Source organism: Borostomias antarcticus (genome assembly GCF_949987555.1).
Source record: "Borostomias antarcticus genome assembly, chromosome: 12".
NCBI classification, from domain to species: Eukaryota; Metazoa; Chordata; class Actinopteri; order Stomiiformes; family Stomiidae; genus Borostomias; species Borostomias antarcticus.
The window spans coordinates 17,908,663-17,980,751 of record NC_140245.1 but is presented as its reverse complement, the minus strand read 5'-3'; the positions used below and the strand labels follow the sequence as shown (position 1 = coordinate 17,980,751).

At 44.5% G+C, this 72,089-nt stretch overlaps 1 protein-coding gene and 1 long non-coding RNA gene across 2 annotated transcripts; one reads left to right on the top strand and one right to left on the bottom strand.

Moving 5' to 3' along the window:
• Positions 1 to 18,816: 18,816 nt before the first annotated feature.
• Positions 18,817 to 29,303, bottom strand: LOC311316448. Its single transcript, XR_014630708.1, has 3 exons — positions 29,203 to 29,303; positions 22,867 to 22,975; positions 18,817 to 19,590 (listed from the first exon to the last, which is right to left on the bottom strand). It is a non-coding gene; the product is annotated as an uncharacterized lncRNA (long non-coding RNA).
• Positions 29,304 to 30,594: 1,291 nt separating this feature from the next.
• LOC311315762 (homeobox even-skipped homolog protein 2-like) lies at positions 30,595 to 32,831 on the top strand (the record flags this gene model as incomplete). The annotated part of the gene is made up of 4 exons (XM_084446461.1): positions 30,595 to 30,682; positions 30,948 to 31,223; positions 31,791 to 32,002; positions 32,334 to 32,831. 4 exons carry the CDS (start codon positions 30,595 to 30,597, stop codon positions 32,829 to 32,831), a joined length of 1,074 nt encoding a protein of 357 aa, XP_084302587.1.
• Between the last annotated feature and the right edge of the window lie 39,258 nt (positions 32,832 to 72,089).

Sequence of the window (72,089 nt, the reverse complement as noted above, 5' to 3'; positions counted from 1 at the left end):
TTTGGACCTTTTTTAACATTGAAGCGGATGTGTGGAATGTTCAGTTTCTAGAGTGTGGTAGCCTGTTTTTTGAAAATATCTACACGTTTTGTAAACTGCTGTCGCTCCTACAGTTTTAACAGCTCTTACACATATTATACATTAAAATGTTCACACAACTGTGCTGATTCGTACAATGTAAGTCTCTAAGCCGTGTGACTTATAGTTTTGGCTCTATGACGATTTGTTCGGCAACTGCGCTCTCCATTGAAACGTATGGGCCCACCCTCTAACTTTTGAGCTGCTAATTTTGCATTTTTACACTTTTTCTAACTCGTCGCCATGCCTACAGTTTTTAAGCTACACGGACAATTATATATAGAAATGTTCAGCCAGTTCTCAGGATTCCTCCGATGTCAATAGCTAAGCTGTAGCCTTTATACTTTTTGAGAGAGAGCTGTCTAAAGCCGGCATGCCTTTCCATTGAAGTGAATGAGAGGATGCTCAGTGTCAGTTGAGATTTGAATTTGGGGACACGCGCAGGCTCTCTGTACAGGCACCCTTTTATGACTACTGTGGTAGCATTCATATTCCTTCCTTCCATCCTTCCTTCCTTCCTTCCTTCCTTCCTTCCTTCCTTCCTTCCTCATATTCAAAGAAATATTTAGAATTACACTCTTTTTCAGGCTGCAAACTCATATTAATATCTTTTCTCCTCTTTCAGCTATTGAACTCAATAAAACTATGAGTTATGATGAGTGGTCTAATCTATTTTTGAGTGTAGTACTAGCAGTACTTATAACAAACACCTACTGCTTTTCACTGCTACTTCTTCTAACCTCAACTTCCATACAACACCTCTACAGCTACTGCTCCGCCCCGGAGTGGGCTATAGACACATGGTCTCCAATGAGGGGTGCCTGGGGATAGCCTGGCAATCACTGACCTCCCCCAACAACCTCTGATCTGAGGGGTGGAGTCTCGCCACCACGCCACTATCCACGCCACCGTCCCCACATCTCAGAGCCTGAGTTGGCTAAAGACGCAGTTTTCACGGTTGGGTGCATGTGTGTGGCCCGGGGAGCAGTAGACTGCCCCCGACCGGCTCTGACCCAAGGGGGCGGAGTCTCGCCACCACGCCAATATCCACGCCACTGACCTCACATCTCAGCCCCTGAGTGAGCTACAGACACACGGTCTTCACTGTTGGGTGCATGAAGATTGCCCGGATGTCAATGCACTGCCCTCGACCTGCTCTGACTGGAGGGGGCGGAGTCTCGCCATCACGCCACAATCCACGCCACTGACCTTACAACACAGCCTCTGAGGTGGCTAGAGACACACGGTCTTCACTGGTGAAGGCAGGTAAGTAGCCCAGCACGGTCTACACTGTCCAAGACCGGCTATGACCCAAGGGGGCGGAGTCTCGCCACCACGCCACTATCCACGCCACAAACACCACAACTAAGACCCTGAGTGAGCTACAGACACACGGTCTTCACTGGTGGGTACAGGGAGATTGCCCGGACATCACTGCACTGCCAGCTACCTGCTCTGACCCGAGGGGGCGGAGTCTCACCACCACGCCACTATCCACGCCACAGACACCACAACTAAGACCCTGAGTGAGCTACAGACACACAGTCTTCACAGTTGGGTGCATGAAGATTGCCCGGATGTCACTGCACTGCCGCCGACCTGCTCTGACCCGAGGGGGCGGAGTCTCGCCACCACGCCACTACCACGCCTCGGACCTCACAACACAGCCTCTGAGGTGGCTAGAGACACACGGTCGTCACTGGTGAAGGCAGGTGGGTAGTCCGGTGCGGCCTACACTGTCCACAACCGACTCTGACCCGAGGGGGCGGAGTCTCGCAATCACGCCACTATCCACGCCACGGACCTCACAACACAGCCTCTGAGGTGGCTAGAGACACACGGCCTTCACTGGTGAAGGCAGGTGGGTAGCCCAGTGCGGCCTATACTGTCCAAAACCGGCTCTGACCCGAGGGGGCGGAGTCTCGCCACCACGCCACTACCACGCCTCGGACCTCACAACACAGCCTCTGAGGTGGCTAGAGACACACGGTCGTCACTGGTGAAGGCAGGTGGGTAGTCCGGTGCGGCCTACACTGTCCACAACCGGCTCTGACCCGAGGGGGCGGAGTCTCGCAATCACGCCACTATCCACGCCACGGACTTCACAACACAGCCTCTGAGGTGGCTAGAGACACACGGTCGTCACTGGTGAAGGCAGGTGGATAGCCCAGTGCGGCCTATACTGTCCATGACCAGCTCTGACCCAAGGGGGCGGAGTCTCACCACCATGCCACTACCACGCCACGGACCTCACAACACAGCCTCTGAGGTGGCAAGAGACACACGGTCTTCACTGGTGAAGACAGGTCGGCACGGTCTACACTGGCCATTACCGGCTCTGACCCGAGGGGGCGGAGTCTCTTCACCACACCACTGAACATGCCACGGACAACACAACTCAGACCGGGTTAGAGACACATGGTCTTCACGGGTGGGTGCATGGAGATTGCCAAGAGGTCACTGTACTGTCCCCGACATGTTGTGACCCAAGGAGGGGGAGTCTCGCCACCACGCCACTATCTACACCACAGACCCCACAACTCGGCCCCTGAGTGAGCTAGAGACACACGGCCTTCACTAAGGAGATTGCCCGGAGGTCAATGCACTGCCCCTGACCAACGGTGACCAAGGCGGCGGAGTTTTTCCACCACGCCACTATCCACGCCATAGACCACAGAACTCAGCCCATGTGGGCTAGAGACACACGGCCTTCACCATCTGGTGCATAGAGATTGCCCAGAGATCACTGTACTGTCACCGACAGGCTTCCAAGCTCTTAAGCTATACATTCCATCATTTATTCCATCTTTCAGATTTGACATTATTACTCTATTGCTCATCTTTCAAGCTAAAGGCTCAGTTCAAGGCTTAAACTACTCAGGTTGAAAAGTTGAAAAGTATTTAAGTTCTTAGCTTCTTTAGGTTATGCAGTTCCAATTCTGCCAGTTTCACATTTCAGCTAAGCTTCCAGGTTTTCCAGCCTACAAGCTTTTTAGCAATATATTCCATCATTTATTCCATGTTCCAGCTTTGACAGTATTACCGTTTATCTTCCAGCTTTTATAGCAATGTATTTAAGTTTTTAGCTTCTTTAGGCAATGCAATTCAGCTTCCAATTCTGCCAGTTTCACATTTTAGCTTCCAGGTTTTTCAGCTTCCAATCTTTTTAGCAATACTTTCCATCATTACAGTGTAACAGTTTATCTTCCAGCTTTTGTAGCAATGTATTTAAGTTCTTAGCTCCTTTATGTAATGCACTTCAGCTTCCAATTCTGCCAGTTTCACAGTTCAGCTAAGCTTCAAGGTTTTTCAGCTTCCAGGCTTTTCAGCTTCCAGGATTTTCAACCATTCAGGTGTGATGCATTTGACATTTCAGATTTCTCACATTCATGCATTTTCAGCAATGCTTTTGCTATTCCGTTCAGCTGCTCAGCATTCACACGCATTTTCTGCAGGAAATGCAATTTTCTAGTTATTATTATTATTCTTACTTCTTCTTCCGTACGTTTTTTGGCTCTCTGTAGCTCCTTCATCCTTTGAGCTATTTAAACCATTCAAGTATCAAAATGTTCAGCTTGTTAAGGACATTATCGGAATCTTTTCAGATTTTTTATACCTTTTATACTTTTTAAAATATTCAACTTTTTCAACAGTTTTTTTGAATGGAAGTCAATGGGGGAGTTTTGAAACCTTCTTCAGCCTTCAACTCCTTCATACTTTGAGCTACAGAAACCATTCAACTATCAAAATGTTCAGTTCTTTAAGGTCTTTGTGGGATATCTTTCAGATTTTTAATATCTTTTATACTTTTTAAAATATTCAGCTTTTTCAATATTTTTTTTACAATGGAAGTCTATGGCTGGACCTTGAAATTCTCTTCAGCTTTGAAACCTATCTCCTCCTTCATTTTTTGTGCTAGAAACCTCCTTCAAAGTTTAAAATGTTCAGGACCTTTAGCACATTTAACGCATTCAACAGATTTTCAAAATTCCTTATAGTTTTTATGTAATTTAAGTTTGTTTGGGACCCTTTTTAACATTGAAGTGGATGTGTGGAATGTTCAGTTTTTACAGTGTAGCAGCTCGTATTTTGAAAACATCTGCACGTTTTGTAAACTGCTGTCGCTTCTACAGTTTTAACAGCTCATACACATTTTCTACATTAAAACGTTCACACAACTGTGCTGATTCGTACAATGTAAGTCTCTAAGCCATGTGACTTATAGTTTTGGCTGTATGACGATTTGTTCGGCAACTGCGCTCTCCATTGAAACGTATGGGCCCACCCTCTAACTTTTGAGCTGCTAATTTTGCATTTTTACACTTTTTCTAACTCGTCGCCATGCCTACAGTTTTTAAGCTACACGGACATATCATAGCCTAAAATGTTCAGCGTTCTCTCAGGATTCCTAGGGTGTCAATATCTAGGCTGTGACCTTCATACTTTTTGAGGGAGAGCTGTCTGAAGCCGGCATGCCTTTCCATTGAAGTGAATGAGAGGATGCTCACAGTGTCAGTTGAGATTTGAATTTGGGGACACGCGCAGGCTCTCTGTACAGGCACCCTTTTATGACTATTGTGGCAGCATTCATATTCCTTTCTTCCATCCTTCCATCCTTCCTTCCTTCCATCCTTCCTTCCTTCCTTTCATCCATCCTTCTTTCCTTCCTTCCTTCCTTACTTATATTCAAAGAAATATTCAGAATGACACTTTTTCAGGCTGTAAACTCATATTAATATATTTTCTCCTCTTTCAGCTATTGAACTCAATAAAACTATGAGTTATGATGAATGGTCTAATCCAATTTTGAGTGTAGTACTAGCAGTACTTATAACAAACACCTACTGTATTTCACTACTACTGCTTCCGGAGTGGGCTATAGACACATGGTCTCAAATGAGGGGTGCATGGGGATGGCCTGGCAATCACTGACCTGCCCCCCACAACCTCTGACCTGAGGGGGCGGAGTCTTGCCACCACGCCACTATCCACGCCACCGTCCCAACATCTCAGACCCTGAGTTGGCTAAAGATGCAGTTTTCACGGTTGGGTGCATGTGGGTGGCCCGGGGAGCAGTACACTCTCCTCGACCAGCTCTGACCTGAGGGGGCGGAGTCTCGTCACCACGCCACTATCCACGCCACTGTCCCCACATCTCAGCCCCTGAGTGAGCTACAGACACGGCTTCACTGTTGGGTGCATGGCAATTCCCCGGATGTCAGTGCATTGCCACCGACCTGCTCTGACCAGAGGGGGCGGAGTCTCGCCATCACGCCACTATCCACGCCACGGACCTCACAACACAGCCTCTGAGGTGGATAGAGACACAAGGTCCTCACTGGTGAAGGCAGGTGGGTAGCCCGGCACGGCCTACACTGTCCACGACCAGCTCTGACCCAAGGGGGCGGAGTCTCGCCACCACGCCACTATCCACGCCACGCACCCCACAACTCAGACCCTGAGTGGGCTAAGGACACAGGGTCATTGCCGGTGGGGGCAGGTGGGAGGCCCAGAGCAGCGTACACTGTCCAAGACCGGCTCGGACCCAAGGGGGCGGAGTCTCGCCATCATGCCACTAATACGCCACGCACCTCACAACACAGCCTCTGAGGCAGCTAGAGACACACGGTCGTCACTGGTGAAGGCAGGTGGGTAACCCGGTGCGGTCTACACTGTCCACGACTGGCTCTGACCCGAGGGGGCGGAGTCTCGCCACCACGCCACTACCACGCCTCGGACCTCACAACACAGCCTCTGAGGTGGCTAGAGACACACGGTCGTCACTGGTGAAGGCAGGTGGGTAGTCCGGTGCGGCCTACACTGTCCACAACCGGCTCTGACCCGAGGGGGCGGAGTCTCGCAATCACGCCACAGACCTCACAACACAGCCTCTGAGGTGGCTAGAGACACACGGTCTTCACTGGTGAAGGCAGGTGGGTAGCCCAGTGCGGCCTATACTGTCCATGACCAGCTCTGACCCAAGGGGGCGGAGTCTCACCACCATGCCACTACCACGCCACGGACCTCACAACACAGCCTCTGAGGTGGCTAGAGACACACGGTCTTCACTGGTGAAGGCAGGTGGGTAGCCCGGCACGTCCTACACTGTTCACGATTGGCTCTGACCCAAGGGGGCGGAGTTTGCCACCACACCACTATCACGCCACGGACCTCACAACACAGCCTCTGAGGCGGCTAGAGACACATTGTCTTCGCTGGAGGGGGCATGGAATTTGCCAAGAGGTCACTGTACTGTCCCCGACGGGTTGTGACCCAAGGAGTCTTGCCACCTCGCCACTATCCACGCCACAGACCCCACAACTCAGTCCCTGAGTGAGCTAGAGACACGTTCTTCAATATCTGGTGCATAGAGATTGACCAGAGATCACTGTACTGTCCCCGACAGGCTTCCAATCGTTTAAGCTATACATTCCATAATTTATTCCATCTTTCAGCTTTGACAGTATTACTCTATAGCTCATCTTTCAAGTTAAAGGCTCAGTTCAAGGCTTAAACTACTCAGGTTGAAAAGTTGAAAAGTATTTAAGTTCTTAGCTTCTACAGGTAATGCAGTTCCAATTCTGCCAGTTTCACATTTCAGCTAAGCTTCCAGGTTTTCCAGCCTACAAGCTTTTTAGCAATATATTCCATCATTTATTCCATGTTCCAGCTTTGACAGTATTACAGTTTATCTTCCAGCTTTTGTAGCAATGTATTTAAGTTTTTAGCTTTTTTAGGCAATGCAATTCAGCTTCCAATTCTGCCAGTTTCACATTTCAGCTTCCAGGTTTTTCAGCTTCCAATCTTTTTAGCAATACATTCCATCATTACAGTGTAACAGTTTATCTTCCAGCTTTTCTAGCAATGTGTATAAGTTCTTAGCTTCTTTGTGTAATGCACTTCAGCTTCCAATTCTGCCAGTTTCACAGTTCAGCTAAGCTTCAAGGTTTTTCAGCTTCCAGGCTTTTCAGCTTCCAGGATTTTCAACCATTCAGGTGTGATGCATTTGACATTTCAGATATTTCACATTCATGCATTTTCAGCAATGCTTGTGCTATTCCATTCAGCTGCTCAGCATTCACACGCATTTTCTGCAGGAAATGCAATTTTCTAGTTAGTGTGAATGCTTTAGAGCATTCACACTATTGTTATCCAGTTCTTTATAGTTTTTTATTATTCTTAGTTCTTCTTCCGTACGTTTTTTGGCTCTCTGTAGCTCCTTCATACTTTGAGCTATTTAAACCATTCAAGTATCAAAATGTTCAGCTTGTTAAGGACATTATCGGAATCTTTTCAGATTTGTTATACCTTTTATAGTTTTTAAAATATTCAACTTTTTCAACAGTTTTTTTGAATGGAAGTCAATGGGGGAGTTTTGAAACCTGCTTCAGCCTTCAACTCCTTCATACTTTGAGCTACAGAAACCATTCAACTATCAAAATGTTCAGCTCTTTAAGGTCTTTGTGGGATATCTTTCAGATTTTTTATATCTTTTCTACTTTTTGAAATATTCAGCTTTTTCAATATTTTTTTTACAATGGAAGTCTATGGCTGGACCTTGAAATTCTCTGCAGCTTTGAAACCTATCTTCTCCTTCATTTTTTGTGCTAGAAACCTCCTTCAAAGTTTAAAATGTTCAGGACCTTTAGCACATTTAACGCATCCAACAGATTTTTAAAATTCCTTATAGTTTTTATGAAATTAAAGTTTGTTTTGGACCTTTTTTAACATTGAAGCGGATGTGTGGAATGTTCAGTTTCTAGAGTGTGGTAGCCTGTTTTTTGAAAATATCTACACGTTTTGTAAACTGCTGTCGCTCCTACAGTTTTAACAGCTCTTACACATATTATACATTAAAATGTTCACACAACTGTGCTGATTTGTACAATGTAAGTCTCTAAGCCGTGTGACTTATAGTTTTGGCTCTATGACGATTTGTTCGGCAACTGCGCTCTTCATTGAAACGTATTGGCCCACACTCTGACTTTTGAGCTGCTAATTTTGCATTTTTACCCTTTTTCTAACTCGTCGCAATGCCTACAGTTTTTAAGATACACGGACAATTATATATACAAATGTTCACCAAGTTCTCAGGATTCCTAGGGTGTCAATATCTAGGCTGTGACCTTCATACTTTTTGAGGGAGAGCTGTCTGAAGCCGACATGCCTTTCCATTGAAGTGAATGAGAGGATGCTCACAGTGTCAGTTGAGATTTGAATTTGGGGACACGCGCAGGCTCTCTGTACAGGCACCCTTTTATGACTACTGTGGTAGCATTCATATTCCTTCCTTCCTTCCTTCCTTCCTTCCTTCCTTCCTTCCTTCCTTCCTTCCTTCCTTCCTTCCTTCCTTCCTTCCATCCTTCCTTTCTTCCATCCATCCTTCCTTCTTTCCTTCCTTCCTTCCTTCCTTCCTTCCTTCCTTCCTTCCTTCCTTCCTTCCTTCCTTCCTTCCTTCCTTCCTTCCTTCCTTCCTTCCTTTCTTCCATCCATCCTTCCTTATTTCCTTCCTTCCTTCTTTCCTTCCTTCCTGCCTTCCTTCCTTCCTTCCTTCCTTCCTTATATTCAAAGAAATATTTAGAATGACACTCTTTTTCAGGCTGCAAAATCATATTAATATCTTTTCTCCTCTTTCAGCTATTGAACACAATAAAACTATGAGTTATGATGAGTGGTCTAATCTATTTTTGAGTGTAGTACTAGCAGTACTTATGACAAACACCTACTGCTTTTCACTGCTACTTCTTCTAACCTCGACTTCCATACAACACCTCTACAGCTACTGCTCCGCCCCGGAGTGGGCTATAGACACATGGTCTCCAATGAGGGGTGCATGGGGATGGCCTGGCAATCACTGACCTGCCCCCCACAACCTCTGACCTGAGGGGGTGGAGTCTCGCCACCACGCCACTATCCACGCCACCGTCCCCACATCTCAGACCCTGAGTTGGCTTAAGATGCAGTTTTCACAGTTGGGTGCATGTGTGTGGCCCGGGGAGCAGTAGACTGTCCTCGACCGGCTCTGACCCGATGGGGCGGAGTCTCGTCACCACGCCACTATTCACGCCACTGTCCCCACATCTCAACCCCTGAGTGAGCTACAGACACACGGTCTTCACTGTGGGGTGCATGGAGATTGCCCGGATGTCAGTGCACTGCCCCCGACCTGCTCTGTCCGGAGGGGGCGGAGTCTCGCCATCACGCCACGGACCTCACAACACAGCCTCTGAGGTGGCTAGAGACACACGGTCTTCACTGCTGAAGGCAGGTGGGTAGCCCGGCACGGCCTATACTGTCCAAGACCGGCTATGACCCAAGGGGGCGGAGTCTCGCCACCACGCCACTATCCACGCCACAGACACCACAACTAAGACCCTGAGTGAGCTACAGACACGGCTTCACTGTTGGGTGCATGGCAATTCCCCGGATGTCAGTGCATTGCCCCCGACCTGCTCTGACCAGAGGGGGCGGAGTCTCGCCACCACGCCACTACCACGCCTCGGACCTCACAACACAGCCTCTGAGGTGGCTAGAGACACACGGTCTTCACTGGTGAAGGCAGGTGGGTAGTCCGGTGCGGCCTACACTGTCCCCAACCGGCTCTGACCCGAGGGGGCGGAGTCTCGCCACCACGCCACTACCACGCCTCGGACCTCACAACACAGCCTCTGAGGTGGCTAGAGACACACGGTCGTCACTGGTGAAGGCAGGTGGGTAACCCGGTGCGGTCTACACTGTCCACGACTGGCTCTGACCCGAGGGGGCGGAGTCTCGCCACCACGCCACTACCACGCCTCGGACCTCACAACACAGCCTCTGAGGTGGCTAGAGACACACGGTCTTCACTGGTGAAGGCAGGTGGGTAGTCCGGTGCGGCCTACACTGTCCACAACCGGCTCTGACCCGAGGGGGCGGAGTCTCGCAATCACGCCACTATCCACGCCACAGACCTCACAACACAGCCTCTGAGGTGGCTCGAGACACACGGTCTTCACTGGTGAAGGCAGGTGGGTAGCCCAGTACGGCCTATACTGTCCATGACCAGCTCTGACCCAAGGGGGCGGAGTCTCACCACCATGCCACTACCACGCCACGAACCTCACAACACAGCCTCTGAGGTGGCTAGAGACACACGGTCTTCACTGGTGAAGGCAGGTGGGTAGCCCGGCACGTCCTACACTGTTCATGATTGGCTCTGACCCAAGGGGGCGGAGTTTGCCACCCCACCACTATCACGCCACGGACCTCACAACACAGCCTCTGAGGCGGCTAGAGACACATTGGCCGTGTCCGAAATGCATACTACCTGCTACTTGCTATATAGTAGGCACTATATAGTAGGCATACTGCATACTATATAGTACCTACTGTTCCACAAAACGCGTGTAGTATGCGAGAAAATACAGCATGCTACTCGAGTCATCCAGCGGAAGTGACGGGATACGATACTGTTTACTCCCGCGAAGCTGTGGTACAATTATCCGTGTTTTCTGTGATCATTTTGTGTATTATCCACAAAAATGTAGCCTTTTCCTGGCATGGGATGTGCGGCTGCTGCTGCCGCCAGGAGAAGTCGTGTTAACGCTGCAAGGAGAAGAGCCGTCATGAGATCTTCTCGACATGCTTGTAGTTGAGGTAAATATTGAACGTTAGCTTGCTAGCTACGCTAGTTAGCTAGGTTAGTTGATAGCCCCGCATGTGCTGGCTTGGGGCTAGCTATACTGTTACATTTGTACCAGGGATGTTATAGTAAATAGATTCTGAGAGGAAGGTAAGCAAAACAATAAAACTCAACTCATTTTAAAGAGGTGGGTAAACTGAGTTTACCTGGGTTTACTCATCACTACACGCCTGCTTTGTAATGTTACATTTTAGCTCTACAGATAATGACATCTTTTATCATATTGTAAAGACAAGTATATGCCATACGCACAAATGAGTTAAAGTTTGCCCTGATTATATTCCCCCTGTAGGCTCACATGGAAGACAGAGGTCCTCACCAAGTCAACCTCCACGTCCCTGCTGAGGACCTATTTTGACGGCGCGGACACAAGGAGGGACTTCAGATTGTCAAAATCGACACAGAGGAACCTTGGTGATGGTCAGGAGGATGGGGCAAGACCATGGAGGTGCTAATAATAGCAATAACAATAATAATAATAATTCATTGCATTTAGAGCTTTTCTCAGTACTCACCCTTTACAATGGTCTTGTCATTCACACACAGGTGCTAGTCTTTGGAGGTAACATTACATCAGTCATTTAGCAGACACTTTTGTCCAGCATTACCTTAGTCATTTATTTAGCAGACACTTTTGTGTGTCTGCTAAGCGACTTACAGTAGGCCTAATTGCATTTAACCATTTAAAGGTTGAAGACCTTGATGGTGGCCATGGTCCTGCTGCTGCAGATCATCCCAACCCTGGAGATGGCCTCAGAAAGTGTCTCGCAGCGGCAGCATCAGCACCAGCACAAGCTGCCTGGATCGCAGCTCTTGGTGAGCACGACTACCCCCATCCTGCCATAAGTAGTCAGTCTATCAGTTCATGAGTGTGCTTTGCCTTGTTCCTTATAGACAGCCTTGAGGCTTTAAACACCGATCAGTTGGTTATAGGCAGCCTTGAGGCATTTGTTTAAATGTATTTGTATTTAAATGTATGTGTAACACTGTACATAGTAATCAGTTTAAGTATTTTAGGGGGAGACAACAGATCAGCGTTCTCCTGTCAGTACCTTTTGCAAGGAAAGCTAATAATCTGACCAAATATAAACAAGTCAAAAGTATATTTGAAGACCATTGTGTAATAAAAATATCCAAGAAATGTTTATGGTTGTGTTTCTTCCATTATACATGTAAAGGTTACTTCTTGATGTATTAACATTTCAACAAAGTGTAATATCTACACATCAGACACATTGTCTTGATATGTCTACAGGTCATGTACAGTAACTTGGAAGGTCTTAACACAACACGCAGAGCGCTTTGGACATGTAACTCCCTTATCAAGTAGTCGTTAGTCAGACACATTAAACAGTGAAGCTTTCATAACCGTCTCTGAAGAATTCCAATGAAGCATTGTGAACCAACATGTGTGTTCCGTCTTTTATGCCTAATTGCAAACTACAATGTCCATTAGGAATGTTCTTTTACTCTAATGACTGGTTTTAGGTATAGTGACATTTGTTCTTTGACTGGGAATACATTACAAGGAATGACACACAAACACCAATTTAATTCAAGAAAATACATTTAGTAAAAAATAACAAAAACAATAATGGAACAAGATAAAACAGTTTTTTTTGACTGAGGCTTCTAGAAGCAACATCAGCCGGTCCTCCCTCTCCTTAAACAACCCCCTTTCCTCCCTCCACTCAGCCTTCATCTCTGCCTTCTCTCTCCCCCATTCAACATCAGCCGGTCCTCCCTCTGGAGGACGGCCAACTCTTCCCTGTTTACGGGGAAGAGAAACACCACGCTGAAAGGCTTGGAGTAAGTTAACTAACGTATGCATTGTTGTTCAGAAGCAATCCAGCGGTCTGTTTACTTTGAATATTGATTTATGTAGGACCTACATCTTAGAAGCTGGGCTGCAGGGGACGACGGAGACAGCCTGGATAAAGCACACAGAGAACCTTGTAGCCATGTACAAGGTGATTTTGATCTACAGGCTACATGATAGCAAATATATTGATAGGGACTCACAGTTTGTATGACACTAGAAAACTGTTATCTAACCTCATAGGACCTAAAGAGCCCCAGAACTGGGGTCAGCACAGAGGGAGGGGAGGCCACAGCCGCTTCGTGGAAGTGGTACGGGGTCTTGGAAGAGGCGATGGGGGCCACCCATGCGGCCGTCCTCCAGAGGATCATCGTCCCTGGTGTGGTCGTTGGTCCCTGTAATACATCCAGAAGTATTATGGGACAATGAATACTAATATATTAATATATGATATATGAACAGTTGAACTCGTTTAAATCATGGAATGAACAGACAATTGTTTAAACAACGTCAAGTAACGTTAGGCTCGGTGGCTTAGGTTTGCCATTTAACAACTCATCACAATTTCGACATTTCTTATACATTTCTTAAGCAATCATAGTCATATTACATGGAAATGTTACTCTGTTTGTCTTGATTCTAGCTATAATAACATTTAAGCTATGACATTAATACGTTTTGAGCAAGAGCCGTCTGAACACCTGTAACGTTAGTAGCCTATTAACGTCAGCTGGGCTAGCTAGCTAACGTAACGTCCACCACAGAGATCAATGCAAGCAGCTAGCTATCATGACGTTCTTTTTCGAAATGTCATTTCTACCCCACCTATATACACAAAACTGCATTTGTAGCTCTGTGTCGTTATAACTAAGATATCTGTCCGAAAAAATAATTTTTTCATCGACAAATTAAGTCAAAACTTACATTTGAAAACTCCCGCTGCGGTCCCGGAGACCTCTTCGTTCGCCATCTTTTTTTATTTTTCTCACTGCCCAGTGACGTATCACGTCCCGACTTCCGGAACAGTATGCTCCGGACTATGCTACATTTTCGGCCATTTTTTCGCCGATTTCGCCTGCTATATAGTACCTACTATATAGTAGGCGAAATACAGTATGCACAGTTTTGATGCAGCATGCTGCATCTCGCCTACTATATAGCAAGTAGTATGCAATTCGGACACGGCCATTGTCTTCGCTGGAGGGTGCATGGAATTTGCCAAGAGGTCACTGTACTGTCCCCGACGGGTTGTGACCCAAGGAGTCTCGCCACCACGCCACTATCCACGCCACCGTCCCCACATCTCAGACCCTGAGTTGGCTTAAGATGCAGTTTTCACGGTTGGGTGCATGTGTGTGGCCCGGGGAGCAGTAGACTGTCCTCGACCGGCTCTGACCCGATGGGGCGGAGTCTCGTCACCACGCCACTATTCACGCCACTGTCCCCACATTTCAACCCCTGAGTGAGCTACAGACACACGGTCTTCACTGTGGGGTGCATGGAGATTGCCCGGATGTCAGTGCACTGCCCCCGACCTGCTCTGTCCGGAGGGGGCGGAGTCTCGCCATCACGCCACGGACCTCACAACACAGCCTCTGAGGTGGCTAGAGACACACGGTCTTCACTGCTGAAGGCAGGTGGGTAGCCCGGCACGGCCTATACTGTCCAAGACCGGCTATGACCCAAGGGGGCGGAGTCTCGCCACCACGCCACTATCCACGCCACAGACACCACAACTAAGACCCTGAGTGAGCTACAGACACGGCTTCACTGTTGGGTGCATGGCAATTCCCCGGATGTCAGTGCATTGCCCCCGACCTGCTCTGACCAGAGGGGGCGGAGTCTCGCCACCACGCCACTACCACGCCTCGGACCTCACAACACAGCCTCTGAGGTGGCTAGAGACACACGGTCTTCACTGGTGAAGGCAGGTGGGTAGTCCGGTGCGGCCTACACTGTCCCCAACCGGCTCTGACCCGAGGAGGCGGAGTCTCGCCACCACGCCACTACCACGCCTCGGACCTCACAACACAGCCTCTGAGGTGGCTAGAGACACACGGTCGTCACTGGTGAAGGCAGGTGGGTAACCCGGTGCGGTCTACACTGTCCACGACTGGCTCTGACCCGAGGGGGCGGAGTCTCACCACCACGCCACTACCACGCCTCGGACCTCACAACACAGCCTCTGAGGTGGCTAGAGACACACGGTCTTCACTGGTGAAGGCAGGTGGGTAGTCCGGTGCGGCCTACACTGTCCACAACCGGCTCTGACCCGAGGGGGCGGAGTCTCGCAATCACGCCACTATCCACGCCACAGACCTCACAACACAGCCTCTGAGGTGGCTAGAGACACACGGTCTTCACTGGTGAAGGCAGGTGGGTAGCCCAGTGCGGCCTATACTGTCCATGACCAGCTCTGACCCAAGGGGGCGGAGTCTCACCACCATGCCACTACCCCGCCACGAACCTCACAACACAGCCTCTGAGGTGGCTAGAGACACACGGTCTTCACTGGTGAAGGCAGGTGGGTAGCCCGGCACGTCCTACACTGTTCATGATTGGCTCTGACCCAAGGGGGCGGAGTTTGCCACCCCACCACTATCACGCCACGGACCTCACAACACAGCCTCTGAGGCGGCTAGAGACACATTGTCTTCGCTGGAGGGTGCATGGAATTTGCCAAGAGGTCACTGTACTGTCCCCGACGGGTTGTGACCCAAGGAGTCTTGCCACCTCGCCACTATCCACGCCACAGACCCCACAACTCAGTCCCTGAGTGAGCTAGAGACACGTTCTTCAATATCTGGTGCATAGAGATTGCCCAGAGATCACTGTACTGTCCCCGACAGGCTTCCAACCGTTCACATTTCAGCTTCCAGCTTTTTCAGCATCAAATCTTTTTAGCAATACATTCCATCATTACAGTGTAACAGTTTATCTTCCAGCTTTTGTAGCAATGTATTTAAGTTTTTAGCTTCTTTAGGCAATGCAATTCAGCTTCCAATTCTGCCAGTTTCACAGTTCAGCTAAGCTTCAAGGTTTTTCAGCTTCCAGGCTTTTCAGCTTCCAGGATTTTCAACCGTTCAGGTGTGATGCATTTGACATTTCAGATTTCTCACATTCATGCATTTTCAGCAATGCTTTTGCTATTCTGTTCAGCTGCTCAGCATTCACACGCATTTTCTGCAGGAAATGCAATTTTCTAGTTATTATTCTCCTACTTCTCCTTCTTCTCCCCAAACAAATGCCTTTTTGGCGGCCTAAACATCGATGAAAACGGATGAAACTTTGCAGATACATCAGTCCCAGTGAAAATCGGATATGTCATTGGTGACGGAAATGGGCGTGGCAAAACGGCTCAAGAGCGCCCCCTGGAAAGTTTAAAATGGCGAGCCCCACCTTTCAGTTTGAGGTAGGCGAACGAAATTTGGAGGGCATATGTATTTCATCGAGACACACTAAAATGTCTCTTGGAGCTATACCCAACATGCAACAGGAAGTCCGCCATTTTACTCTTAATGTGCCATTTTCCCCTTGCTTTTACCATTTCCATGCCTCGTACTTTAACAAACTCCTCCTACAGATTTCATCCGAACAACTTCATATTCGGTCAGCTTCATCTTAAGACCTTTGTGATCAAAAGTTATCAAAAGAATTGAGTTTTCACCAAACACCATTGCCGTGGCGCCCCGCCAAAGTTTGACATTTCGCCATAAAACACGAAGTCCTCATAACTCCTCCATACATTATCCAATTTGTCCGATATATCTCACGCTTCATGACGGTTCTGTCCTGAACACATCTATGTGTCAGTATTGCGTCATACTTATAGCGCCACCTATTGGTGAAACAGAAAGTCCTCATAACTCCTGCATACATCATCCGATTTGCACCAAATTGCTGACGCTTCATGAAGGTCACCTTCTGAACACATCTATGCGTCGGTATTGAGTCACACTTACAGGGCCACCAACTGGTGAAACAGGAAGTACTCATAACTCCTACAAACGTTATCCGATTTACTCCAAATTGCTCATGCTTGATGAAGGTCGCATCCTGAACACATCTGTATGTCAGCATTGAGTCATAATTATAGCGCCACCTACTGCTTACAGGAAGTCCTCATAACTTCTTCATACTTTGTCCGATTTACACAACATTTCTCACGCTTCATCAAGGTACCGTTGTAATGGAAATTACTGATCTAGTAAAAAGGATTTACCAAGATTCGCTCAAAAGGTTAAGTCTGGTTTATTGTGAAAACATACGAGCGCAAGGACTTCCTGAACAACGCAACAGAGTGGTTTATTCAGCGAAGTCCCGCTCTGGGATTTGCTGTGCCTTATATGCAGTCAAAACACAGGTACGGTCCTTCCAGGATGTGATTGGCTACTCTATTGTACGTCATATGAAATGGCAGGCGTGGCCAAGAGTACAGACATGTGACATGAGAAAAAGGCGGCAATTGGGGACAAAGGATGGTTATTCTGTTGTAGACAGATGCGGCCATTTTGTATGTTAGCACAGCTATGTGAATATTTGGGGGAGGTGATGAATTACAAAAGGAGAGAGAGAATAAAGGTTTAAGGTGTTTGGATGTAAATTCCTCAACACCGTCCTGTACACATCTATGCGTCGGTATTGAGTCACGCTTAGAGCGCCACCTACTGGTGACAGGAAGTTTCTCTCAGTACTGGACACCAAAATAGCACACCCTTTAACGCCGCCGCACCCCGACACACGTGGGTTGCGAGGGCCCGCTCACTGCTGCTCGCAGCCCTAGTAATTATAATGGACTTTCTTATGAAATTCTCACTCACTCACTCAATTACATTCAATTCAATGCGGCTTTATTGGCACGACCATACACAATTAAGTATTGCATAGCAAAACACAAAGCACACAGCACAAGGTAGTGCAATTGTATAATACAACCAAGTAACACTCTATAAAATACATATAACAATTAATAATAAAAACAAAACTTGGTAACAAAACAGGAATCTAATATTGCTGGGGAAGTGTGTGTGTGGGGGGGGGGCATCACATTCTCACATATTAACAATAGATAGCATAACTGAAGAATATAGGTAAAAGTCCACAGAGTCTTAAAGTCAATGTAATGCTTGTTTGTGTGTTTTTGTGCTCATGTAAACAGTCTGGAATGTGCAGTGGAAGGGATTGAAGGAGACAGCTGATGCTGCTGTGGCCGTTCAGGGTAGTGGGTGTCAAGAGGTCACACTTAGGCCACAGGGGGGGCCTCTCCTCTGGGGTATTAATGACACATCTCTATGGGACACTATAAACAGACACAACCTAGACTGACAACCAATGGTGATTAAGATATCATGTTAGGGTGACAGGCGACATCTGTATGGTCACTCCTCCACCAATCTAGCTTCACCTAAACGGGCAGGCTTAGGCGTGGGGGCTGGGCCGAGAGAGCACTATTTAACGTCTCAAGCAAACCTTGAGACTTTAATTTGGAAACGGTAGGCAACTCGGACGGACAGATTCGCTGCTCCCAGCAGGCAGGCCCGCTGATAACACCATGCGGGAAGGGAAGTCTAAGACCTTGACTTCGCGCCACAGCCGCAGCCAGCAGAGAAGCAGGGAGAGACGAGGGAAACATCCCAGTGTTCCATGTGATTGTATCTTTGTACAATAAATCTATCATCTGTCGCCGCTTCCAATCCTGTGTTGGGTGATTTCATCAATGACTATCACAACAAGAAGGCTATTAACATCGTGGGTCCTAATTAGATGGTGCTGCAACTCTTATCAAGGCTTACAAAAAGAATACACAACGCAGAGCAACAGAAGAAGAAAAACGCCAAAAGCCAACAATAACCAAACCAAAACAACAATAATAACCCTAAATATAGCAACAGTGTGTGTGTCACTCTCACACACACACTCTCTCTCTCACACACACAAACCCTACCTCCCCCCCACATACGCTCTCTCTCTCACACACACCCTCCCTCATTCACACACTCCTGTCCCAGTACCTGCAGAACATTTTCTAAGAGTACTAGAGGAACTAAGACGAACACATTTTAATCAAATAGCGGAATGGAATGTTACTGACATCGTCCACAGTTGGAATGTATGTGATATACATTCCAACTGTGGACGATGTCAGTAACATTCCAGTGTCACAGTTGGAATATATACTGTTGTCACAGTTTGAATGTATATCTCTTATCATCACAGAGTAACACAAAGAAGCCCCTTTCCCTACTGATCTGATCTAGGAACAGTGTGAATGGTTGATATATGATTGAGGGAGAATAAAACTGGGTCCAGATCTGTGAAATAGTAGCTCCCCTCCCCCTTGGTCAATTCGAACAGAATTACCTTTACAACTCACTTGAAACTTGAAGTGGATCAAAACGAACTCAACAAATTCAAAATTGCACATTACCCATGAGGATTTTTTGACTCAAGAATTACATTTCAACTGACTTCAAAGCATTTCACTCCAAGTACTGAGTAAATCATAATGTAAATAGAAATGGACTTGACTCAGACCGCTGCTTCTGAAGAGCATCCGTCTTGTACCTCCTGGTCTACAGGTCAGAGGTCATAGTAGTCTAAGTGAACGGTCTACAGGTCATAGTAGTCCAGGTGAACGGTCTACAGGTCATAGTAGTCCAGGTGAGCGGTCTACAGGTCATTGTAGTCCAGGTGAGCGGTCTACAGGTCAGAGGTCATAGTAGTGGAGGTGAGCGGTCTACAGGTCATAGTAGTCAGGTAAGCAGTCTACAGGTCATAGTAGTGGAGGTGAGCGGTCTACAGGTCAGAGGTCATATAGTAGTGGTGGAGGTGAGCGGTCTACAGGTCAGAGGTCATAGTAGTCCAGGTGCGCTCCGGAGGTAAAGCTGTCCTCCAGAAGCACCCTGAGCAGCTAGGCGCGGGAGGCGTGGCAGGTGAGCAGCTGGCCCTGGGCGTGCAGCGCCGTGAAGGACTGCCTGAGGCCGGGGTCGGCGGTGCTGGTCCGGGCCGCCACCTGGAGAGAGACGGTACAGGGGAGAGAGGGGAGATGGGGGTTGGGTACTGATTCGTATTCATATTAAGCCATTTAGCCCAAACTTTACTGATCCAGGTTCCAATCTCAACAATCCATTTTTGAAATACAGGATGGAATCACTTCATGTCAGTTTGTCCAAGAAAGCATTATTAACCGTTGAATGACCCCTCTCCACCTTGCCTCGTGAGACTAGCGCTAGACTAGAGCACGCTGTTACTCGCAAATCAGCCTGGATACTCTCCATAGAAAACATTTTGAGCCTGATTGGAAAACAATCTCGCCAATCAGTGTTGGTTCTGAGGAATGTGAAATACAAACAGCTACGCTGGGCGGGTTTATGACAGTGAGGAGCGGTTGAAGTTAGAGTGTGAGGTAACACTTTATTTGAAGGGGTGTGCATAAGACTGACATGACGCTGTCATGACACTGTCATAACAACGACATGACACATGAAGAATATTTATGAATGTTGTCATTGAGTGTCATTCGGTCATTTATGTCATTTTTAATGCAAAGTTGACATTGCTTGAGATGTCTTTGTTATAACAACTTGACATAAACCAAAACAATATAACCTGTCATAAACATGACAGGTTATATTGTCTATATACATATACATATACATCTCCCCTCTCTCCCCTGTACCGTCTCTCTAGTCCTGCAGGCCTAATTATCCAAAAAAGGGGTGTGCATAAGACATTATGTAACACTGTCATGACACTGTCATTGCAATGACATGATACATGAAGGAATCTTTAGGAATGTTTATGACTGTTGTCTTTAAGTGTCATTCAGAATTGACATAGCAGGCCTTATTATCAAACTTGAAGAAACTAACTAGGGATTATCATACACATTAAACTGTCATATGTGGTTGGGTGTGACATTGGCTGTCATGAGTCCATTATAATCATGTCATTAATATTTCCCTTGACCCCAACTGCGAGAGAGAGACGTGTCCCAATGTTGTAAAATTGCCCCTTACGTTACTTTAAGAACGGTCGTTGGACGAACTATGAGCTAGCTAACATAGTTACACTAACATAGTTACAACCAACTGCCATTCCTACTACAGTCTTGTAAACCTCTTTGTTATAAGCTAGCTAATAAATACAACCATGTCCACAATGTTAGTCATTTAGACAAAAGATTGGGTTGTCATAACATCGATATTGGTATAAAATAATTGAAAATCTCGATTGTGGTTTAGCTGTTCTCAGCCGTGATAGCTGGCACTAGCCTAGCCAAGTTGCATGATTAGCAAGTCGTGGAATGAAAGGCTGCAATTTCAACATTGTTAAATAAAGATTAAATAAAGAAGAAAAAAACGTTTGTAAAAAACCAAACCGTTTGGAAATCGGTCAGAATGTCAGCGAGTTATGAGTATTTTTGTTTGTGCAGATCACTTACCTTACATTATTATATCCAGAGTGATCCAGAGCGACCCCGTCCCAAGATGGCCGCCTGTGAGTTACGTCTGTGCAAAGCCCCATCCACCCCCTTGGTTGCAGCTGCCCCATTTGATTCCTGAGGCGTTTGATTTCATCTACCAATGCATGGACTTCCTGTTGCAGCTGCGGTGTTTGCGCTGGTGACAGGGCTGCAGCTTTCTCCTTTTCAGGGTTCTCATCAGCCCAAGAAATGCGCCTGACTTTTCTTCTCCCCTCCGCATCCCGACCCAGGGTTGCCTTATAGTTATGTTTGTGGGCCTCCACAAGCTTTTGGGCTTCTGCTAGTGTGTATGGATCCGCGTTCAGAACTTCATAGGCAACCTGCTGGTTGCGGAATCCTTTGAGGAACGCATCCGCTACTAGCTGTTCCTGCAGCCCTAGATCAACACCAGGGTAGGCTAGCGTGACGAGCCAGCGAACCACTTCAGCAAACTCAGCTGAGGACTCCTTCTGCTGATGAACCTCACTGAGGCTACGACGAGCAGTGGAAGGTGGAACGTGCTGACCATAGCGTTGTTTCAACTGCTCCGTGAGAAGGAGATAGTCCTCTCTTACATGTACTGGCAGGGAACAAATTAAGCGTACTGCAGAGCCTCTCAGCCGCTCGTGAAGCCTGTCTAGCCTCTCAGTAGTGTTCCAACCTTTCTTCTGAGCCATTCTCTCAAAGTGCACGATGAACGTGCTCCAGTCCTCACTTCCATCGAAGAGGGCAAGGAGCTTTGTGCTGTGGCAACATGGAGATGAATGGGAGTGACTCTGGAAGCTACTGTTATCACTCGGCGCAGGGCTGTGGTTCTCTCTAACAGTATCGGCACGTCTATTAATGATTGGGTTGGCAGGGGTGGTAACCATAGCGGGTGATGCGACATCACCCCTTCTGGTGGAGTGCCGCCGGCGAGCGGCTGGGTCTGGTTCTTGGGTCTCCTGTCTAGCGGGGGCTGCGTTGAGCGAGCGTTGACGAATCACCTCAAGCTCTGGGGTGAAATCCAAGGTTTGCCGTACGGTTGGGTTAGACTGCCCCCCGGCAGCGATGTTCCTTTGATGTTGAGGGTCAATTGGAGAGAGGATAGGAGGACCCGGGGAGATAGAGGACATTACTCCCACATCCTCACCGACAGACAGACAGGATGCTGTGATTTGGTCTCCTGCACACGCTTGAGTGTCTCTACAACCAACTGCATCATCTGCATCTGCATCTTCATTTGCTATTCATGCATTCGTTCCTGTTGTTCCATGAATACTGGCAACCATGCAGGTGTTTGCTGTGAGCACACATCCTCTTCAGTGCTTTCTTGGTTACACGCTCCTTTTGCATCCATGTTTATTTTTATTTTATTTGTATTTCTTAGTTTTATTTAATTTAATGTATCTTTTCCAGATGTAGGTAAGTGCTTGCTGCGCTTCCAATAAGCTGTAGGCTGTTCTTTAGAGAAAAACGGCAGCTGTGAACGTCTCCCTTCCTCTTAAACAGAGACGGTGGTCATTGACCTAATCAAAATGGCAGGCGCAACCAGCTACCGGTGCAGGTGGCCACACACGTGATGCGTGCAGATGCCGCGGAAACAGAAGCTAGCCATTAGCAGCTTAGCACACAAGGCTACTCGCAGCAGTCTCCCGACTTATTTCTTCACTCCAACAATCCCACTTCTGACACCAATTGTCGCGGGCTTGTTTCTACTTTTCATACACTTAGCTGGCAGAGTTCCGTGGGTCAAAAGGTGCCACGACAAGCAGGGGAATAGCTAGCACAAGTTAACTAGACTAGCTAACCGTAGCTACTAGCGGACTCGTCACTACGACTCACCGGCAGACTGCAGCGGGGAAGGAAGCAGGTCACTCTCTCTGGTTTGCTGTCACTCTCTCTGAGACACGCAGCATGCAGGATAGTGCTTTAGAGCTGTAGTCCCGGAGGTCTGTGGCACAGGCGGAGGAAGGCTCACTCAACGACCATACAGTTAGACATCCAGAAAACAACTGCCCTACTCTGACGGGATGTTGGATTATCAGGACCCCCGTGCAACCCCCAGAGCCAATAAGAGCACACTATGCTACGGTAACCAGGAAAACCCTAGGCTACAGGGCCAGCACCTGTTCTAATGACTACGCTCAAAGGCTGCTCTGTGCCCGCGTTACAGTATCATTACTATGAAAAGCCTAGGCTCGTGTCGTGTTGTGTTATCAACGTAATGTGGCTTTTATTCATATGCTACAGCCCGTGATGCTTCACGGGATAGCCTATAAATGAATAGGCCTACAACATAACATTATATTATGACACAAATGGGTCAATTCACAGACACATCCAAAGCAATTATTTCGTGATTAGGCTACGGTGGCGATTGATTACGTTTAAACTGTGTGACACATTGGAGGGTTTCTTGCAGCGACCGATGTATTTATTATTCAATATGTCATGCGTTTCGCAGACTTTCCCAAGTTTCATCCCTCTGCCATCGGAGTTGCGTTTTCCCGTTTCTCCAGAAACTTGCTTATCGTAGTTACGGGAGGGTCGGAGTGTGTGTAGAGTTGCGCACACCTTCCGCCAACTTATCGTTAAGCTTGTTTTTTATAAATACGGAAAGTTGCTTAGAAAGTTGCTCAGCATGGGTTACGCACGCTTTTGTACTTACGCAACGTTTATAAATGAGGCCCCAGGTCTTGATTTCGTCTTGATTTGATTTGTTCTTGACTTCCGTAAGCTAGAATCATTTTACCTGGCCTACAATGTTAACACAGCGCTCACACGCTTGCGTTTGATGCGTGTCCGTCAACGTATGGCGGAAGGCGTGTCTGCCGCACGCAACAACAAGCAATCACATTGTCCGAAACTGCGCTCGCAACAGCCAGAAGATTGTCCGAACCTGCTAGCGCACACTATTTTGAAAACCCACCTATGAAGGTATTTTTAGTGCAAAAGTGCTGAACACCTGTATCAGTGGAATTGTAGTCGTAGAAAAATAGTCACACATGCGTAACGAAAATTTGCACACTTGTAGGAGGAAATTTTGTAGTCAAAGAGAAACGTTGCACACTTGTAGGATTTATTTACTCTCTCATACAAACACAACAACAACAAATCAGCAGCTAAGGGTACACGCATTTATGTCTGTGGGTACACGAATGACTTTTGCACCAACTGTCTCAGGGGTGGGGCACTGGTCAGAGATTGGCCAATCAATGGAGCCCTTGTACACGTCATTTAGCGCCTCCTAGCCTCGCGTCACCAGTCTCTCCTCGGGAAGGAGAGCCTGGTATCTATTTACTTCACTGACTTAAGCCCGCCCCATCATCCGGCTCGAGCTTGTAGAGCCCGCCTCCAACATCCGCTTGTTTTTTTTCCATAACCGGTAGTACTCCTCGCATCTTCTTTTACAATTTCCGTCGGTGTTATGCTTGGTGATGCCATCACGAATGTTATCTACTCGAAACTTCACCATGTGCAGCCTACAGTATAAATATTACAACAACTGTTCGTCTTCCAGTCCAGACGCTTCCGCTCTAGACCGGCGAAACAACATCGAGGCAACATGAACGTGGTGCCCGCAGGTATTGGGTACATCCTATCCTGCAAACAAACAGCGATTGTCCTCCATCTTGGTATCGAAAAATGTGAAAATCCCGCCTTGCGATGACGTCTTTCTCCGTCAAGACATCTGATGGGTCGGCAGCACCAGCAACGCATCTGAAAGTTGAACATTTCTCAATTTTTGACGCTAGCAACGCAGGCAACGCAACGCACCGGGACAACAATGGAACCAGAATGCCATTCGGCTGCAGCATGGATGTATTAATAGGCTGCAGCCATTGAAAGTGAATGGCATCCGTCAATGTTGACGCATCAAACGCAAGCGTGTGAGCGGCTAGTCAGTGAATAACGAGCAAGTAAGACCGGTGTCAACGGACCGTAACGTGGACTGTATTTTCATGAGGACTGTAGGGGGCGACGGAGCACTACCAAAATGCTAAAGACGGATGAAAATGAAGCGATATGGCAGAATACAAGACGCATTTAAGTCAAAAACAGTCTGAAAGTCGTAGTTTTGTGGCTTCTTTCACTGAAAAAAGGCGCAAAAATCAAGTTTTATTTGGATTTGTATGGGTAAGCCAGGCTTAACCTTGCTTATAGGAGCAATCGCCACTGGTAGGGGTACCAATAATTTGCAACACTTAATTGTTCGACAATTTAATTGTTCCTACCAAAACGTAAACAACTATAATTCCACACCAAAACGAAGTCCATCACAAGAGTATGCTATGACAACTCGTGCTCAAACACCACAACGCCTTTTATCAAACTGAAAATAGCTCTGCCAGTGCTAACCATCTCTGGGCTAGTGTATCGCATTCATAAGCCATCGGTCTGACACCATAATAAGGGGAAGCTTTTGTCAATGACATGCAACAACAGGTCCTTATCTCTCACATAGCAGCAAATTCACACACATTGCCACAATGATCAATCTGAAATGCATAAAGCTGCAAAGCAGGACTCACCATTTCATTAGGTTTTGCTAGCCGTTAGCCATCTCCGACTCCCCGGGCCTTGAGTTAGCTAGCTAACACTAGCTAGCGTGTTAGCTAGCACTAGCTAACGTTAGCTAGTTATCATTAGGCTTCATTTCCTGAACTTAGCTTTAGCTTAGCGTGCAGCCAGGTTATGGGTTACTGTTTACTTCAGATATTACTCTACATTTCAACCAGACATTCCAGTGAAACCAGGTAGTCAAAATAACTTATCTGATATAAAATGGGCACTGCAAATGCTTAATGGCTTGTAGCCACAAGCGACTCCAGTTCTGAAAAGGCCGGTTTCCTCTCGAAACGAATAAAGTTTGCCACTAGAGCACCAATTTGCACACCCGTAGACGCAAGGCAGAGACATCTTGATGGTATATAAAATACTATTATTTCTCACAATCTTCGCGGTGCTAGGCAGTAGGGGTGTGCCGTAAGCCCACTATTTGTATTTTTATATGTATTTGACAGCTACTTATTCGGATTCGTATTCGGAAGTGGGCGGGGATTAAACCGGAAGTCAGTTCAAAACGGTTTAAACTGAGGGGAAATGCCATTTCTTTAGCCTAATATTAATTGGCTATCAGTGTTGCCAACTCTTCAGTAAGGGAAGTAGCTATTGGCTGTCCCAGAAGTCGCTATAAGTAGCTAGATGGCCGGGGGGGTGAAAATACAAACTAACTATTTACATAGGTTATTTACAAACCTTTTTGTTGTTGTTGCTGTAGCCCAGGGGTGGCCAACCCGCGGCTCGCGAGCCGCATGCGGCTCTTTGCCCGTCAATGTGCGGCTCCTCCATCCACCCCCCCAAAAAAGTTGGCTTGCGGCTCTTCCATCCTTTCATTAAAAAATAAATTCATTCATTCCATAAGAACGTTTCTCTCTCTCTAGTTTCGCTGTGCTTTTCCCGCCCATTTCAGTTTATTGCAGATTTGTCATAAAATCATGATTCGTTTCGCTAGTGAGGAAGTCGCGTGAGAACCACTTCAAACCAATCATATAGGTAGCAAATCACCTTGGTAACAAAATTATTAGGTGCGTTTAGATGGGACAGTTTGAATCGGTTTCAAATAGGTTTGGAAGACCAAACCGATTGAAAATATGTCATATAAACACCTCAATCCGACTGAAATGCCCCAACCCGATTAAAATTCCAATCGCTTTCAAGGAGGTAGTTTAAACCTTTTCGAAACCGTTTGGTCCGTCATGTATACTACCTTGAAAGGGATTGATGCTGCGTTCTGCGTTCATTTTGCGCATGCTCAAGACTTGACTAATCAAGGCATGCTCGACAGTTCCGTAGTCAGCTGTTTGTAACCATCGTAACGCAATCACTCACGGCTGCGTGTCGCATGTAAACATCCAACCAGTTTACTTTGTATCCCATGTATACGCTCAAGATGAAATTTAGCTTGAAATCAACCAGATTGAAAAATATTTGTCATGTAAACGCACCTATTGTAAACAAAATAATTTGCTTTGCGTGGGTCATTCTCTTTTAAGACAAAAGCTAACGTAGCCTAGGCTACTGTACACAACCAAAGAATGGCTGGAAAGAAATGCGCAGCTAAAAGAAAATATGAAGACGAACACAGGACATTTTTTACCCGAGTGGGAAGAGTAATTTTTTCTTCATAGAACGTAATGGTAAGCCATTCTGTCTGATATGCCAGACATCATTGGGACATTTCAAAGCCTCAAATCTCGAGCCCAGTCCAGCCCAGTCCAGCCTAACCCAGTCCAGCCCAGCCTAACCCAGCCCAGTTCAGCCTAACCCAGTCCAGTCCAGCCTAACCCAGTCCAGTCCAGCCTAACCCAGCCCAGTTCAGCCTAACCCAGCCCAGTCCAGCCTAACCCAGTCCAGCCCAGTCCAGCCTAACCCAGCCCAGCCCAGTCCAAAATATATTATGTCAGAAAATATCTTGTTGTATGTATTAATTTTAAATAAATTAACTTTAAATGTATATTTAATGGACAATAATGTTTTTCTTCTTATTTTAGACTGGGGTGCCTTGGGATTTTAAGTACTTATGAAGGGTGCGGTGACTGAAAAAAAGGTTGAGAAACGCTGGTATATATGGTGTGGCTCTGGGTGGTACCACAGTCATTTTTGTGGCTCTTCGTCTCTGACTGGTTGGCCACCCCTGCTGTAGCCTATACAACATTTGACTTTTTTTCTCTTTTTTTACAGTGCAACCCTAGTAGCCTACATCAGCCATGTGATGATGATGGGCATTGAAAAACAATCAAAAATCCAAAAAAAAAAAATTGTTGCTGTATAACATTAGCTTTTTTCTTTTAAACAACGTAGGTCTGTAAACCTAAAGAATAACGGAAAATAATATAGCCTACAGGGCTTAATTTCCTTAATTATAACGAAGCCTATTTAAAAACGTAATACGACATGCAGGATTGTGCTTGTAGCTATGATTGTAGCTCTGGTCTTCAATACGATTGGTTGTTGCGGGAGGGATCCCAGCGCGTGTGGTGTGTGTGTGGGCGAGAGAGGGCGTGAAGGCAGCAAAAAAAGTTTTCTCTCATCGTGACTCGTGAGCTGAGCTCGCTTCCTTGTCAACAAAATAATTCTCCAAATGACCAGAAAAAGTAGCTAGATTTGTCACTAGTCGCTTTCCATGAAATTAGACACCAGGGGGGTCTGGAAAGTCGCTAAATCTTAAATTGGCATCACTGATTGCTATGCTTTCAGCGCATCAGAATTATTGTTTATATATTATTATTATTATTATTATCATGAATTATGAAGTATAATTCCTCATCATCATCCTGTATGTTTTTATTTTAACAAACTATGAAGTGTCAGAACCCCACCACCACCCTTAACTGGGGGACATTCTACATTTAGTTAGAAACTCAAAAACATTTTTCTAAATCAAAATATAAGTCCTCATAGCAACTTTGATAGAACAGCTATAGTAGCTCTATTTCTCTAATATATTATCTGCAACCATGTGACACAGGCAGCGTGGTGTAGCCTACTAGTGATGGTTTTCACAAACCCAGCAATAAACATATTACTATAAATATAATTGAAATTAATTATAAAATGAAATGTAGCCTAGGCTATAGGCTAATAAGCCGAGGAAAATGACTATAGGCCTATAGCCTACTCAAGTTTAAACAGTGCTTAAACCATGGGTAAGTAGGATATTGTAGTGAAATTATTCTTATTATTTTTTCAATCTGTTTAAATAGTTTATTATTGTTAGGCCTATATAAGGAGAGAAGGACTTTGATTAGGCTATAGCCCACTAGACTACTCTGTTGTGCTGATAACTTAATGGCATGGATCAAACATTTGATCAGTTGTGTTTAAGTTGTTAAAATATACTTTCATAATTATTTCATATTTCAAAATACCCGGATATTATATAGGCTAGTGAGAGGCTGAGCATGCGTAGCTGAAATAGCTAGCGTTAGCTAGATATACTACACTGAGCTAACAAGCTAGCTACTGGATCCTCTGCTCAAACAAACACTACAGTTCACATAGGCTATTGCAGCAGGTAGGCTATGACAAGAAAACAAAATCCAATAACTGTCTCAATAAACCAGTTAACTAGGGACAAAAGCCCTCGGTGCTGGTGCTGGTGCTGGTGCTGCTTACGTTCGTTGCCTGCCTACTATCTGACTCCTCAGCCCGCTCCAAACTTTCTCTCCCTCTCCACGTTGTCTAGACATCTAGACAGACAGCAGGTGCTAGACTGCAGAACGGCAGGTCAACAACAGAGCGAAGGGACAACCCGACATTCGCTCTTCTAGCCAACGCACAAAAACGATTTACCGTAATGACGCTAATGTTTGCGCAAAGGGGAATTGGCTGTGGCCCACGTGACTTGTATTTCCGAATTGAAGGCTGACTTGACCGCAGTTCCTTAGCTAAGGTAGCCTATACCTTTTTAAGGGCGGTCTGAATCCATCGTAAACTGTCCCTTAGCGATCCGCTCCGTTCATCCCATTATAGTTTTAGCCCGATTAGTTTATAGGCTACTTTTAAAAAGGAGAGTTGCAATATAGTGCACATCTATCTACCCTACCTGCTCAGATTACATCATCAGGGTACAATTAACTTTATAGAAATTTATGATGAAAAGTGTTTTTGTAGTCTACATAACACATCCCTAATAATACTGATAATGCTTTTTTTTTTTTATTGTATTGAGCCAAAAATAATATAGGGACTAGGCCTATCCATAATATAAATCCAATCTGTGAACAACAATATTTTCTTATGTAAAGGGGCAATTTGATGGGTTTTCTGTCTGTCTGTACCCCACCACTAGGCTATATATTGTAGGATACCGACATATATTAGGCGAATTCAATGAAGTCTTCTAGACCCATAGTAGGGTAGAGGTTTAATTGATTATAATAATTAAGGTCCCCTTCTATTACAATGCATCCTGCGGATGGAATGGAACCAACGGCGACGCTCTCCGCGTAGTCATTTGGTTCATTTTAATCATTTCATCAGGACCAACTTCAGTCCTCTGGATTTCCTCTCGGACAGTGCCATCCTCAAACAGTCCATCGGGGAGAGCTTACGGGAAACGTAATGTAGGCTGCATGTAGGCTACTGTGCTTCTGCCTGTAATTACTGCTCTCTTATTGTACCCTGTGATGAGACCAAAGACAAATGCCCAACCTTGCTTGGATAATAGTTAATAATCTATCTCCTCTCATACGGGTACTGTTAGTATATCTATGCATCTATGGGCAGAGCGATGTAGTTCCCCAGAAGAGGCTGCCCCAGCGGCGAGAAAGAGGTCTGCTCATCATCCCGCCATCAGTATCTCACATGTGAAGCAATCACCAATCAGTTGCCAGATGGACATTGACGTGGTCAGATCATCTACACACCGCTCCTCAGGGACCCCGGGAGAATTCCTCACGGTAGCCACCTCACGGTTTGGGAATTCAGCGTGCTTTACGCACGTGTTCATCCATCTGGATTTGGTTTCCCAGGTGTCACAGGTGTCACACGTCCCTTCTTACTCGTATGTATATGGAGGCCTGTGATAGGCTCGAGGTTACGGTATATAGTCCGAGAAACGCAGCTGGAGGCAGCCGCAGCCACGGTAAAAGAGGTGCGCACTCTGACACAAACAATCATTTTCCCGACGCAATGACATGTTTCTTTACATTAATTCTATACGTCAAAAGGGGCCTACAGTATAACATTACATGGGAGGGTGGGGAAACAGCCCAGAGCAGAGGAGGGTTGGAGGAACAGCAGCGCATCAGAGCACCAAGACGCTCCTGCGCGAGGACAGCAGAGAGCAGGCAGGCAGGGCAGGACTCGTCTTCACCATCCCGAGAAGAGGCGAGTAGGCTATCACCATCTGCCCGCAGGACCGGGACGCGCCGTGTTGGAGGCCCTCCTGAACTCCACGGTGGATACGCACTCGGACAGCCCGACTGTTAAGACCAAGTTTGACACCAAGAGAATGTCCATCCCGCGCCCCCACGTCGATAAGGACCCTTCCGTGGATATCACATCGTCTACGGACCGGGCGAACAGGAGTGTGCACCCCCGGGTGGTGTCTCCGATCTCAGACACAGACAGCGATGTAGAGGTCGGTTCTCCTCCGTCCCCGGACAGCCGCAGTGCGCCACACCGTTGCCAAGGTAGTCCTATATGGTTCATATTCCTCTAGTCTGGTAGATAGATTAGCCTACTGTATAACATGTAGGTCTGTGGTTCATATTCCTCTAAGAGGAGTCTGGCAGATAGACTGTATAACATAAGCCGTCTCTGACCATTATCAGCATTAGCCTATTCAAAAGCTTTACAGTGAGTAGACAAACTAAGATGTTCTTTTTTCTTTTTATAAACCACCTATTAATAAACTTTTGTATTCATCTCTTCTTATTGTGTAAAGCACCGTGTGCTACATTTGCTTGTATGAACATATAAATAAAATTGACTTAAGTAGGCTTATAAACTTCTTCAATAAACTATAAGCTAAAACAAAAGCCCTATTTGAGATGATGTGGTGATTTATGGTCTATTTAATATTAAATAATATTTAATATGTTCATGATATGAACATTTAGAGCAGGAGGGGAACATAGGCCTATAGCCAGCAATGATATTACACAAATGTGTTTATTATAGTAGCTACTTTTAATTATTGTCATGGGGAAGAAAACGAATGGGTTTAGGTTTTTGCCTATAATCTCTTTGTTTCTAAGGATTCTCTGACTGCAACTCTGGATCCCCAAACACCTTGAGCTCAGTCTTCATGAACGGCTGCTCGAGCTCGGAGGTGAGACGGTACCGCACAGTTTTCACGAGGGAGCAGATTGAGAGACTGGAGAAAGAGTTTTACCGGGAAAACTATGTGTCGAGACCTAGGAGATGTGAACTGGCCGCGTCTCTGAATCTGTCCGAGACAACGATCAAGGTATGTTCCAATGTCGGACAACAGGCTACATGGAAGGAAGGTTTTCAGAATTTGAATTATGTGGAATTTCATGTCAAGATGACAATTGTGCTCAACATGAATAGGCTATACACTGAATGTCTAAATTGAGTCAGGTCAATTTGAATAAATGAATTGTTAATTAAAACAAAAAGTCTTATTCATAGCCTATAGCAATCTGCACTGAACGAATAAATCAAACACATGGTAAGAATGAGCTATGAGCTATGAGCTAACTATCAGAATGAAACCCGACCATCCACCCACAGCTTGGGTGTTGCAGCTGTCCCTTGATGTTGGTTCTGTCTTGCAGGTCTGGTTCCAGAACCGGAGGATGAAGGACAAGCGGCAGCGCCTGGCCCAGTCCTGGCCTCACCCCGCCGGCCCCAGCCTCTACACCTACATGATGCCCAGCGGGGTCCCGCTCCCGTTTCACCCACACCTGCCGCTCGCTTACTACCCGCACCTGGGCGGCACGGCAGCGGCAGACGCTTCCACCTCCTCCCCTTTCATCACATCGATATGCCCACTGGACACTTTCCATGTGTACCCTCCTTACCTGGAGGCAGAGCTGCTGGACGGTCTCAGCAGGTGTCCATCGCTGTGCCAGCCACCGTCGGGGCTCGCCAGCTCTATAGCAGTGGAACGCCACATCGCTGGTGCCCTGCGATGGCGAAGCAGCGGATCAGAGTTCACGTGCACAGCTGCGGACCCGAGGTCAGAGAGTGGGTTTCTGGGCCGGAGAGAGGAGCTGAACCGAACTGGACCTGTGTCTCGTCTAGGCCTGCCTCTGCTCATTCCACACCATTAGCATTCCTGTAGGTTATCTCACACCTCCCCTGTCTTTTCTGGTGGATTCATCATTCACATGGACTCAGCTTCTCTAACATGCACAGTCAAAATGTGATGAGACATAGCAGCTCGTATAGGTGACACACACACTGCACACCTGACTGGTCTTCCTCTTGGATGAAGTCAGATCTAGTCTGTCCGTCCGGAGGTGACATGGCAGCAGAGTCAGAGAGGAGCTGTCACACATGCAGTCCCAGACCAATTAAGACACCTCATTCAATAACACCCCGGGATGTAGAGCTTGGCCTGTTAAATTGGGGCACTCAGACGGACTGACACATCCCGTGTTTCCTGTCAGACTCTGACAAGCCACCAGGAACGCCATTAGGCTGCACAGGGTGACAGCATGATCTCCATGGAGACTACATGGACACAACTGCGTCCTCACAACCCAAATAGATGGCCATATCGGGCATGCTTTTGTGTTTTACGCACAAAAACATAAGAATTACACACACACACACACAGATCTACAAAAGCTCAAATGCCTGTCTGTTTTTAAGAAATAACCCCCACACAATGGACCTCATTCCTGAACGCAGTTAAGAAGAAGTTAAGAAGAAATTTCTTCTTAACTCCACTTACGAAGTTCCCGGGACAATTCTGGCATTCCTGAATGGTTTCTTATCTCGGATTTGTTCTTATCTAAGAACAGGATTTAAGAACGCGGAAATGCAGTCGTAGGTAGTCGTAGGGCCAGATTGGAGTGCGCCCGTTCGCAAGGGCTGAATTTATGAGAAATCCGAGGTGATTGCGTTCACATCAAGTCTACAGACATCCTAGGCTTGAATAATAATCATAATCATAAATACGAGGATATTTGTATCATTTCCAATTACGTTTCACATTCATGAAGGCATCGCGGTGTCCTAAAATAAATAAAAGCACTACACAAATTCGGCAAATGGCAGTGAATTAATAAATAAGCACTAAACTCAGTCGCTATACTCAGACTCAGCACAACAGCACCTTATATTCCATAGTCGTCAGAATGGATACATCTACATTCTGTAAATACTGTAAACGTGAATATCCATAACTAAAATATATCATATGGTCCTACATAATATAGATATAGGGCCTATCAAGATCCATAAGTAGCCTACTCATGCATTTAACTAAACTGTAGGCTACAATTCAATCTGCTCTCAGCACATCCCATCCCTTTCATGTAGGTTATATATTTTGCATATTGTATTAAAAGCCCATATATACCGTCTTGTTTTCTTTTGTTATTTTGTATTGCTTTGTTTCACCTTGCGTAAGCTTAGTGCGCACAAAGCCAGCTGAGAAACATCTCACTGCTCATTTTACTGGTAGGCTATGTTGCATGTGACGAATAAAACGTCGAATTTGCACGTGACCTTCAACATCAAGCATGTCAATTGGGAACGTCTCAACTTTTTCCGCGCTGTCTGGGGATTCTGTGCGCACACGACCCTGTAGTAAGGAGCTGGCGGGGCGTTTATGTATGCAAATCCAGGTGTACGAGAACGCGCATTCAAATTAAGAAGGGGAGCACAGCTGAGAACACTTTGGCGGTTTAGGAACACATTCCACCCATTCATCCGGCGGGGATCTTTCTTAGGGTTGGTCTTACGAAGTTCGTAAGAAGACATTTAAGAAGACACTTAAGAAAATGTTCAGGAATGAGGACCATTGTTCTTTAGATTAACTTCAACATAAACAAGCAGAATCAGGTTTTCACCGGCCAGTAGACCCAAGCTGATCCAATCAAAACCGCTGATTCCCCTCCCTTTAACTGCACTAATAACCTAATGTTATTGTTTTATTTTTATTTTTTGGTGTATTGAGTAAACTAGGCTGGTGCAGCTCAAGATCCTGGAGGAATTACACTTTTAACCTAATGCACACCTCAAAAGAATCAGACAAATCTCCAGAAAATTTTTATAGGCCTAAATCATTGATTCATTATCCTATGAAGTTTATTGCTTGAAAAGTATTAACTGTTGCATGGGTATAGCAGGCTAGCCTACATGGCATTTTTTATGTGTTATTATTATTATTATTATTATTGTTGTTGTTGTTGAGTACAATGGACTACAGTAGCCCTACATTATTTTGTGTCAACACAATTGATTACACTTGTTATAAGACTGAAAATTATAAATGGGAACGTTAATTAGCCTATTTGGAATCTTTCACCCCTTGAAATTCACATTATCTTTCAATAACAGTCATTGTGTTTTCATGAATTGCAGATTACTGGAATTATGTTTATAAATAAGGATATAATACCCTAAGAGCATTTAGGTCTTAGGCCTATATTAATTATTTCCCGAATACGTGAAGTAGGCCTAACGAATAGGCCACCAGAAATACGAGGACAAAGAAACTAGGATGTTTTACATATAGAACGATAGAAACGACTTCGAGATAGACACTATTTATTTATTTGTTTATTTTCTTTAAGGGAATACTCTGTAGCCTAGCCTGGTGTTATATCTTTCTGACATTTCAGCGGCCGCTTACAAGCTGTTACGGGGCTAGAGCAGCCGCTTGTTCCGCGCCTTGATTTACACTTGTTAAGGCGTGCTCGTGTGAGTGTGACCGGTCTGACGGGACTGCATATTTAACGGACTGTGGAGCTGAACGAGCGACAGCTGCTGCTGCGCTCTGAAAACGACGCCTGTCACCTTATGAAACGAACTTCCTGGAATTAGGCTAAACTATAAATTGTGTTTAACAGAAGTTAACCTACTACAAATCTCCACTTCAATCTAAAACTGGACACATCTAAATGATATATACTATAATAATATTAAAATAGCCTAATCGAAATAATCTATCGATTAAAATTAAGAAATACAATTCCTAAAATAAAGCAGACTGATGCCTATTTCTCAGGCGCGCGCGCACACATATATTATATATAGCCTATTGGCCTCTATTGTCATATGTCTGCTCCTATCTAGGTTATTGATATATATTGAAGGATGTTTAGGATCCTATGAGATACAGGTAGGCCCTACTTCGAAATAGGCTACTCAGTCTCATGCATATGGAGGACCAAACCTGTCAAAATTAAAAATAAATACATAAATAAATAAATGACTCAACAAATGCATATGGTGGACCAAACCTGTCAAAATTAAAAATAAATACATAAATAAATAAATGACTCAACAAATGACCAATAAATAAATGAATAAATATGCACAAAAATTAATAAATGAATGAATAAATGAATGCAGTAATGTGTAAATAAATACATAAAATTTGATATAAATGTATACAATTATTTATTTATTGTTTTATTCATTATTTATTTATTTATTTCCATATTAATTTATTTATTTATGTATTTATTTCCACATTCTTTTCGACGTTTATTTCCACATTTATTTATTCTTTGTTTGCTCGCTCCTTATATGCTAATTAGGGGGGCGTGGTTTTCATATCCAGGCATTAGTAGCCAAGACCAGGCATGGTAGATTAAGTCAGTCCTACCCGACCAGTAAAGATCCTTGCCTAACCAGGGCCCTGTACTACGAAACAGGATTACGGGGTTAGAGTGATAACTTCAGGTTCAAGCCTGGTTTATCCGTACTACGAAGGTGGTTCACTTTTTTTTTTTAGCTATATGCTATATGTTATTTATACTATTTGCTATATCGCCGTGGTAACTTTTATGCTGCCGAGCTAACCTGCTCCGGGGCAGGTTAAATTCCAGATTATGGATCAAAACGTATGAAGCACTGCCCGCTGACCGATCCATTCACTTGGAAAAGGGCATATGGACGTTAAGATTCTATGGAATTTCAGTGTGCGAATGAAACAATAATCTGCTGTGCGCGAACAGCGAGAGGTTCTTAAGAAGACTTTTTACAAACCGACAAAACCCTCTTTGGCTTTCCCCGATATCATGAAAAATTGCAGAATGACAGCTGCCTGTGCTTGAGCCATATTTTGCCTTGTGCATTTACAGTCGTCCGTTTTCTATGCGCGTCCGACACGATAAGATGCCGTACGGACTCCGGAGTAAGCTGCATCCATTCAAGTCAAGGTCTTCAAATTTCACCCAATACGTCCCGGCACGTTTTCTCTACGGCTCAAAACGGCTCTCCGGAGAAAATAGGAATGAAGTCTATTTTTTCCGGATTCCCGCATGGTGACGGATCCAAAGTAGTGGCACGCGCATTTGTTTACATACATTTGTTTGCATGCGCATTTGTTTACATATATAAATGGACGATGAAAAAATTATAATTGAGGTGTTAAAACATCACATTCTTTACGATAAACGGCATCAACATTATTTTGACACTGACAGAAACCCAAAACCTGTGCCTTCTCCTCCTCTGTCTCTGCAGTCTATCCAACAGGAGGATAAATAGTAGGCTACTGCTCTCCTCCTGCTAACGGGCACTATGTGAGAATATAAATAACCAAAATACTCCGGATTAATGTATTGTAGCCAAAACTATTGGTGCGTATAGGTCTACATGGACACCTTCAAACCGATTGAAATCAGATTTAAGGACATTGATTGATGACATTAAATTCGATTCAATAGCCTTTATAGAGTATTTTCTTTTAATGTGAGTTTTCAATTGGTTTGAAGGTGTCCATGTATAGGCTAGGCTACGCATCTACTGCTACAAATCAATACTTTGTTATTGACCACATCGTCAGTAGGCTAACAACGGCGGCCAGAAAACAATAGCCACCTTGTGAAAAGGTTGTGCCTGATAAGCACAGCATAGTTATTTTACAATAAACAAAGCCAAGGTTGAAATTTGTTGATTTATCCATTGAAGAAGACGACGTTGGACGATGGAGATTATCTAAATAGTGGGAACCTTTGATGGGACTGGGAAGACGCAACGGGCACGAGCCGCATTCAGTATGGTTTAAAGCCGTACGCGTTCCTGAAGGAAAACGTCCCGGTTTGGAATCGTAGACGGATCGCTGGTAGTGGAATCAGGGGGTTAGTCTACCTGCAGTTTCGTGTAGGCTGTGGGTGATGCGGAGAACCATTTTTTATCCAATTGTCAAGTCTATAATGTTGATTTACTAGCCTCCCGTTCCTAGGAACAAAGATAAGTAGGCTAGGCTACATTTTAATTGAATTGTGATAGCACCAATGCCTTACAATCAATGACGTTATACGATATGACGATGAAATAGGCTACTTTTCCCCGTAGGCTTAGAGCCTACTTCTCCAACTCGAGCTTCACTTTACCGAGGTAAAGTTGGTTTCACGTTCGACATTCGTCAGACATTCATATTCGGAAATTTAGGGACCGTGGAGAAAGTACAATTATAATCAGGAAAAAAATCAATAACTGCCAATATTGGACAAAGACACCACAAACCACTTGCAAATTATTCTAATAATCAATATATATCTGTGACAGTTTTTGGAGTTATGATATTATTGCTAATCAATATCTATCTATGACAGCTCTTGGTTTTATTAAATTATTGATTAGAAATGTATTAAAAATCAATAAATCAATTAAACCAATATTTAATATGATTAGGATCAATAATGCCAATTCTGGGCAGAGACACCTCAAACCACTTCTGAATTATTCTACTAATCAATATCTATCTATGACATCTTTTGGTTTTCTGAAAATATTGATTACCAATTCATTAATCAATCAGACGGATATTCAATCAAGTTTTTTATCAATAACTTTGCCAATTCTGGGCACAGACACCTCGAACCACTTCTGAATTATTCTACTAATCGATATCTATCTATGACACCTTTTGGAGTTATGAAATTATTGATTACCAATTTATTTAAAATCAATAAAACCAATATTTAATGTGGTAAGGATCAATAACTGCCAATTTTGGGCAGAGACACCTCAAACCTCTTCTGAATTATTCTACTAATCAATATATATCTATGACACCTTTTGGTTTTCTGAAAATATTGATTACCAATTTATTAATCAATCAGACAGATATCCGATCAAGTTTTTTTTTAATCAATAACTTTGCCAATTCTGGGCAGAGACACCTCAAACCACTTCTGAATTATTCTACTAATCCATATCTATCTATGACTTCTTTTGGTTTTCTGAAAATATTGATTACCAATTCATTAATCAATCAGACGGATATTCAATCAAGTTTTTTATCAATAACTTTGCCAATTCTGGGCACAGACACCTAAAACCACTTCTGAATTATTCTACTAATCGATATCTATCTATGACACCTTTTGGAGTTATGAAATGATTGATTACCAATTTATTTAAAATCAATAAAACCAATATTTAATGTGGTAAGGATCAATAACTCTGCCAATTTTGGGCAGAGACACCTCAAACCACTTCTGAATTATTCTACTAATCAATATATATATATGATACCTTTTGGTTTTCTGAAAATATTGATTACCAATTTATTTAAAATCAATAAAACCAATATTTAATGTGGTTAGGATCAATAACTCTGCCAATTTTGGGCAGAGACACCTCAAACCACTTCTGAATTATTCTACTAATCAATATCTATCTATGACACCTTTTGGTTTTCTGAAAATATTGATAAGCAATTTATTGAAAATCAATAAATCAATAAAACCAATATTTAATATGATTAGGATCAATAACTTTGCCAATTCTGGGCACAGACACCTCAACCCACTTCTGAATTATTCTACTAATCAATATATCTATGACACCTTTTGGTTTTCTTAAAATATTGATTACCAATTCATTAATCAATCAGACAGATATTCGATCAAGTTTTTTATTAATAACTTTGCCAATTCTGGGAGCAGACACCTCAAACCACTTCTGAATCATTCTACTAATCAATATCTATCATGACACCTTTTGGTTTTCTGAAAACCATAGATGGATGTTGATTAGTAGAATGATTCAGAAGTGGTTTGAGGTGTCTGTGCCCAGAATTGGCAAAGTTATTGATAAAAAACGTGATCGAATATCTGTCTGATTGATTAATAAATTGGTAATCAATATTTTCTGAAAACCAAAAGGTGTCATAGATAGATATTGATTAGTAGAATGCTTCAGAAGTGGATTGAGGTGTCTGTGCCCAGAATTGGCAAAGTTATTGATAAAAAACTTGATCGAATATCTGTCTGATTGATTAATACATTTGTAATCAATATTTTCAGAAAACCAAAAGGTGTCATAGATAGATATTGATAATTCAGAAGTGGTTTGAGGTAACTGTGCCCAGAATTGGCAAAGTTATTGATCCTAATCATATTAAATATTGGTTTAATTGATTTATTGATTTTTAATACATTTCTAATCAATAATTTAATAAAACCAAGAGCTGTCATAGATAGATATTGATTAGCAGAATAATTCTGAAAGGGTTTGAGGTGTCTGTACCCAAAACTGGCAAAGTTATTGATCCGAGCCACATGAAATATTGGTTTTATTGATTTATTGATTTTCAATAAATTGGTAATCAATATTTTCAGAAAACCAAAAGGTGTCATAGATATTGATTAGTAGAATAATTCAGACGTGGTTTGAGGTGTCTCTGCCCAAAATGGGCAGTTATTGATCCTAACCACATTAAATATTGGTTTAATTGATTTTTTGATTTTTTATAAATTTGTAATCAATAATTTCATAACTCCAAAAGCTGTCACAGATAGATATTGATTAGTATAATAATTTGCAAGTGGTTTGTGGTGTCTTTGTCCAATATTGGCAGAGTTGATTTTTTTCCTGATTATAATTGTACTTTCTCCACGGTCCCTAAAATTCCGAATATGAATGTCTGACGAATGTCGAACGTGAAACCAACTTCACCTCGGTCTTCACTTTTTACATTTCAATAGCCTGTTTTATCTCTAGTACCTCTTGTATACACTGTAAAAACTAACTTTGTGGTCTAGTAAAATATATAAAGAAAATGTTGATAATATCTACATTGTAATATTAAGTTTCAGTGAGAACTTAATAAAATTGTGAATATGTACACATTTTATTAATGTAATAAATAAATTGCAATATAAGAGTAAGTTTTATTATAGATTTACTCATAAAATTTACGCTATTCATAGACACTGCGCATAAACCTAAAAATATGAAGTACATTTTAATTGAAAATGCAGCCTGTTTGAATCTGCGCATGCTCATTGGACAACCGCGCGAGACCTCGAGCAGTCTGAACTTGTCAGCCGTTGACACCGTCGGCCGTGTTTGGAACAACCCAGTGAGACGGGATCTGATGCTTGATGTCAGTAGCCTATTTCAGGACCAGGTAAGTAACTCAGAACCAAGCCCCCAGGATTCGAAATCTAAAGTGAAGGCCTATTGAACCGCGCCATCTTGGCTAGATTTGTAGTCACTTGGCTATTTCCGGTGACTTTTGACTTGCGCAGTTGAGCTTCTCTGGCCGACGCGCGTCCACGCACGTTCCCGGCTCTCCCCGCTTTGATTTAGCAATGAAAACCGGCTTGCATATTAACCTGTTTTTGTCAAATATATCAATTGGAGAAATTATTTTTTGATCCTGGCATCTTAGTTTTAACAGGTTAAATATAATTGAACATGTTTTGTTTGCTAGTAGATGGTATTCATTCCGTGAATGTGAAATAGCAGCCAGGAACTCAGCGGGTTATCCAAGATGCGGTAGCCGCGGCCAATGCTCCTGCTGGCGGGGAGTGAAGCTCTTCAACTCGCCTGTCACTGACTCCCTGGAGGAATTTAGCCTGGCTGCAATAACGTTATCGCGAACGGAATGAATACCATCTACTAGCAAACAAAACATGTTCAATTATATTTAACCTGTTAAAACTAAGATGCCAGGATCAAAAAATAATTTCTCCAATTGATATATTTGACAAAAACAGGTTAATATGCAAGCCGGTTTTCATTGCTAAATCAAAGCGGGGAGAGCAGAGAGAGCCGGGAACGCGCGTCTACATTTCAGATAAATGTGAACTTTTTCGTGGACGCGCGTCGGCCAGAGAAGCTCAACTGCGCAAGTCAAAAGTCACCGGAAGGCCAGAAAAGCACAACTGCGCAAGTCAAAAGTCACCGGAAATAGTCAAATGACTACAAATTTTGCCAAGATGGCGCGGTTCAATAGGGCTTCATTGTTGATAGCGGCCAGTGAATGGAGTGGCTGTATCCAGTTTATATAATACATCCATGCTCAGAACTGAATTACTTATCTTCTGCATTTTCCCGACCCGTTTAACTTTTTCAGTTCCATAGATAAGACTGTTAACGTAAGTTACATGCCTGCCGGGCCGCTGTCTTAGCAGTGTAGCAATATTACTAGTTACTAGTCCACCACGTTTCGAGCCTTGGTACATGACTGCTATAGTCATGTTCAGCGAGTCCTAGTTTGAAATTAGGACGAACAGAGACACACTTCCATAGACCGATACGCTGCCAGCTCGCTATTATTTTAGCACTGTAATGTTGGTGCTAGCTAGTAGCTAGCTGGTTAGCACTAATCAATCAACCACTTTCTAGCTACCAGCCAGCTGTGTTTGTCGTCAGCCTGCGAGCTCTAGCCACGAACAGACAACATTCGGATATCACTGAAGGTTCAGCTTGTGATTATTGCCAAGATAAAGGTCCATTAATTTCGATTATTTGATTGGGCTTGATTGAATTGTCGAAGACCATGCTTCCACTCGTTAAATGGCTTTTCCAACCTCATGTTGGCCAACGCCATTGGACACGATCCGTTCTCTCTCTTAACCATCCGAAATAAACATCTCTAATTAACTCTTGATACAGTGCAGTGAAAACGTAATGTTTTGTATTTTGATGAAATTATTGCACTTAAGCTAATATTTTTCTGTGTGTTATTTTAGCAGTGTAATGTTATTGTCTGTGTTATTTGCCAAAATTGCTCCCAATTGAACTAGGCGCACGTGCAGCTTGCCGCCATTGGTGCCATATGCGGCCCAGTTAGGTTCTATTTAGTTAGAATAATCAAGTTACACTCATCAAAAAACTAAGTAAATCTTATATGCATGTAATGGTTACAGTTATGAAGTAAAGAAGTAGATTTAATTACTTTTACTTTTTTCTGTTTGACAATAACAAATGTATCAAGTAGCAATTTAATAGAATCAGGCAAATGTTACTAAATGTGTTGAAATAAATGTGCCTATAATATTTTGTGGTACAATAAATGTGTGCAGACCTCATTAGCAAGCCTGCTAGTCACCTGGTTGTGTGATGTAGATAGCAAACTAGTGTAGAAAACTAAACTATTTCTTTCCATCAACAGAAAATCAGTGTATCAGTGAGTGGGGTCTTTGAGGCAAGAACTGGGAAAACTGTGATTAAGGCAAGTACAAATTGATGCATTCTATTAACATTGATGTGGTTTTCCAATGTTGTCTGTGTAATTGGGGCAAAGCGGCATAGGCTTTGGCCACCATTAAGTTTCTACCTTATTATTATTTGTGTGTGTAGAAGGTCAAGACACACACACAGGCTCAATGGTTTAGGTCTTTGTTTTAATATGACACATTTTCTGTTCTTTTACAGGGTCACTTGTAGGAGGAGACAGTGCAGTGGACAGTTGGTTTAGTTTTATATAGGCTAATAACAATAATTGTTGGTGAGTGTAGAACAGGTTTTACACAACATTACATACTTTACAATTACATCCCCAGTTTAGACAGGTCTATATTGGCTGGTTTGAACTATGCTATGAGATGGTCATGCAAAAGTTGCAATTTTAGGACATCAACCCGTTTAGAGCTCTTAAAGCATTATAGATTGAAACATTTACACACCAGTCAAGGCCGGTCACTACCCTGCTTGTACTCGGATTGTCCTTGTTCGTTTAATGGTTGGGGTGCACTTCGCACACATTTGTCTCGAGATCATCCAGAAACTGAACAGTTTGGGTATTGGCATGATGTTGGCATATGGCTCCACTGGGGGGTTGCCCGACTTTGCTGAAATACTGCAAATCCTCATTGTTTGTGACAGTGTAGTGTTTGTACTGAAACTGCAGAGTGCATGGTATTGGGAGCATTTAAGATGTTTCAAGTTGGAGTCCACAAGCACAGTCAAAGTCATGGAGCAGTCTCAACTCACTGACACTTACACATTGGCTGCCTATACAGTGGGAGGCGATCGAATGGTTTCTCTAAAACACCACATCTGCTTGTCAAACTAGGTAAAGTACCATTTTAAAACTTGAACCCATCCTGTTGTGATGTATGTGATGTATCATGCCAAAACTCAATGGGAAATATTGTGAGATATATATATACACAATATTTCCCATCGAGTTTTGTCATGATACATCACATTATTTGCGGAGAAAAGCAAGTACAAATATCAGGTGTAAATGAAAAAGCGTGTATGCACAATGATAGAGGGGAAACACTAAAAGTCAAACAGATTTTTTTATTAATTTAAATCCTAAAAGTGTACAGTCTGTCTCTGCTTGCCTGTCTCTGCCAACTTGTCTCTCTGCCTGTCCCTTCCGGTCTCTCTGCCCGCCTGCCCATCTCTGCCCGTCTGTCTCTCTGCCAGTCTGCCCATCTCTGCCTGCCTGTCTCTCTGTCTGCCCATCTCTGCCTGCCTGTCTCTCTGTCTGCCCATCTCTGCTTGCCTGTCTCTCTGCCTGCCTGCCTCTCTGTCAGTCTGCCCATCTCTGCCTGCCTGTCTCTCTGCCTGCCTGTCTGCTTGCCTACCCATCTCTGCCTTCCCATCTCTCTGCCTGTCTGCCTGTCTCTGCTTGCCTGCCTGCTTGCTTGTTAATGTTACTTATTGGTTCCAAATAGCTAATTTGTTGCTGTTGTCAACATTTTGAATCAACCGACCCCCCCCCCCACACACACACAGGCCATCAGCATAGCCTATTGTGAGGAAAATATTATTTGCTCTGTCTAATCAAATTATCTTTTTTTTTCTCCTGCAGTTACTACTGCTTGCCCAGGGCTGTGATGATGTCTGCCCCCATTCAACTGCGTGTTATCATTGAAGACACTCAAGTCCACAAGTTGACCCTACCAAGTGGGGTCCCTAGCACTGTAGACAAACTTTTGGCAGCGGCACAGGAACAGTTTCAACTCCAAGGCAGTTTTACCGTGATGCACATGGACAAAGAATTTGATGACCAATTCTTCACTCTACTGTCAACCGAATTGATCAAGGACAAAGACACAATCAAAGTAGTTAAAAGAGAAGAACCTTCTGTTATTCTGACCTTAACTCCTTTTGATGAGGCGGCTGCCTCCTTACATTCAGACCCACTGGAATCATCTTTCCAGGATGATAGTTCCTCAGCTAGTTCATCCGGCACCATCATTTTACCACAGTCAGCGGAGTATCGATCCCAACCGTGGCCAACTGACTTTGTGATACCCACCTTTTCTCCTCATGTTGAGATGTGCCTTCAAGCAGGAAATATGGCTTACGAAAGTGATGGCTCACTGCTTCAGAATCCAAGTATGAACTCTGACGTACTAGAGAAACTTGCTGAAGAAATATTCTGCTACACTGCCTATCCCTCTGGTCTTCAAATACATGCAGTTGCAGAAGCCTTGGTGAAGAAATATCCCTGCCTAAGGGAGCCCGGGACATCATTCTCCGGCATGTACGGGTGGCAGCAGCGACTCAAGTACAAGATGGCCAACTACCGGTCCAAAGTGAGAAAGCGTAATGTGCCATGTCCTGAGCTTGAGATCAACTCCTTGAAGAGGAAAACCCCTGGAGAGAAGTATCCCGCGAAGAACTGCAAGAGGCCGAGGAGAGCAGAAGTGAACTACCTGCCTCCACATCCAAGTGGAGAAACTGGCGACAGTCTGGAGGTATGTTGGTTTGGGTGTGTAGGTGTAAATGAGTCTGGGGGTGTGTAGGTGTTGGTCTGGATGTCTGGGTGTTGGTCTGAGTCTGGGGATGTGGGTGTTGGTCTGGATGTCTGGCTGTTGGTCTGAGTCTGGGGGTGTGGAGGTATGGGTCTGGTCTAATTCCCTTCTTGTTCACTTGGAGCTGGAGAGGCGGGAGCTCCTCAATGACATAAAGAAGAAGGACAACACAAAGGTCATCCAAGAAAAAATGACCAAAACCTTCTCCTGCCGAAGGCTGGAGGTTGTGAGCAGTAGTCCAGCTGCCGCTGACTTCAAAGAGCGATGGCCTGCTTTGTTTTGTGAAGCTGAGGTAGGCAGATTTAAAAGTGTTTATTTCTCCATTGGGAACTAGCAATTTGTTTTCAGAATGTACAAGTGCTGTTCGGGATTGATCACATTAACATTAATACGCTTTAAATGCTCTTCGCTTAATGTTGAAATTGGAAGCTTTGTGTGCCTCTTTTTACTGTTTTAATGTCTGTAGCTGCTTGTTTAAGGTCATAATGGACGGTGGGTAGGGACGCTATATGCACAATCGCGCTTGTTGAGTTGATCATTGTAAACGAGCACAAATTGCGCATATTGACATGGTGGGCTGGCGCCTTCTATGGGTCACTCAAATAGGGCCGTATGTCACATAAAGGAGTGAGTGATCCCCTTAAATTAGCAGCTTAGGTCCTTTAATATATGTTTCGACATGATTTAAAATGCTGTATACAGAATTTACCCTCCCTTTTGCATCAGACTATTTTGGCCAGTTCCCGATAATGTTCTTCAATCTTGTAAATAATGTCTCTGCCTTTCTGTCATGTGTAAATCCTATGTCAATTCAGATCAAGGAGGAGTTCAGGAGAATTACTACAATTCCCCTGGAGCAGAGATTCCTGTCCAAACTGGACCTGTACACACCAAAGCTCATTGCCTTGATGAAGACCAAGGGGGGTACTGTGGGGACCAAGCTGAGGCCTCTCCTGAGCAAACTGAGTCAGGTCAGTGTGCTTGGTTAAAATTGTGCTTGTCCACTTTTTTTGCATGGAGACGATACTGTCTCTCAACACACTGCCCCATACGTACAGTATAGTTGCATAGCAAATCCCGTCACACGTTGACTCCAATTGCCTATGCTCCCATCTTCCACTCATTGCTCTTGCTCCCTGTAAATCATGGCACATGCTACTTTGTTCTCACCCGTCAGTTCATTGTATTTAAAAAATGATTCAGTATTAACACACTATTAATCTGTTCACAGAACCTAAGTACTGAAGCAAGACGTGAAGCCGTTATCCGCGCTCTCATACTGTACCTTGGCGAGAAGGAGGAGGACCTTTTCGAAGATTGCTGGGTAAAACATGATTTTATTTAACAGGCACGAGTACATTTGGTGAAGGCAACGTAGGTCACTGGTGTGCCGAAAGACGCCACTGGCTTGTCATTCATTTGCCATTGGCGCCATCGAGTTGCCAGTGTCGCCACGGGTCTTTGGTACCATTTAATGGCCATGGCAACTCATCCCGCTAGACCTCATTGTTATGCCTCTGTGCGGCCTAGCTGTGCCCAGATGGCATTGTTTTACTCAATTCTGGTTAATTGGAAAATAGATTTGACTCCATTAAACTTACGTTGAGCCATCTTGATGGTCCATTTTAGTATATATTGAATGAATGAATGAATGAATGAAAGACAGTTATTGAATATGGACATTACAATTACATTAAAATAGTCCGTGGACAGACCAGGTGCATTGTATAAGTACATGCATTGCATAGCACAAGTGCAGTAACTTCAAATTATTTAAATGGTTCTATTTTTTATTTGTTTCTGAATACAATTTGTCATTTTTCTTGTTAATTGTATGCAGCAGGACAACCGCAGTGATGCCACTCAACACACCCTCAAGATCCTGGTCGTCCATGGTGCTGATGGAGAGGATCAGGTGGATGCATCCATCCTACTTGAAGGACAGGAGATGTTGCCTGGATGTGGAGACACTGCCAAAGCGTGCATGCTGCTTATGGGACTGATCTATGCCCTCAACCTGGCATACCCTACAACACTGCACTACACTTTTGAGGTATTTCAGAAACTTTTCCTTGAACTGGATGGGATCAAGCTCTCCCCAAAAGTGCAAGCTTTGAAGGTGAAGTTGGTGTCATGAAACAACATGGCACACACACACACACCTCTCAGACACACATAACCACCTCATACATACATACATCTGTTCCCTTTTTTCCTTCTCTTTTTGACACTTGTTGGTCTTAAAATGGTCTTAAAGAAAATGCATTGTGTGAAAAAATGCTTTATGGAATGCATTATGGTTTTAATAGTGCAGTAGTTTAGACTCCAGAGTGACTGTTTGAATGTTGCAATTGCTGGTGGCACACAAATATCCAATGTGTAAGACATTGTGAAATTACTTAAAGGGCAATGCTCGTTTTTGACAACCTGGACCTTATTTACGACATATTATAAGAAGTTTGACTCACCGAGATCACTTTGGTGTAGTTTGGAGGCCTGTAGAAGAAATTTAAAATCCAGCGCGAGCCAGTATATCCATGTAATGACGGTGATCGGGGCACCGAGAAGGCAGTTTCTCAAAATCTATTTTCGGCCGCTAAACGGTTGTTTTCATCAATCAGATTGGATGAATCGACAGTTGAGTTTCCTCAACGCGAGCCATTGTTTCGGTTTTCAAATACGGGGTCTTTAGCCTCTGTAATATGATCTTTACACGCCTTTCCCCACTTGCTCCAGCACGCATGCGCACAGGCCAGCGCGCAGACTGGCTATTCTCCGGCTCACATTCTCTGCGCTACGATCGTTGTTGGTGCCGAGAATATTGTCGTCGTCATTCGTCAGCAACAATCCGATCGTAGCGCAGAGAATGTGAGCCGGAGAATAGCCAGTCTGCGCGCTGGCCTGTGCGCATGCGTGCTGGAGCAAGTGGAAAATAGATTTTGAGAAACTGCCTTCTCGGTGCCCCGATCACCGTCATTACATGGATATACTGGCTCGCGCTGGATTTTAAATTTCTTCTACATGCCTCCGAACTACACCAAAGTGATCTCGGTGAGTCAAACTTCTTATAATATGTCGTAAATAAGGTCCAGGTTGTCAAAAACGAGCATTGCCCTTTAATGTTGAATTTGAAATGTGTTGAGGCACTTGTTGTTCTTAGTGTTCTAAACATCCAATTTGTAATAAATTGTTTAATTACTTGAAATGTTGACTTTGAAATGTGTTGAGGCACTTGTTGGTCTTTGTGTTAAAATATATATTTTTATAAGAAAATAAATTGGTTTTAAAAGTGCTCTACTCCAGAGTCAAAATGTTGTCATTGCACAATTTAGATGCGACTAACCACACAAGAAAATGAGAAGTCAAAACTAAACAGCAGGCATGTTTTTTTTATTTTAATTTTATTTTATATACATGCCATTAATGTATACATTGCCTGATATTTAAAATAAAGTATTGCATTGAGAAAATGATTATTTATTGTAACATTTATTTCAACAAATTTAGTAACAACTACCTAATTATATTGAATTATAACTTGATACAACTAAGTAATTGTCAAACAGAAAAAAGTTATTAAATCTACTTATTTGCTTTATAACGGTAATCATTACATGTATATAAGATTTACTTAATTTTTTGATGAGTTTAACTTGATTACAATAACTAAATAGAACTTAACTCAAGTATGTAATGTAGTAAGAGTTGCTTACTGTCATGTAGTAAGAGTTACTTAAAATATTCATAAATGTTATGTTTAGTGGCAAGTATATTTTACTTGATACTGGTGAGTGAGTTGTACTTGATATTACAGCAGTAAAATTTACTTACTTAGAGTGAGTGCAAATTGTTACGAGGATTTTATTAAGTAAATCTTACAAGTTATTTTTTACAGTGTAGAGACTTCACATTGTCTACTCCAACCTGAAACTATTAAAAACTATAGCCTACATTTGCTTTATTTAAGCGTCCCCTGCCAGTCTAGGGGTTGCAGCTGTAAGATATATTGATATAGGCTACAATTGCTTTACATGCCATAAGAATAGGCATAGCCCAATGATCTAGCCTACTCGTGTTCATGTGGAGGATAATGATAACGTAGGCAGTATTTTTTCAGCTTTCCTTCCTGCCTTTGGCAGTAGCGACTGTGTTGCGCCTATAGTTCATATTTCTATATTATTGCTCCTCTTGTGTAAAATACGATGGACGGAACTTGGTTATGTGTATTTTGTTTGCCTTGTCCATGGCCATGTCCGAATACCCATACTAAGGTATGCGATTGGTAATTTCGAGCAAATACCTCCCCTTTTACCATGAACGCGATCATAGCTAGATTGGACCAGCTGGGTCGACTTAACGAGTTGATAGCCACCGTCGTAGTACCGTTTATCCGTGATTGCGGTTGTCCGGTTTACTCGAGCGAGCTAGCGAAAAGTTATCCTGGATATGTTGAACGAGCTTCGTAGTACGGGGCCCTGGCCAGGGTAAATTCACAATAATAACCTGTCTGTGTAAGGTGTATGACACCAGGGGCCTCATTAGTGTGAATGCTGCAAGCATTCACACTATTGTTATCCAGTTCTTTATTAGGTGGGCTAGCTTGTAAAAGCTAGCCCAACTTGTGATATTCCCACTATTTCTTTCTTTCTTTCTTATTATTATTAGGTGGGCTAGCTTGTAAAAGCTAGCCCAACTTGTGATATTCCCACTATTTCTCTTTCTTTCTTTCTTTCTTTCTTTCTTTCTTTCTTTCTTTCTTTCTTTCTTTCTTTCTTTCTTTCTTTCTTTCTCTTTCTTTCTTTCTTTCTTTCTTTCTTTCTTTCTTATTCTTATTCTCCTCAGTTTTTTGGCCCTTAACTACTTCTTCATACTTTGTGCTAGAAACTTCATTCAAACTTTAAAATGTTCATCGTCTTTAGCTGTTTCCCGGATGTATTCCGTTTTTTTGATATTTTTTAGTTTTTTAGTAATTTAACTTTTAATAGTAATTTTTGTGCCATTGAAACTGCTGGTGGAATGTTCAGTATCATTATGTTTTTAGAGTGGTGGCAGCTGTTGCTTTAAAAATATTCACACATTTTGTAAACTGCTGACACTCCTACAATTTTGAAAGCTCACACACATATTATACATCAAAACATTCACACAACTGTGCTGATTCGTACAATGTAAGTATCTAAGCTGTGTGACTTATAGTTTTCACGGTATGACGATTTGTTCGGCAATTGTGCTCCCCATTGAAACGTATGGTACCGGACTCTAACTTTTGAGCTGCTAATTTGGCATTTTTACCCCTTTTCTAACTTGTCGCCATGCCTACAGTTTTAACAGCTCATACACATAGTATATATCAAAATGTTCACACAGCTGTGCTGATTTGTACAATGTAAGTATCTAAGCTGTGTGACTTACCGTTTTTGAGGTATGACGATTTGTTCGGCAACTGTGCTCCCCATTTAAACATATGGCGCCGCACTAACTTTTGAGCTGCTAATTTTGCATTTTTACCCTTTTTCTAACTTGTCGCCATGCCTACAGTGTTTAAGCTATACGGACATGTTATACATAGAAATGTTCTGCAAGTTCTCAGGATTACTATGGTATCAATATATAAGCTGTAACATTTATAGTTTTCACGATAGAGCTGTCTGAAGCGGACCATGTCTAGGATGAGAGTGTCAGTTGGGATTAGAGTGTTGGCAGCTGTTGCTTTTTTTGAATTTGTGTGCATGTGCAGCCTCTCTTATAGGTACAGGCGCCCTATTATAACTAATGGGGTAGCACAGAACTCAGCCAAAGTGGAAGAGAGACACATGATCTTCACTGGTAGCCGGGCGAGGAGTACACCATCCCTTTACTAGCTATGACCAAAAGGGGCGGAGCCTCGCCACCACGCCACTATTCACGCCACAGAACCCACTTTTCAGCCCCTGAGTGGGCAAGAGACACACAGTCTTCAATGGTGGATGCATGGAAATTGCCCGGAGGTCACTGTACTGTCCCCGACTAGCTGTGACCTAACCAGCACGCCACTATCCACGCCATGGGCCCCACAACTCAGCCCCTGAGTGGGTTAGAGAGACACGGTCTTCACCGGTGGAGTCAGGTAGGTGGACCGGAGAGGGGTACACTGTCCCCAACTGGCTGTGACCCAAGGGGGCGGAGCCTAACCAGCTCGCCACTATCCACGCCACGGGCCCCACAACTCAGCCCCTGAGTGGGCTAGAGACACACGGTCTTCGCCGGTGGGTGCATGGAGATTTCCCGGTCCATAGTAGTTCTAGCAGTAGCTGTTACATACAGCTGCAGCAGCTAGCCCACCTCACATTTTCTCCAGGAAATGTACTTTCTAGTTAGGTGGGCTAGCTTGTAAAAGCTAGCCCAACTTGTGATATTCCCACTATTTCTTTCTTTCTTTATTATTAGGTGGGCTAGCTTGCAGAAGCTAGCCCAACTTGTGATATTCCCACTTTTTCTTTCTTTATTAGGTCCTAGCTTGCAGAAGCTAGCCCAACTTTTGATATTCCCACTATTTCTTTCTTTCTTTCTTTATTATTATTCTCCCCACTTTTTTGAACCTTAACTAGTTCTTCATACTTTGTCCTAGAAACTTAATTCAAACTTTACAATGTTCATAATGTTTAGCTCTTGAACGGATCCATTCAGATTTTTGATATTTGTTATAGTTTTTAAGAAATTTGAAAGCAGTTGCTTTGAAAATATTCACACATTTTGTAAACTGCTGGCACTCCTACAGTTTTGAAAGCTCACACACATATGTGACCACCGCTGGTAATTTGGTCCTCAACTAGGCATTTTCCGTTTTCAGTTTTTTACAGATTATGAAAGTGCAGATTGTAAGCTTTCAAATGAGGTCTCATACATTGAAATCTGAACATATTTGAAGAAGATATGCTTATTTGAATGCTAGTACTGCCAAATCAACTTAGCTGAGAAATCTCCCTCCAAAGTTCTCCAACATTTTCACACCTCTGACTGCCAGGTAATGGGCGTGAACAATAGCCTGGTAACCCCTCCCCCAGCCACTCCCCCACTGGACGATCTGTCATTATCTGTCAGAGTGGCTGTCAACTTGGGGTATTAACTGAGAGTGGCAGCCAAGTGGGGTGCTCTCTCACTGATGACCCCACACTCTTTGAGTCAGTATTAATCTTGTTCTCAACTGCATTCACAACACAATATAAGACGAAGTTCAAATGTAACGTTCTTTATTGTCACATACATGATATACATTACAAGCATAAGTAGTAAAGTGTACAAAAAAAGGCAACAGTCTAAGTGTTAAAGTGTACAGTCAGTTGTCTGTTGTATAGACAAGGTGCATAGTGTTCATTGTGATCAAGTGCACAACAAAGTAATAACAAGGTGCATAGTGTTCAATGTGATCAAGTGCACAACAAAGTAATAACAAGGTGCATAGTGTTCATTGTGATCAAGTGCACAACAAAGTAATAACAAGGTGCATAGTGTTCATTGTGATCAAGTGCACAACAAAGTAATAACAAGGTGCATAGTGTTCATTGTGATCAAGTGCACAACAAAGTAATAAGGTGCATAGTGTTCATTGTGATCAAGTGTACAACAAAGTAATAACAGTCCCCAGCTCAATACTCAAGGTAATAACAGTACTCGGCTCAGTATTCAATATTCGAACAATGCAGTCTGTGCAAGTGTGCGCAAGTCTGTGCAAGAGAACAAGCAATGCTTCAGTATACAAACAGGAAAAGGCTGTGGCCTTTCTCCTGCAGTGCTGTCCGTCCTGATGATCTGCAGTGAATCTACAAGCGGACAGTCTTGTTCTGAGCTGCTGTGGAGTTTGGCGGGGGACATGTGATGTCTCGTCCCTCATCAGAACAGAACTCTCTGATCTTGTTAAAGAGATATGTCTGTCTGGCCATGTCCAGTCCGGGTGGGGCTTGCACAGGAAGACCTTCTCTGGGGGGCAGGACATCAGGCTTGCGCAGCAGCTGAAACTCAACTGCTGGTGCATCACGGTGTTCTCTGGCCACAACCATGCCAGGTCTCTCTGCATCAAAACTGCAATAGAATAGAAGGAAGAAAGTACATTAAACTATTGCCCACAGTACTGGCACTCCATATAGATAAAATAGTACCAGAAAGTGTTGATTAAATAGACTAGCTAATGCATGATAATTACCTGAAGTGCTGGTAACTCGAAATCTGTGGGAGTGCCCGGAAGTAGGGTTTCAGATGCTCTTGCCAGTTGTAGCATTCAACAAGCACGGTGCCGTCTTCCAGTCCAACAAGCTGGTGGATGTTGACGTGCTTCACAGGAGAGCTGTCCCTGACGACTCCAGCAATGGCAGACAGAGTGTCCACTCTGGTCTTCCTGAAGCTCTGCTTGACCAGGCCGAAGCACCAGTCAGGGCCAAACTTGGTGTGGCCTGCAATCAGGAAGTGGACGTCCAGCTTCAGGTGAAGCTTGTGCATGGTCCGCCAAGCACAGTACCACAGCACAAAATTGTTCTTGTTTTGTCCACGGCAGTTGTCGCAATGAAGGTCCACGTGTGTTTCTCCAACTCCATAGTTGTTGAAGAAATGATGCACGTAGTTGATGACTACATTGCTGCCCTTGCTTGAGGCCATCCCTTCGTCGATCAGGTAGTTCACTTGCTTCGGTATTCCCTCACAGCAGACACCAAAAATGCCACACTTACGAGGAGTCAAGAAGTACTTGGGTCCTGGCTGAAAAGGGTCAGAAGGGAGGTGAACCTAAGAGACAAAGGAAAAAATAGGAAGAAAAGGAAAAGATGAGATGCATTGAAAATCAAAAACACACATGTTACCCTAACCATACCCCATCACATCACAACACACTCATCATAGGATGAACGTATTCTCACCTGTTGTGCAAAATCAAAGCTGTAGTGCATAGTGATCTTCTTGCTGGCTGGTGTGGAGGGGCCAAGGGAGAGCTGCAAATCCTCACAGGTCTTGGCACATGTAGCTTTCATGTCATTGTAGAGTGACCGCTCCTGTAGAACAAGGTTGAGATGCTGCTCCTGCTTCTTCAGCTTGGCTGATTTCACGTTGTCAGGCAGGTTGGCACTTCGGTAAACTTGATAGTTGTTGCTCTGACACTGCCAGCAGAGATCTGTCCGGGGTTTGGTGCCTGCTATATGAGGGAGCAATGACTTCCACAGCCGTCTGAAGGTGTCCAGAGCCACAACACGGTGTTCTGAAAATAAATAATATTTTATTAGTATGATATTGAATTAAATATGTATGTTTTTAACCATAGGATGTAAATATGTATGTATTTATCCAACTTTTACATACCAAGCTTTTCCACAGCATCTTTGTAGAGCCGCCACACTGAAGCTTTGGAGACATTGGATGGCAGCAACTTTGCAGTTAAATCCCTGTGACCAGGGTGTCTGCCAGGTAAGACAATGGCATGGTCTTCAGCGTAGTTGCCGATGAACGTCACAACTCGTTCGATGTCCTCTTTCTTAAGGAAGTAGCGGTTTTTACGTGGACCTTTCTTCCTTTCTCGCACTTGTCCACCATTCTCCTGGTAGTCTTGGGCTATGGCCTGGAGCTTGTTTTTGCTCATGCTGTAACCAAAACAAAAAACAAAGGTGTCAGACTAACATACCTCTCATGCTCTCTCATTCTGTTTCTCTCTGTAATATAGCTACCTAGCTAGCTAGCTAGATATTAGCTGCCTCGCTGGCTAGTTTAGGAACAAAGGGCTAGTTCAGCTAACTAGCGTGTTAGCTAACGTTAGCTAGCTAGCCTTTGTTAGTTAGTGCTAGTGCCTTTGTTATGCTAACTAGACTCAGTCACTTGTTTAGAAAGGAGCTACTGCTAAACGACTAACGTAAATGTAAACAGCACAGATAGTATAAAGATAGCTTACCCTATAGAAAAGCAGAAAGCTTGGCGGCAGACAACCGTCGTGTGAATCTGGTACGTCGTTCGCCGCAACTTTCGTTTGGCAGCCACCTGCTTTGTTGATACAGTCATCTCTGTATCACAGTTCATCAAGTACAAAACTGCGTGTACGAACGAGTCCTCCTCTCCTGGAGTTCTAGCTGCCATGTTCAGTCTCGACCGGTAAACCACCTCAGGGTTCACTTTGCGAAGGCAAGAGGTAGGAGCCACAGCAGAATTCTCCTTTCGTCTCACTTGGCACTTGCAATCAAAGTTTTTGATCCTGTCCATTTCTTCTGCTTCACAGTCGATGTTCACGGTAACAATATCGATTGCTCTTTAAACTCTTTCCATGTCCTGGATGTCATCCCCGTCTTCTCCATCTTCGTCGACTTCCAGCTCGAGATCAGAAGCATTGTCCTCTTCTTCACTACCACATTCCGAGTTTGTACCATCGTCAACATCCATGTAGTCCTTTAGGTACGAATCCATAAGTTCTCCATTGTCGAATCGTCGAGCGGCGTTGAGCAGATCTTTGTTCAGAGCTTTCGCAAAAGCTGTAGCATCCATGGTAAACTTGGGACTGAATGTAAACAAAGACGGCGTGCTGTTCTTATGGGCAGGGTGGGGGGCGGAGAACCCGGAAGCAATAGCCAATGAAAACAAATCATGCTAATCGATCTGCCCGCCCCCAAACCCGGCTCGAAATCAGCTAAAAACGAGCTTAGTTTGCAGACTAATTAAACGTATTTCGTGAACCTAAAACTGTTGTCTGTTATAGTAAGTAGGTTCTTCACAACTTCAACTTTGGTAATACGCAAAAAAACAAAAAACGAAAAAAAAAGTTTTTTTAGTTATTTTGCCCCCTAGCGCATTTCGGGGTTTGCCGAGTTGCGGACCAAATCACCAGCCGCTGTCACATATTATACATCAAAATGTTCACACAACTGTGCTGATTCGTACAATGCAAGTCAAGTTTCTAAGCCGTGTGACTTATAGTTTTCGCTGTATGACGATTTGTTCGGCAACTGCGCTCCCCATTGAAACGTATGGGCCCATGCTCTACCTTTAGATCTGCTAATTTTACATTTTTACCCTTTTTCTAACTCGTAGCCATGCCTACAGTTTTTAAGCTACACGGACATATCATAGCCTAAAATGTTCAGCATTTTCTCAGGATTCCTACGGTGTCAATATCTAGGCTGTGACCTTTATACTTTTTGAGAGAGAGCTGTCTGAAGCCAACATGCCTTTCCATTGAAGTGAATGAGAGGATGCTCACAGTGTCAGTTGGGATTTGAATTTGGGGACACGTGCAGGCTCTCTGTACAGGCACCCTTTTATGACTACTGTGGTAGCATTCATTCATTCCTTCCTTCCTTCTTTCCTTCCTTCCATCCATCTTTCCTTCCTTCCTTCCTTCCTTCCTTCCTTCCTTCCTTCCTTCCTTCCTTCCTTCCTTCCTTCCTTCTTTCCTTCCATCCTTCCTTCCTTCTTTCCTTCCTTCCTTCCTTCCTTCCATCCATCTTTCCTTCCTTCCTTCCTTCCTTCTTTCCTTCCATCCGTCCTTCCTTCCTTCCTTTCCTTCCTTCCTTCCATCCATCCTTCTTTCCTTCCTTCCTTTCTTTCTTTCTTTCTTTCTTTACTTCCTTTCCTTCCATCCTTCCTTCTTTCCTTCCTTCTATCCTTCCATCCTTCCTTCTTTCTTTCTTTCTTTCTTTCTTTCTTTCTTTCTTTCTTTCTTTCTTTCTTTCTTTCTTTCTTTCTTTCTTTCTTTCTTTCATCCATCCATCCATCCATCCATCCATCCATCCATCCATTCTTTCATCCATCCAGACTTCTTTTTCTTTCATCCATCCTTTCTTTCTTTCTTTCTTTCTTTCTTTCTTTCTTTCTTTCTTTCTTTCTTTCTTTCTTTCTTCCATCCATCCATCCTTTCTTTCATCCATCCATCCTTCTTTCTTTCTTTCTTTCTTTCTTTCTTTCTTTCTTTCTTTCTTTCTTTCTTTCTTTCTTTCTTTCTTTCTTTCTTTCTTTCTTTCTTTCTTTCATCCATCCAACCATCCATCCATCCTTCTTTCTTTCATCAATCCATCCATCCATCCTTTCTTTCATCCATCCATTTTTCTTTCTTTCTTTCTTTCTTTCTTTCTTTCTTTCTTTCTTTCTTTCTTTCTTTCTTTCTTTCTTTCTTTTCTTTTCTTTCTTTGAGGTGGCTAGAGACACACGGTCATCACTGGTGAAGGCAGGTGGGTAGCCCGGCATGGCCTACACTGTCCATCACCGGCTCTGACCCAAGGGGGCGGAGTCTCGCCACCACGCCACTGAACATGCTACGGACACCACAACTCAGCCCTTGAGTGGGCTGGAGACACACGGTCTTCACTGGTGAAGGCAGGTGGATAGCCCGGTGCGGCCTACACTGTTCACGCCTGGCTCTGAACCAAGCGGGTGGAGTTTTGCCACCACGCCACAGACCCCACAACTTAGCCCCTGTAGTCACTGTACTGTCCCAGACTAGCTGTGACCTAAGGGGGCGGAGCCTAACCAGCACGCCACTATCAATCAATCAATCAATCAATCAAAGCTTTATTTATATAGCGCATTTCATACCCAGAGGCAACACAATGCGCTTTACAGAGAACAAGGGAGGTGGGCAGACATCCCACCCCTACGTATTCCAGAGGGAAGCAAAAAAACAGTAATCACCCGGGGGCCAGATAAGTGAGCTGTAAAAATTCTTCCCTGACCCCTCTCAACGAGGCGATCGAGCAAGCTCCTGGAGTATGTTTGTCTACCGGCTAAGAACATTTATAGAGCAATAAATAACATTAAATTACATTTTCAGAGCAAGAGAGGCTAATAACATCATAGGAGAGACATGGCAAACATTGGTGTATGTCTGTGTGTGCATAAATGTGCCTGGGCCCAGATAGAGGCAGGGGTTGGGGTAGGGTGGGGGGTAGGAAAAGGATACGGACCCGGGTTAGGGTGAGGGGAAGGGGATCTGAGCCCAGGACTGGTGTATGTCAGTGTGTGTGTGAGTGTGCCTGGGTCCAGGTAGAGGCAGGGGTCAGGGGTAGGGTGGGGGTAGGAAGAGGATACGGACCCGGGGTAGGGTGAGGGGAAGGGGGTACTGGACCCAGGCCTAATGCTATACTATCCACGCCATGGGCCCCGCAACTCAGCCCCTCAGTGGGCTACAGACACATGGTCTTCACTGGTGGAGTCAGGTAGGTGGCCTGGAGAGGGGTACACTGTCCCCGACTGGCTCTGACCCAAGGGGGCGGAGCCTAACCAGCACTCCACTATCCACGCCACGGGCCCCGCAACTCAGCCCCTGAGTGGGCTAGAGATGCATGGTCTTCACCGGTGGAGTCAGGTAGGTGGCCCGGAGAGGGAAACACTGTCCCTGTCCAGCTCTGACCTGAAGGGGCGGAGTCTCGCCACCACGCCACTATCCACGCCACAGAACCCACTTTTCAGCCCCTGAGTGGGCTAGAGACACACGGTCTTCAACGGTGGAGTCAGGTAGGTGGCCCGGAGAGGGGTACACTGTCCCCGACTGGCTCTGACCCAAGGGGGTGGAGCCTAACCAGCATGCCACTATCCACGCCACAGACCCCGCAACTCAGCCCCTGAGTGGGCTAGAAACACAGTCTTCAATGGTGGATGCATGGAAATTGCCCGGAGGTCACTGTACTGTCCCCGACTAGCTGTGACCCAAGGGGGCGGAGCCTAACCAGCATGCCACTATCCACGCCACGGGCCCCGCTACTCAGCCCCTCAGTGGGCTAGAGACACATGGTCTTCACCGGTGGAGTCAGGTAGGTGGCCGGAGAGGGGTACACTGTCCCCGACTGGCTCTGACCTGAGGGGGCAGAGTTTCACCACCACGCCACTATCCACGCCACAGGCCCCACAACTCAGCCCCTGAGTGGGCTAGAGACACATGGTCTTCACTGGTGTGGGCGGGTAGGTGGCCCGGAGAGGGGTACACTATCCCCGACCAGCTCTGACCTGAGGGGGCGGAGTCTCGCCACTGTCCACGCCATGGACCCCACAATTCAGCCCCTGAGTGGGCTAGAGATGCATGGTCTTCGCCGGTGGGTGCATGGAGATTGCCCAGTCCGTATTAGTACTAGCAGTAGCTCTTACATACAGCTGCAGCAGCTAGCCCACCTTACATTTTCTCCAGGAAATGTACTTTCTAGTTAGTGTGAATGCTGCAAGCATTCACACTATTGTTATCCAGTTCTTTATTATTAGTGTGAATGATGCAAGCATTCACACTATTGTTATCCAGTTCTTTATTATTCCACTTCTGTACGTTTTTTGGCTCTCTGTAGCTCCTTCATACTTTGAGCTACAGAAACCATTCAACTATCAAAATGTTCAGCTTGTTAAGGACACGATGGGACCTCTTTCAGATTTTTTATACTTTTAATACTTTTTAAAATATTCAACTTTTTCAACAATTTTTTTGAATGGAAGTCTATGGGGGAGTTTTGAAACCTTCTTCAGCCTTCAACTCCTTCATACTTTGAGCTACAGAAACCATTCAACTATCAAAATGTTCAGCTTGTTAAGGTCTTTATGGGATATCTTTCCGATTTTTTATAACTTAATACTTTTTAAAATATTCAGCTTTTTTCAACAATTTTTTACAATGGAAGTCTATGGGCAGACCTTGAAACCCCTCGTCAGCTTTGAAACCTATCTCCTCCTTCATTTTTTGTGCTAGAAACCTCCTTCAAAGTTTAAAATGTTCAGGACCTTTAGCTGAGTAAACGATCCATTCAGATGTTTTAAATTCCTTATAGTTTTTATGTAATTTAAGTTTGTTTTGGACCTTTTTTAACATTGAAGTGGATGTGTGGAATGTTCAGTTTCTAGAGTGTGGCAGCCTGTTTTTTTAAAACATCTACACGTTTTGTAAACTGCTGTCGCTCCTACAGTTTTAACAGCTCATACACATATTCTACATTAAAACGTTCACACAACTGTGCTGATTCGTGCAATGTAAGTATCTAAGCCGTGTGACTTATAGTTTTCTCTGTATGACAATTTGTTCGGCAACTGCGCTCTCCATTGAAACGTATGGGCCCACACTCTTTTGAGCTGCTCATTTTGCATTTTTACCCTTTTTCTAACTCGTCGCCATGCCTACAGTTTTTAACCTGCACGGACAATTATACATAGAAATGTTCAGCAAGTTCTCAGGATTCCAACGGTGTCAATAGCTAAGCTGTTCGGTCACAGAGTGGGCTATAGACACATGGTCTCCAATGAGGGATGCATGGGGATGACCTGGCAATCACTGACCTGCCCCCCACAACCTCTGACCTGAGGGGGCGGAGTCTCGTCACCACGCCACTATCCACACCACCGTCCCCACACCTCAGACCCTGAGATGGCTTAAGATGCAGTTTTCACAGTTGGGTGCATGTGGGTGGCCCGGGGAGCAGTCGACTGTCCTCGACCGGCTCTGACCCGATGGGGAGGAGTCTCCTCACCAAGCCACTATCCTCACCATTGTCCCCACATCTCAGCCCCTGAGTGAGTTACAGACACACAGTCTTCACTGTAGGGTGCATGGACCTGCTCTGACCCGAGGGGGCGGAGTCTCACCATCACGCCACTACCACGCCACGGACCTCACAACACAGCCTCTGAGGCGGCTAGAGACACACGGTCTTCACTGGTGAAGGCAGGTAGGTAGCCGGGCACGGCCTACACTGTCCAGGACCGGCTCTGACCCGAGGGGGTGGAGTTTCACCACCACGCCACTATCCACGCCACAGACACCACAACTAAGACCCTGAGTGAGCTACGGACACACGGTCTTCACTGGTGGGTGCATGGAGATTACCCGGATGTCAGTGCACTGCCCCTGACCGGCTCGGACCCCAGGGGGCGGAATCTCGCCACCACGCCACTAACACGCCACGGACCTCACAACACAACTTCTGAGGTGGCTAGAGACACACGGTCTTCACTGGTGAAGGCAGGTAGTTAGCCTGGTGCGGCCTACACTGTCCATGACCGGCTCTGACCCGAGTGGGCAGAGTCTAGCCACCACGCCACAGACACCACAGCTCAGCCCTTGAGTGGGCTAGAGACACATGGTCTTCACAGGTGGGGGCAGGTGGGAGGCCCAGAGCGGCGTACACTATCCAAGACCGGCTCTGACTCAAGGGGGCGGAGTCTCACCATCACGCCACTAACACGCCACGGACCTCACAGCACAGCCTCTGAGGTAGCTAGAGACGCACGGTCTTCACTAGTGAAGGCAGGTGGATAGCATGGTGCGGCCTACACTGTTCACTACTGGCTCTGACCCAAGGGGGCGGAGTCTCACCACCACACCACGGTCCTCACAACACAGCCTCTGAGGCGGCTAGAGACACATGGTCTTCACTGGTGAAGGCAGGTGGGTAGCCCGGCACGGCCTACACTGTCCACGACCAGCTCTGACCGGAGGGGGAGGAGTTTCACCACCACGCCACTATCCACGCCACATTTTAAAGTTTAAAATGTTCAGGACCTTTAGCTGAGTAAACGATCCATTCAGATTTTTGAAATTCCTTATAGTTTTTATGTAATTTAAGTTTGTTTTGGACCTTTTTTAACATTGAAGCGGATGTGTGGAATGTTCAGTTTTCAGAGTGTGGCAGCCTGTTTTTTGAAAACATCTACACGTTTTGTAAACTGCTGTCGCACCTACAGTTTTAACAGCTCATACACATATTATACATCAAAATGTTCACACAACTGTGCTGATTCGTACAATGTAAGTATCTAAGCCGTGTGACTTATAGTTTTCGCTGTATGACGATTTGTTCGGCAACTGTGCTCTCCATTGAAACGTATTGGCCCACACTCTGACTTTTGAGCTGCTCATTTTGCATGTTTACCCTTTTTCTAACTTGTCGCCATGCCTACAGTTTTTAAGCTACACGGAAAATTATATATACAAATGTTCAGCCAGTTCTCAGGATTCCTCCGATGTCAATAGCTAAGCTGTAGCCTTTATACCTTTTGAGAGAGAGCTGTCTAAAGCCGGCATGCCTTTCCATTGAAGTGAATGAGAGGATGCTGTGTCAGTTGAGATTTGAATTTGGGGACACGCGCAGGCTCTCTGTACAGGCACCCTTTTATGACTACTGTGGTAGCATTCATATTCCTTCTTCCATCCTTCCTTCCATCCTTCCTTTCTTCCATCCATCCTTCCTTCCTTCCTTCCTTCCTCATATTCAAAGAAATATTTAGAATGACTCTTTTTCAGGCTGCAAACTCATATTAATATATTTTCTCCTCTTTCAGCTATTGAACTCAATAAAACTATGAGTTATGATGAGTGGTCTAATTTATTTTTGAGTGTAGTACTAGCAGTACTTATAACAAACACCTACTGCTTTTCCCTGCTACTGCTTCTAACCTCAACTTCCATACAACACCTCCACAGCTACTGCTCGGCCCCGGAGTGGGCTATAGACACATGGTCTCCAATGAGGGGTGCATGGGGATGGCCTGGCAATCACTGACCTGCCCCCCACAACCTCTGGCCTGAGGGGGCGGATTCTCGCCACCACGCCACTATCCACGCCACCGTTCCCACATCTCAGACCCTGAGTTGACTAAAGATGCAGTTTTCACGGTTGGGTGCATGTGGGTGGCCCGGGGAGCAGTACACTGTCCTCGACCGGCTCTGACCCGAGTAGCGGAGTCTCGTCACCACGCCACTATCCACGCCACTGTTCCCACATCTCAGCTCCTGAGTGAGCTACAGTACAGACACACGGTCTTCACTGTAGGGTGCATGGAGATTGCCCGGATGTCAGTGCACTGCCGCCGACCTGCTCTGACCGGAGGGGGCGGAGTCTCGCCATCATGCCACTATCCACGCCACGGACCTCACAACACAGCCTCTCAGGAGGCTAGCGACACATGGTCTTCACTGGTGAAGGCAGGTGGGTAGCCCGGCACGGCCTACACTGTCCACGACCGGCTCTGACCAAAGGGGGCGGTGTCTCGCCACCACGCCACTATCCACGCCACGCACCCCACAACTCAGACCCTGAGTGGGCTAAGGACACAGGGTCATTGCCGGTGGGGGCAGGTGGGAGGCCCAGAGCGGCGTACACTGTCCAAGACCGGCTCTGACCCAAGGGGGCGGAGTCTCGCCATCATGCCACTAATACGCCACGCACCTCACAACACAGCCTCTGAGGCAGCTAGAGACACATGGTCTTCACTGGTGAAGGCAGGTGGGTTGCTTGGCGTGACCTACACAGTTCACTATTGGCTCTGACCCAAGGGGCCGGAGTCTCACCACCACGCCACGGACCTCACAACACAGCCTCTGAGGCGGCTAGAGACACATGGTCTTCACTGGTGAAGGCAAGTGGGTAGGCCCGGCTCGGCCTACACTGTCCACGACCAGCTCTGACCGGAGGGGGAGGATTTTCACCACCACGCCACTATCCACGCCACAGACACCACAAATAAGACCTTGAGTGAGCTACAGACACACAGTCTTCACTGGTGGGCGCGGGGAGATTGCCCAGACGTCACTGCACTGCACCCGACCTGCTCTGACCCGAGGGGGCGGAGTCTCGCCATCACGCCACTACCACGCCACGGATCTCACAACACAGCCTCTGAGGCGGCTAGAGACATACATTCTTCACTGGTGAAGGCAGGTGGGTAGCCCGGCGCGGCCTATACTGTCCTTGGGGGTGGAGTCTCGCCACCACGCCACTATCCATGCCTCAGACCTCACAACTCAGCCCCTGAGTGAGCTAGAGACACACGGTCTGCATCAGTGGGTGCAGTCTTTACACCACACCACTATCCACGCCATGAACCACAGAACTCAGCCCATGTGGGCTAGAGACACATGGTCTTCACTATCTGGTGCATAGAGATTGCCCACAGGTTACTGTAATGTCCCCGACAGGCTTCCCAGCTTTTAAGCTATACATTCCATCATGTATTCCATCAGCTTTGACAGTATTACTCTATTGCTCATCTTTCAAGCTAAAGGCTCAGTTCAAGGCTTAAACTACTCAATTACTTCAAAAGTTTAACAGTATTTAAGTTCTTAGCTTCTTTAGGTAATGCATTTCCAATTCTGCCAGTTTCACATTTCAGCTAAGCTTCCAAGTTTTCCAGCCTACAAGCTTTTTAGCAATATATTCCATCATTTATTCCATGTTCCAGCTTTGACAGTATTACAGTTTATCTTCCAGCTTTTGGAGCAATGTATTTAAGTTATTAGCCTCTCTATGTAATGCACTTCAGCTTCCAATTCTGCCAGTTTCACAGTTCAGCTAAGCTTCAAGGTTTTTTAGCTTCCAGGCTTTTCAGCTTTCAGGATTTTCAGCTTCCAGGATTTTCAGCTGTTCAGGTGTGATGCATTTGGCATTTCAGATTTTTTTCACATTCATGCATTTTCAGCAATGCTTTTGCTATTCCATTCAGCTGCTCAGCATTCACACGCATTTTCTGCAGGAAATGCAATTTTCTAGTTATTATTTTTACTTTTTCCATACGTTTTTTGGCTCTCTGTAGCTCCTTCATACTTTGAGCTACAGAAACCATTCAACTATCAAAATGTTCAGCTTGTTAAGGACACGATGGGACATCTTTCCGATTTTTAATACCTTTTATACTTTTTAAAATATTCAGCTTTTTAATTTTTTTTGAATGGAAGTCAATGGGGGAGTTTTGAAAACTTCTTCAGCCTTCAACTCCTTCATACTTTGAGCTACAGAAACCATTCAACTATCAAAATGTTCAGCTTGTTAATATCTTTATGGGATATATTTCAGGTTTTTAATAACTTTCATACTTTTTAAAATATTCAGCTTTTTTCAACAATTTTTTACAATGGAAGTCTATGGGCAGACCTTGAAACCCCTCGTCAGCTTTGAAACCTATCTCCTCCTTCATTTTTTGTGCTAGAAACCTCCTTCAAAGTTTAAAATGTTCAGGACATTTAGCTGAGTAAACTAATATTCTACATTAAAACGTTCACACAACTGTGCTGATTTGTACAATGTAAGTATCTAAGCCGTGTGACTTATAGTTTTCGCTGTATGACAATTTGTTTGGCAACTGCGCTCTCCATTGAAACGTATGGGCCCACCCTCTAACTTTTGAGCTGCTCATTTTGCATTTTTACCCTTTTTCTAACTCGTCGCCATGCCTACAGTTTTTGACCTACACGGACAATTATACATAGAAATGTTCAGCAAGTTCTCAGGATTCCTACGGTGTCAATCGCTAAGCTGTAGCCTTTATATTTTTTGAGAGAGAGCTGCCTGAAGCCGGCATGCCTTTACATTGAAGTGAATATGTGTTAGTGGGCATTTGGGATTTGTGTCACACCTGCAGCAAGGGACGTATATATTTTATATACGAACTGAATAACCTCCATAACTTTATTAATGTTGATTTATTCTTAAGTATGTGATATACTGTTGTCGTGATCCAAACAGCAACAGTGAACTAGCTGGCTAGCGTGCCAGTATCCACAGGTCAGTACGTTAGCTAGCGCACGTAGTTTGCAGCGAAGTTGAGTATCAGAATATTGCCGTATTTCACTGAAACTCATGCCTTGTTTTGCTACTATTCCGTACATAAGCTGGCCGAAGACGCAAAGTTGGTCTACCTCTTGTGCAAAGTTCCTTGCGAACTTAGTTGCTGCTAGCTGGCTAAATTAGCCAACGTTAGCTAGCTGGCTAGCTATAATAATGTACCATTCAAGCTAACGAAGTTGTCTAGTGTTGGAGGGACAATACTGGATGTATGATGTCACCATCTTGACCAGATGCCTGCTAATGGAGGAGGATAAATAAATGTTCCAACTCCTACATTGTAGAGCATCTGTGTTTAACTTAATCTGCAACTGCTGTGCTTTACAGACTAAGAGGAGATGGACATGCCCCTTAAGCTACAATAAGACCGGAATGGTCAAAGCCAAGGAGGAATCTGGAGAGGATGATGATGATGACGATGAGGTGGGTTAGTTGTTCAGAAAATGACCCAAAATCTTTAATAACAAATGTATAGCTGTACATTTTATGTCCCACTCCTCAGCTCGCCAGGTGAAGAGGAGAGCCTGCATGCGCACACACACACACACGCACACACACGCACACACACAGGAGTTTCAGAAGCCTCACAAGCAAGCTGTGGACACCATCACCATAATTGTTGTGTCTGTGGAAGGAGACGGACAGTTTTCGTTCTTCTCGAAGGGTGTTGTATATGTGAAGGAGCTGTGGACCCATCACACTGACACACCTCCCACTCTGCTGTATGATGCGTTTATGTTTTACTCTGATTATAGGTTGAATGCCTAGATTACCTCTCTTTCTTTCTCTCTCTGCCTTCTCATCTGTTTGTTTTGCAGCTTGTGTTTTGCAGCTTGTCTATAGGGTGTCAGTGAGATCTGTTCTACAGGGTTCGATGAAAAAGAGACTGCTGATTTCTGATCACTGTATCACAGAGTGAGTCACGCTGACACATACACACACACACACACACACACTGTAAGAGCCGAGGTGGGCTAGGGTTGATATGCAATACAGTAGGACCCCACTCATCCGAACTTCAGAGATCCGAACCTCCCGGTCTACCGGACAGGCTTAAAAAACTTTTATTTGAGCCTGCTATCTGGTTACTGGTGGGATTTTCATTACAGTACTGTATCCTACTGTGACTTAAAACAGACTGTATGTAGACCTACATGTTGCCTGTAGGCTGTAGCCTACTATCACGTTTCATTTCTTTGCTCTAATGTCGAGCGCAAAACGCAAACGAGTCTGCTGCGCGAGCTGCATTCCTTGGTAGCCAGAAAGCGCGTCAGCAACCTGAAGCAGAGGAGTATCGAGTCATTTTTCGTACCCAGTTAATGGACTTCAGGAACACAGACGTGTTGTGAGAATGTAGATCAATCAATCAATCAATCAAAGCTTTATTTGTATAGCGCATTTCATACCCAGAGGCAACACAATGCGCTTTACAGAGAACAAGGGAGGTGAGATTAGCCCACTAGGCCTACTGTATTTGTTAAATAATCGCCTACAGCCTATAGCCTACATCGGTTGTTTTAGAGACTTTCTTTTAGGCTACAATAGCCTAAGACAGGACAACTTGTCTGTCATTTCATTTATTTATTTATTGATTATCATTTGCTATAATTGTTCTAATGTTGGGTTGCTTATAGGCTATACCATTTTGTTCTATCGATGCAGCGTAGGCCTCATTTGAGAATAAAGTAGGCTACTGAATTTGATCAAAGCACGCACTCAAGTGGAAATTCGTTTATCTTATTATAGGGTACTGTAGGCCTATTATAGGCTAGGCTGTATCAGTTTAGTTGGCTATTTGATTGCAATTTTGATGCAAGGGTATTTATCTGTCTATTATGAGTCTATATGAAACAAGTATACCACTTATTGAATTTGGTGCATTTTAACATACGTTTCAGTCATCCGGAAATTTCAGAGATACGAACGACCTGCGGTCCCGTTGGGTTCGGATAAGTGGGGTCCTACTGTATGTGTACAAGCGTGTGGGTCTTCATTGTTGATCTTCTCTCTCCCTTTCTCTCTCTCCCACTCTCTCTGTCTGTCAAGAGAAACTTGAGCAGTGGAACTCTCCCAGGACTGAATGGTGGGGATTGAGTGGAAGAGACATCCATCAAAGTGTCCCTGAGATGTCCAAATCACATTCAGACGCATCCAGCTGCAAGGACACGACTGCAGACACATACAGGTGAGAATAGTGACATGTACAAATACACACATACAGGCGCACAACACGCGTTCAGTCATACACAGAACAAATCACACCTCTTCCTTTAACCCCCGCTCTCTTTCTCTCTCCCTTTTCACCTGCAGTGTATTGATCTGGAGTCTTACTGTACCTGCAGCTGAACTGTGAGAGAGGGACCTGGAGATGTCCTGAGTGCAAGTAGGCAAACTAAAGCATTTCAGAGCGTCTGTTGTCCTGGCTGGCAGAGGCCTCATTCAGTACATGATGGCCTGATCTGCATGTCTAACTCTTTCTCTATCACAGTAAGATAGCGTTATGTGATACCAGTGTATGGCTGGAGGCCGGTCCCGGTCAAACCAGACCAGAACATAGAGGAAGAGGCAGACCAGCCGGCGCCACACTGTCAGCTCCAGTGACATGGTCCTGCCGTCATGGAGATGATTGTGACCGTGTGGGTGTGCGCACGTGCGCATTAAAGTTACAAACTTACTGAGACTACCCAGTGGTAGTATCAACAAAATCTTTAGTGAGAAATGTATACCTGCATATTTTATGTCGCACTCCTCAGCTTGCCAGCTGAGTGGGAGGACCCGCATGCACGCATGCACACACACGGGAGACTAGACAGGTGGCAACCATACACCTCGCAAGGACCAAGTGAGGGTTAGTACACTCTCACACTCAATAACAGACTGTATTTATCACACCACATTATGCATGCTTGCATTTACCAGTGAACAAGTCAAAGCACCCATTGAGTCTTTGGCCAGCTGAAACCCATGAGTTTCAGTGTATGTGATCCATCCAACAGAATGACCTGAGGGGCTACAGGAGCCTGGTAATAAGTGGACCACCTTCCTGAAGGCTCGTCTGGTCTGCTCCATGCCTGGAGCCTCGACACACTTTCACAAGCTACGTGAGTGTGATGCTATTCTGAGAACAATGTGCCATTTAAGGCAGATCGTTTTTGGGAATGACGTCTTGTGTTTGTCTTTAGAGGACTCATCCAGGTAGCTACCTAATATCATGGTCTATACCTTTTTATCCCCATCCAGTATACGTCTATCTAACCCTACTTATTATTTTTTCTCCCTCTTTCTCTCTTTCTCTAGACTGTGAGATTCACTCATGTCAGGGTTGTACCATCGCCTAGTGGGTGAGAACTGACCACACCAAATAATGTCCCAGATCTAACACTGCACATGTACAGTACTGTACCAGACCCACAGCTTAGGCTGCCAAAGCCATTTACAATAATGCAAACGCCTTCAACCTCTCATCTATTTCTTCCTCCCTCTGTTTTCTTCTTCCCTCTCTCCCTCTTTCTATCTTCTTCTCTTTCACTCCCTGTTTGTCCACCTCACCATGGTAGGTGGTCTGTTCCCAAGTAAATGAATTGTGTATTGCAACTGCAATTCCTGTTACTGGCACTAGTACACCCAGTAGATGTTTTCATGGTGGTTCCTCTCAACCCACAGCTACAGTGCTGGAAAGAGCCCACCTGTAGCACTGCCTTTTCAATATCTGAAATAAAATGTTTTCTTTGCAATACGTCAGTGGTTTTATTTCATGTCAAATTGTCTAGTCATTTGATAGTACCATTCCAAGAGTTTCATGGAAATTGACTGCAGGTTACTGCTCTACAACATCAGGAGGATTCAACCCGTCCTCACTGATGACAGGTGCTCATCCAGGCTCCTGTCATCTCCCGCCTGGACTGCTGCAACTCCCTCCCTGCTGGGGCCCTGGCGTCAGCCATCAGACCTCTGGAGCTTGTCCAGAAAGCTGCAGCTTGCCTTGTGTTCAACAAGTTCTCCCACACAACTGCCCTTCTCTATTCCATACACTGGCTCCCTGTAGCAGCAAGTGACAATGTGAATAGGTTTGTGGAGCTTCAGAGCTCATACTTATACACTGTTACTGGGAATTATTGAAAAGTCATTTTTGCATATGTGTGATCAGAATTATTGATGCATAAAAACAAATACCAATGTATGCGTACGTTTCTAATCACGCTTGTGTAGAACTTTTTCTAGAAGTTTTTGCCCTCGCGCAGGCGCAAGAACAGAGTTTTTGCCCTCTCGCAGGCTCAAGGTAGCCTATGTATGGGGTATGATTCGTGCCAGCGTAACAAACACTCAGTGCTTTCGTCGCCTGCATTGCGTGTATAAAGGTACTTTGGCGAGCTGATTAATAGGCGTGCATATACGCACGCGTTACGAGTCGCTCGCATTCTCAGAGGGTGACGTGTAAAAAGTGCCCTGCCACTTTTGCGCACATGCATGTAACGTTTGCACGCTCGTGTTGTCAGCGGGCACTAGAAGCTGCGAGCGGGGCTCATTTGTCCATATTGAATAAAAATTAAGAATATTTATTTGCACTCAATCAAATTCCAGGACCCTCCTTGCATAACTTTTCATAGATATGTGTCGTTTTATCTCCACTATCGCTACATTTTCAAATAAGAGCGCGCATCATCAACTAGCTGTAGCATAGGGGTGCTGAGGATCAGCACCAAAACACGTAGGCTATAGTAGTATAAGAATGTATTTTGTATTTTGACATACAGTAGGCTATGGCGCAAAAGGGATTGTGAGTGTAGGCTACACTAATTAGCCTACAATCAACTAGGATAGGCTCCATAGCCTAATGATTATCAATCCCAGCTGTGCGTAATTATGCGTCCTGTGTAGCCTATAAATTGACCTTGCTTTTCATTGTTAAATATTATGCTAGATGTGCTTCAGTTTTAGGAGTCAAACCATGGAATGCCAGCCTTAACACGTGCGGGCGTTTGAACGTCTGTTGCGTACGTTGGCATGGCACGTTCCACACGTCACACTATAATATTAGCAAACCACACAAACGCTTATTCGTTTGATCAAACTATAAGGTGTAGTGTTAGGTGTCAGGTATTTGATGCACATATTAGGAGTGACGTGTCAAAAGTGCCGTGCCAACGTTCAAAACATAGAACACGCGTGCACACGCCTTTACGTGTTAACTGCGGGCACTGGAAGCACCGAGTGGTGGTAATTTGAACACAAGTGAATCAAAATGATAATTGTTTGCACTCGATCAAATTCAAGGACCCTCCTTTCATTACTTTTCCTAGATATCAGCGTTTTTATCACATGTTTACATTTCGGCCTTTTGTCTAGACTGCAGTGCTCTTTTCTGTCAGCAGATGTCGCAGGCGGGTGATTTATATTTATATTTGTAGCATAATGTATGTGTTATACATATATAAACGTTATCTTGCACCTTTTATCTCTACAACCCCGTTTGTAACTTGCAATAAGATTAATATAGGCCTATTCGTCTAAGAAGTATTTCCGCTATTCCTAAATATCAGAAGAGATATCTGTCTCGCTCTCGGAGCAGGTATTGCGCAACACAAAGCAGGTATTGCGCAACATAGCCACGCGCGCCAGGAGACCCGCTCTGAGAGACAGAGAGAATGAGACAGTCTTTTTTCTGTGAGGGAGGAAACACAAGCAATATTTTCAATCATGCTTTCCATTGATGAATCACGAATAATGTATATAAACAGTGCAAATAAAAATAAATCGAAATAATAGGCCTATTGTGCAAAAAAAATAGCCAAACGAATTGTAGGCTACATTTGAAAAGTTTGGACACCCCTGATATAGAGCAATGTCGACAAGGGTGTTTTCCTTTCAA